This window comes from Ascaphus truei, chromosome 7 (assembly GCF_040206685.1).
Source record: "Ascaphus truei isolate aAscTru1 chromosome 7, aAscTru1.hap1, whole genome shotgun sequence".
NCBI lineage: Eukaryota > Metazoa > Chordata > Amphibia > Anura > Ascaphidae > Ascaphus > Ascaphus truei.
Genome location: NC_134489.1, coordinates 21,662,798 through 21,734,886, shown reverse-complemented (window position 1 = coordinate 21,734,886; position 72,089 = coordinate 21,662,798). Strand labels below are relative to the sequence as shown.

General features: G+C 45.5%; 1 protein-coding gene across 1 annotated transcript; it reads left to right on the top strand.

Annotated features, from left to right (window-relative positions):
* Positions 1-25,005: 25,005 nt before the first annotated feature.
* MREG (melanoregulin) lies at positions 25,006-56,928 on the top strand. Its single transcript, XM_075607241.1, has 7 exons — positions 25,006-25,223; positions 31,940-32,012; positions 37,578-37,671; positions 52,567-52,720; positions 54,134-54,224; positions 54,486-54,649; positions 54,749-56,928. The coding sequence occupies exons 1-7, from the start codon at positions 25,200-25,202 to the stop codon at positions 54,848-54,850; spliced, it is 702 nt and encodes a 233-aa protein (XP_075463356.1). The 5' UTR covers positions 25,006-25,199; the 3' UTR covers positions 54,851-56,928.
* The last annotated feature ends 15,161 nt before the right edge of the window (positions 56,929-72,089 follow it).

The window sequence follows — 72,089 nt, the reverse complement described above, 5'->3', positions numbered from 1 at the left end:
CCAAAATCATAGTTTATGTTCTGTTCGATTTGAAACCGTAAAATAATTTAACGATCTTGTTACTCCTGCAGAGAAAGGAAAAATACATGTAAATGTAATGACAGATAAGGAAATAGTGAAAGCTTTCTTTCCTATGTATACACATTCTGAGATTTTATTAAAGGGATTGTATTGCAGAGGAAAATCCAATAGGAATATATTGACATCAAATCCAGATCAATAAATCAAAGATTCTCCCGAGAGATGTAAATTTAGATCCATTTCGATTTAATGTATCCGAAATAAATGAGTTTCCTTGGGAGAAATTGGCTGACAAAATTAAGAAAGTCGAGGTTTGCTTCAAATGTTACAGAAACAGCTAAAGGAAGCAGAAATTATTTTTCAACATGAACAAGATCAAACCAATCTATATCTATATTTCTCAAGCCATTGTATGTATGTCTGCTTGTCTGTACTGTGTCTCCCTGTGTCTAGGGGCAATCGCATTGGAGCTTTGGCCTGTCACTCCGCCTCAGGCCAATTAGATGGCTCCCTTGGGCCGCCCGCCCCCGCACACCTCTCATTGGCCTGAGGCGGAGTGACGGACCAAAGGTCACACACACACCTCCTCCTCCCACCCAGGTAAGTAACTAAACCGCCGCCTCCCCTGTGCCTCCCGCTGCCTCAAACTCCTGTGCCTCCTGCTGCCTCAAACCCCTGTGCCTCCCGCTGCCTCCCCTCCCAGCGCTAAACCCCTGTGCCTCCCCTCCCAGTGCAAAACCCCTGTGCCTCCCGCTGCCTCCAACCCCTGTGCCTCCCGCTGCCTCCCCTCCCAGCGCAAAACCCCTGTGCCTCCCGCTGCCTCCAACCCCTGTGCCTCCCCTCCCAGCGCCTCTGCCCCTCCTTCCCGCATTACCTCAAAGCTCACACCCCGGCCGCTGCAGTCAGCGGGGGAGCGGCCGCACAGGAGCACCTGGGACACAGCGGGGGACCGGACAGCCGGCCGGGGGAGCGGCCACAACATACAGGCCGCTGCGGGACATAACACACAGGCCGCTCACACTCCCAACCCCCTCTCACCCCCTTCAGTCACTGCCGCCGCGGGACATAATACACAGGCCGCTCACACTCCCAACCCCCTCTTACAAACTCCGGTCACTGCCGCCGCGGGACATAACACACAGGCCGCTCACACTCCCAACCCCCTCTCACCACTCCGGTCACTGCCGCCGCGGGACATAACACACAGGCCGCTCACACTCCCAACCCCCTCTCACCACTCCGGTCGCCGTGGAACATCACAAAAAGCACACTCCTCCTGTCACCACTCCTGTCCCCACGCCATCAGCTTAATGCACAAATCACAACATGCTCAACGTAGAACAGCTCTTCCACCCCCCTCCCCACCACCCCCCCTTTCCCCCCTCCCCAACCACCCGCCCTCTTCCCCCCCCACACCACACCCCTCTTCCCCCCCCACCACCCCTCTTCCCCCCCCCCACCACCACCACCCCTCTTCCCCCCCCACCACCACCCCTCTTCCCCCCCCCCACCACCACCCCCCCTCTTCCCCTCCCCCACCACCCCCCTCTTCCCCCCCCACCTTAAGACCCGACCTGTTGGGGTTCCCTGAGGACTGGAGTTGGGAAACACTGCTTTAGAGGATGAGCAGACTTCCTGACTCCTGGCACACTCCAATCTTATGCATTTCATTCTGTGATGGAACTTCCTCAGGGATAATGGGTGGTGATAGCCACATGTGTCTTTATATACCCACATTGATTGATAATGCCCAAAAGGTGCAAATAATAATACAATGCAGAAATATAAAATGCAAGAAAATTCAGAAGGGGAAGTAGAGGAGGAAAACACTAAACAAATGAAAGTCGGAATAAGCAAAACAGAAAACATCTTTAATATTAGCATGGAAGTACTAAATACAGATTAAATTAAGGAGTTATCAAAGGGCCTAAAGTTCACACCAAGTGCAGGACCTCGTTCTTTTGATGCTGTTAAGTTCATGCGAAGATTGACTATAAAGAGGCATTTATTTTTTTAAGAATGGTGAAATCCCTATCATCCAAAATATAATTCCACCAAATGAAACTGAAGACCCTTTCAAACATACAACTCTAAAGAAAAAGTCCACCTTTTACCCTTCGCATGATAAGGGTCATTTTATCAATACTTTTTATCATCTTATAAAAATGATTTTGATTCCCTCTCAAATAAAAAACAGAACAAAATAAGTAATTTAACCAAAAAAGAAATTGATGCTATCAATAGCCGAACAGAAAACAAGAATGTAATTATTAAACCTGCTGATAAAGGAGGGGTACAGTTATAATAGACAAAGTTTTATTGCAGGAATCAAATAGAATTTTAAGCAATTCCAAAACATACACCATTTTAAAAGAGAACCCCAATAAAACTTTTTTAGACAATTTGAAAATACTTTTAAAAAGAGGAAAGGAGGAGGGTATTTTAACGGATACAGAGTTTACATTTTTATATGAGTACCCTAAGATCCCTCTCTTTTACCTATGTAACAGTGTTCCCCCACTGCCCCCCCCCCCCCCAATCACAGGTGTGTGTGGTGCATACCTGCTGGTAACAAGACGGCTGAGTCATCCGCGATGACTTGGGGACACAGGAACAGGCTTCTGGGTCCATACACCACGTAATACTTAGCAGTGCAGCGCCTCCATCTGCCGTAGGCTCCAGGGATATGGAGATGATCTCCCACGGTAGAACTTGTACCTCTCCCCCCAGTTAGGTCACACACCAGGCCGGAGGTATATTGTAAACAGAAATGGTTTATTACTACACACTTTGCAGTAACACTACAGCTACGTAACAGTCTTCTGCCGGATACAGTCTCCTTAAATAAGCTCTCACTGGAGATTGTCCCTGGACCGTCACTACAGGCAAAGGGCATTCTCAGCCAATCTAACTCTTCCCCACCTCCCTAGTGGAGGCAGAGGTATTGGTTCACACTCACTCCTCCCCGTAGGGAAGAGCACCCCAATCTCAGCTCCCAGTCGTGTGACCTGCCTTCCTCAGAGGGAAGGAACAACCTCCAAATTTAGGGCGGTCCTGACCTTAAGTACAGCCAGAAGGCGGGCCCCCCGTTGTCCCAGCTACAACAGGATACACCACCCTCTGATGTCACTCAAGTGCAGTACCAAAGGTGAAGGGGAAAACCCCATACCAACTAGTGGCAAGCCTGTAAATACCAGGGTTTACTTCCAGCCCATTGGGTAGCACTTTGTCAAGGTGCTTCAGCATGAAACGCGTAGGTTGTGCGTTCATGTAGTTCCTGCTTTTGGGAAGTCTGCAATAAATAGCTGATCTACTTATGCTGGAGTCTGCCTGGGGTTATTGTGCTTACAAGTCACTGGCTGTGCTCTGGTTGCTGCACTACATTACTGGCCAATGTTTTAGAACCTGCCCAAACTCATTTTATCATTGATAGTATTTTACATATTTTAAACCAGAACTGTTTTAATTTTGATAACCTATTTTATTTGCAAAAATGTGGAACTGCCCTGGGACCAGATTCGCACCTAACTATGCAAATTTATTTATTGGAGTATGGGAAAACGATTTTATCTTCAACAATAACCTATTTGGTGCGAATCTGGTCCTATGGCGTAGATATATTGATGATATTATTTTTATATGGCGGGGAGACCTTGATGTTTAGATGATTTTATTGAATTTTAAAATTTTAACCATTTACATTTAAAATGTACCTCTAATTATAGTAAAACTGAAATAGACTTTATAGATTTGAATATTTATATTGACAATCAAGTTATAAAAACTAAAACATTTTTTTAAGAATGTCGATGCAAACAATTTTATCCCGACCAACAGCTGTCATGAAAAAAATTTGGCTAACCAATATCCCGAAATAACACTTTCGCAGAAGAAGAAACTGTACAGAAATTGAAATTTATGAAGAATAAGCTAATAATTTAGAGACATTTTTTTTCAAAAAATGTATTCAGACATTGGTCATAGAGGTCAAATTTGAAATTTGAAATACCGAAAGAAAACACATTTTAAAACAAAGTAATATAGAAGAAAACTCTAGACAATGTTATACCTTTTATTACAAAATTCAATAAACAATCCTATGGCATCAAGAAAATTATTAACAAACACTGGCATGTACTGAAAAATTAGGATTTGTTAAAAACATTTTTACCTGATAGCCTTTGTAAACATGATTTGTGGTCTAACGATCTTAAATGTAACGGCACCTACAGGACTAACGAGAAAAGAAGGAATGTAATAGCACAACTGGCTGTATTATGAGCAGACGTTTATTTTATTTTTTTAAATGTTTTAAATGCAAAGCTTGTTACTTTTGCAAAGCCAAGTCGGATTCTTTCTGTTCAAATAGTACAAAAAAAGAATGTAAGATCAAACAATTTATCAATTGTAAATCAGATCACGTACCTATTACTCTGCCCTTGCGGTCTCCAGTACGTTGGGGAGAACCATAAGACCGATAAGGGTTAGAATTCTGGAATTCCTCGGAGCAGGGACTCCTTCCTTAATGTTACTTTTACAGTATGTCTGAAGCACTTATTCCCATGATCTGTTATTTATATTTGTTATTTATATGACATGTATTACTACTGTGAAGCGCTATGTACATTTTATGGCGCTATACAAATAAAGACATACATACATACATATCAGAAATGTCATCATGGGATTAGAGACACATTATGTCTTCCTACATTTAAAAAAAACACCACCAATCTGACCACAGAGGCTTATCTTATTTAGGGATTAAGTCAGTATCTCCGAATTGGAGAGGGAGGAACAGATTGATCGATTTGTCACAGAGAGAATCTTTCTGGATTTATCATTTAAACACATTGTACCCCAATGGTTTGAATATTGACCGACATCAATTCCTTTATCCACTAATCTGCTTTTTATTTTTGTTTTTCTCTCCCCTTTTTCCTATTCATGGTTCATTGTCCCCCTTCCCCGATGTCTATATGTGTAACATCACTTCAGATGAGCTAATACATTCAATATTAGTCATTATATAGTGCCATCTAGTGGCCACATTATAATATTGTTTGAGTGTGCTTGTTATGTATTTATAGCACAGAAGGACTACTACACAGACTCCAACTCCCTCCTGTCAGCACACAGTTAAAGACTCTACATGGGACCAGGAATGTCTATGAGCCAGGACACTGCTAATCATTTCACTGCCTGAATAAACTTACATTTGTGAGTGCAATTCTGTTCATCCAATACAAACTATTTATACAGTACGTCACTATTGTTTTTCCTTTCCTTCATTCCAGTATCCATATTTCTTCAACTGCTTAGTGAATTAATTACAGTATCCAGACTGTCATCTACTACATAGGTTAAGCCATTATCCCTAACACATTATTCTCTATTGGTTTTGTTTTGTTTGCACCCCATATTTGTTTTTTCTGTATCTTTCAGACACAGGGATTGTTTCTACTTGGGTGCTGCATCATTGCCTCGCACTTATTCACTTATCTTCAAATTTATGTTTATATCAAATTAATTTGCGTTCAATATTTCCTCCTTTGCTTACCAAATAAGGATTCTTATCTTTAGAACTGTTTTTCAACAATTGTCTTTATAAGTTTTGAATGTGATACGAATGATGTATGTTTGGTATAGGGTTTTAATATAATTCAAAGGGGCTGTTAGAAATCCATTTATTATATATAAATGTATGAACGAGAACTTGTATCAAGACAATTGCATAAGAATAAAGTTTTACGGTTTTCAATTCATATGGAACAAGGGAAGCTGAATCCTAAATGAGGTCTGATTCATACCAGATGTTGGGGGTTGACTTAAGTCCTGGTAGGAAATATGAGTCTCGAGCAGTTTAGAGAAGTTCTTTATCCTTAGCCACAAGGCAAAAAGGGGGCAGAGTTAGTGATCTTTAACTATGAGTTGCTCTCAGCAAGTCTTTTTCTTTGCTGGACCGTGCTCAAGGAGACATACACTGCATGTGCCATCTAAGTTGCAGTGTGTTTGTGAATAAGAGCTCCTTTGTTATATAACATCAGAAGCACATGTTTGCCATTATTGATTGAACTTTTATTTGTAAGTAGCTTTGTATGCTGGAAAACCATCTTCTGAAGTTTGGGAATCTTTCTGAACAAATAATAATACTGTAAGTGAAATATTATTATTTAACAACACATACTGTACGTTCACATGAATATTGGCCTAAAGTTTTGTTCCAAATGTTCACAAATGTTTCATTATTAAAGTCAAAACTGGATTTTTTGAGAATTCTGAGTCCTCTAGATATGCATCTACTTTCTGGATATTTCTCTAAAAAATCAAATGCCACCATTTTCTGGTTTCTTTGGTTAACAGTTTTTCTAATTTATTGAATCCTATATTCATTATATAATTTTCTTTTATATTGGGAATGTTAGTTTTAGTAGAAGTGACTTCAAAGTCTTTACTTCTCTTGAGTCTTTTAGTGCACACACTGAATGTTTCTTTTTCCACATTAATTTCCATCTTAAATACAATTGACAATTATATTCATTTATAAGGGTGCTGCCAAGGGTTAGGGATTAGGTATAGCACAAGTGAATATAGTGAAAAAACAACCTGGCGCTCATGGTATTAAATATTACAGTGATGTGTAAATAGTAAAGCAGCTCAAGACTCAATTTGAACCCCCTCTTAGTTCATGAAAGTTAAGGAGAAAGAAAAGAATATTGGGGAGTGCTCGAAAGTGCAATAAAAAGTGCAACTAATATATAAATATTGAATTAAAGACGTGAACAAATATAATAAAGTGAGTGTGTAACAGGGGATTTGTCCCTGTTCTAAAAAGGTGCCTCTAATCCAGCAGTGTGGTGGTTAACTGCTGGTAGTCAATTAACCAACACCACCTGGCTGATTAGAGGTTGGTTAGAAAAGCCTGCCTTTGAGACAGGAAGAGAGATTCCTTAGTCCACAACTGGGCTGACCAAGGAAACAGACAGAGCAGAGGTTTCTGAGTCTCAGAGATGAGACTGATAGAGGGATCACAGATGCCTGGAGCTCACAAGACTTCTACACCTGAATGCTGATATAACCTGAGGAAAAGGCAGCAACCCAGGAAAGAGAGAAGCCTTCTCCCTACAACTACGAGACAGATAAGACTTTTCTTATAAGACTGATTATCTATGTCTGTCTATATATATCTAAATGTCTCTATGATTTGGGCTGGTGAATCGCTGGACTACAAGTGTAAATATACTCCAACGTGGAGCAGATGTTGTTTGTGGATTGTCACATGTTTGCTTTGTTTAAAGCAACAGGCGCAATAAAGCCTTATTTAATTTCACCTTAAAACCAGTCTCCATTGCGTACCTCTGCACACATCTCTTACAGAGTGATTGAAATAAAATGAACTTCAGTGCAAAGTTGAATAAAATCAAATGTTTTCAACCATATACGTGTGTGGTTTTCCTTTTGTTCTTTTTCCTCACTTACAGCAGATTTTTTCTTCCAAGATTTTCATAGAAAAAGAGAGAGCACCCAATGGAGCAGATAGTAATACAAATTGTATTTCACTTGATATAAAACCTCAACGGTTGCACTCAAATTTCCATAACTCTTTAAAAGCAAAAGCAACGTATAGGAGTTTTTAGAGGTGGTTCCCAATTTCTAATCTCTATGTCCCCTTCTTCACGTCCCATGAGGACGTCAGCATTCCCTTCCTTGTTCTGACGTTACAAATCTTGCATCTTACGATATTTGGAGGTGGAATAGCTGGAACCACTCTCAGGACCTTAGTCGCCTCCCTCGCCACTGTGAATGGCTCGCGACTTATTTGCTATCCTTATATGCCTTTATTTGATTGATGTTAAATACATTTCTATTATTATTAATTAATAACTCATTTATTTTAAAAAGATTAAAACTGGAGAAACCTAGCAAGTATTAAACAAAAATACACAGTATTAAAAACACAAATATTAAATACACTATTAGTTGGTATTATAGAGCAGCGGTGTGCAGGCATGCCAACTGGTTGGGTCTGCCGGAGTTGGTGTCCCGGGCCCGGTGAGTCAAGGTGCCCAGCGCTCGGGCCCCCTGCACGACCGTGCCAGTGTTTTAAAAAAATGCCGGCGGGCGCATGCGCGACGGCTAAGAGTATGGACGCATAGGTTTAATGCTCCGCGCCTCGCTCAAGTAAGAAACTTCACAAAAACCACAAAATAAAGTAAAACACACCCTACACAGGACGGACAGAACCCACAGCAGACCAGGATGTCCAGAAGAGGATCGAAAGCGACAAAGAAGAAGGGTTTGCCCGAATACTTTGGCAGAGCACAGCCGAGCAGCGCGGGGTTAGAAATGGCGTCAATTTCAAATGCGGGCTCAGAGACGGAGCCAGACGGAGAGGAGGATGATGTTAACAGTCAGGCCCTGATGCCAGTTCGGCAATGCGATTTCTCGAGACTCTATAACGATCTCCATTCAATGCTACAAGCGGAGATGAAAGAGCTAAAGAAAGAGGTGACGGGACTGGGGGAAAGGACGGGAGTCCTCAAGCACAAGGTGGATCAGACCATCAAAGCCATCAAACGGCAGGATAAAAAGTGAGTGGATTTACAGGCGCAAATAAATGATATCCGGGACAGGCAGGAGGACGCAGAGAACCGGGATAGAAGAAACAACCTACGGGTGCGAGGGGTGCCAGAGACAGTCCTGGACTGCGATGAATACATCACACAGTGGATGGAATCGCTACTCCCGGAGACGCAGAAGACCCTGCTGACAATGGATAGATGCCACAGGGCATTAAGAGTCAAACCACTGCAGAATGAGCAGCCATGGGACATTGTGATAAGGCTGCATCACTACCGGACAAAGGATGCAGTGCTCCAAAAAACAAGGCCACTGCCAGCAGTGGAGTTTGAAGGAGCCCGCCTACTGATCTTCCAAGATCTAGCTCCGGTAACACTGGCCAGACGGAAGAACTTAGGCTTGATAACCAAAGCTCTGAGGGAAAGTGGAGTCCGATACCGGTGGACCTTCCCTTTTGGCCTGCTGGTAACACGGGGAGGCAAGACGATGATCATGAGGGAGCCAGAGGAAGGCCCGGCCTTCCTGCACAAGCTTGGGCTAGGGGAGGCCCCCACAAATACGAGCCCCAGAGAGCCAAACCTGGACCCCATTTGGTCACAAAGCCCCAAATCTCCAAGAGGGAGAAAAGACTCTTAAAGACTAAACAACAGAAAACACGGAGTTCTACGTTAATAGTTATGTGTTGTATTGTGTTAACAAAGTTGAAGTAATCCCAGCAGTTACAGGCGTGTGGTGCTAGAAATCATCCGTTCTAAGGTGATAAGCGCACCCCAGCAAAGACACATCAACCGGGACCTGCAAAAGAAATAAGCGTACCTGGAATCGTTGGCCTTCAATCCCCAGGTACTGACAACGTGGTCCGAAAAGATGGCGGAGGCGCTGGAGACATCCCTAGATCCACGGTGACCCGCAGGAGCAGGAAGGTACAGGATGGCGGAAACCTGGAGAGAGCGCAAACACCTCCGTCTGGTCGAGAAGCAAGATCCAAAATGGCAGCGGACCGGAAGGACGTCATCTTCCCGAGTCGGATGAACAGACGCCATCTTGGAGGTGGCAGACAAGAGAACACAGCGGGCATGGATGACATCAGAGGGAGACAACAGGGAAAAGGACCCCAGAGGTGTCTAAACAGTGCCGGACCGGCGTTTTGGCACATCGAAGGAGAAGAGTTTAGCGGGAGGGAGCGGAGGAGGATTTAAGGATGCGGAGAGGGACAGGAAGGGAACCATAGTAGGGTAGGAGGAGTAGAAGGTAGGAGGGGAAGGGTAAAGCTGAGAGGACAACAGAAGGTGATAATGAAGGACAGAGTAGGTTAGGCGGGAAGGGGAATGAGGGAAGAGATAGACAGGAAAGGGGACGAGGAGAAAGGGGGGCAAGGAAGTAGGAACTAGGGAAGGGATTAGGCAGGGCAGGGAAGGACGGGAGCGGGAGGAAGTTCAGGCAGGGGGGAAGTAAGTATAAAGAAAGATTAAGCAGGTAGATAGAAGGGTAGAGCAGGTGATACTAGAAGGATTGGATAATGTAAGAGAGGAAGAAGTTGGGCTAGTGCGTGTGAAATGTGGGAGCTGGAAAGGGATACTGTAAAAGGGAAAGTCAGGCACGTATCGGAAAGACGGAAGTAACAACAACACAGCGAAGGGAGAGAGGAGATATAGGAGAGTAGGTGTGACGGGAGCTTTGCGACAGGCTATTAATAATACACAAAAAATATATATAACTGGGTTGAACTGGTACGAGACTTGGATATGATAAAATATAATTTATTCCTTGATAAAGGTGAACACACGAGATATACAAATAACAGGCAAAATATAGACACTTACTTAAAGATTATGACAAGAAAGCCATCAGGATACAGGATGGGCCATTTCTTCCATATTTCAGTTGACATCACAGCAAGACTTGCAGCTCATGAATGAAGACTCATGCATGAAGACATGCAGACATGAAAACATCAAGCACTATACATGAAGACAATGAGTAAGGGTTGACTCTGGCTTATATATCATTTTAACCCTTCTCTTACATTCAAGATGCCGCTCTGTCTAGAAAAAATCTCTTTGAAGCTTTTTGAAGCAGCTTTTGGACTTGCGAAGTATCACACTTAAAAACCAAACAGTTCCTGGGTCCCTGGGCCCAGCATAAACAATTAGGCAATTAGCCTTTGATCACCGGCTATGTTAATTCTTTGCAGGATGTTCTGCTTGCCTATTACCATAACAGAGGGAGTTTGCAGTTTTCAGAACAGAACCAAAATTCCATATACACTGTAAATAACGTCATAACTTCAGTTTAGTGGTACTTACTGGCACGCGAGATATATTAATACATTCCGTCACGCGTGACGCTCCCAATGAGACTAAATATTACCATGTAGTATTAAAAATTAAGAAAGATATTAATATCTGGCTCTTAGTATATGTTAGATATCAAGTGTTTAGAATCATTATTTGTGGCTCGGCCCCACGAATACACATATGTAATTTTTAGCATGTTCAGCCGAGGACATCTCATAATATTCTTATATTTAATAAGGTCACCCATTCTGATTTCTCCTTGGGTAACCGCCCCCTGGCCCTCATCAATGAATCCTTTGAAGCAGGGAACCCTGGGTAGTGGACATTTGTCACCTGGTGTTAGATTTCACACCCAATGCCCCAGACCTCCTGAATCAGAGGCGTTTGTAAGTGTGAGTTATAATGCTCACAACCCACTCTAGCTTCCTGCAAACAGGTAGAATCCTGAGCCTTTGATCAGGGCTGTTTCCTAACCATTTGGTCGCTCTCCTGACCATTTGCATTTAGTAGACAGGCATCTTTGAGGGTAATTTAAACAAAGGGCTAGAATCACTGTTCTAACATTAACCCTTTCCCTCCCGCAGCAACCCTTGTGTATGTGTGGGTGCAAACACTAGGATAACACAATACAGTTACACAGGGGAATAAGCATTTGGATATTGAAGCGAGGTAAAAACACATTACTGGACCTCAGTCCAGTTAACCCCTTGCTTCCCAGGTGAGGGTAGAGGGTGGCCAATTGGGGTGTAACCCCTTAAATCCGGGCCAAATCCTCCCCATCGTCACAGTAGGAAAGTACCAAAGCGACAGGGGGACTAGGAGAGAGGGGAGACGGGTTAGCAAGACCAAGGCTGAGGAAGTACGATTCGGGAGCAACGGGGTGGGTCATGAGTCACTGGGTGGGATTAATAAGTTTAGAAGTGGTTTAAGTTTAAAGGTTAAATTGCAGAGTGAGGCAGGAGTAGAGGGAGGTCCTACTCTACAGTCCGCTTGGGCCATACATTGGGAGGGTGGAGGAGGAGGGGGGTCCCTCATCTGCCTAACGAAGTCCTTTGAGCCAGCACATCCGTAGGAGACTACACACACTCCAGGATGAAGGAACAAGCCCCGCAGACCGGGCTGGAGCTCAAGGGCAGCAGACTCGGAGCCAGAAGAGGAGAGAGGAGGTGCAGAGAACTGTCATTTTCTGTGAAATGTTGTCTTGTGTTTATGTTCCCCCAGGTTTCCCCATTTGTGTGTTCCCCAATCATTGTTTCCCCAGGGAGGTTGGTCAGGAGGAGTGAAGCGAGGGACGAAAGAGGTCGCGGAGAGGATCAGCCCCACATGCGACCAGTAAGAAATACGTCAGAGCAAAAGTCAAAAGTTCACAAATGAGTAAGGAGATAGTCTTAATTTCACACAACGTTAAGGGTTTTAACGGCCCAGCAAAAAGAAGGGTTGCATTTAAGGACTACAAGCGTAAGGGGGCAGAAATTATATTTTTACAAGAGACACACTTTTCAAGAAATAATTGGCCCAAGTTTCTGGATAAAAACTTCCGTTTCTTGTCCTCTGCACAAGTTAAAAACAGAAAGAGGGGTAGCCATCTTAATCCATAACAGAATACCATTCATAGCAGACAGAACACACATGGACAGGGAGGGAAGGTACATTATAGTAACTGGGACTATTCAAGCCCACCCCATCACTCTGGCGGCGATATACGCCCCATGCGGAAATTCCACAGATTTGTTCGATGTATTTTTTAGCAAGTTACGTAAAGTAGCGAAAGGCAATATCATATTGGCGGAAGACTTGAACCGGGCACTTAACACTTACTTGGACAGATGCTCTTACACTAACCAGGCCCACAGACAGGACTTACTAACAATATCGAAAGGGTTGAAACACTGTCAACTCTTAGATATCTGGAGGGAACAACACCAGGGAGTGAAAGAATATACGTTCTACTCCCACCCTCACAACAGTTACAGCAGGATAGATTACTTCCTTGTGTCTAATAGATTGGTTAATGGGGTCACTCGCTCAGAGATATATGATATTTCATGGTCTGACCATGCATCTATAGAGCTGCGATGCACCTTAATTCCGCTAGACAGACCTAGAGCGAATTGGAAACTAAATGAGATCCTTTTTAAAATACCAGATTTGGAAAGAGAGGTGGGGGAAAAAAATCAAAGAATATTTTCTGGAGAATGAGGGGAGTGTAGCCACTCACTCCACGCTGTGGGAAGCCCATAAGGCAACCCTCAGGGGGATACTAATGAGTCTGGCCGCCAAACAACGAAGGGAAAGAGAGAAAAAGATAAGAGAGTTAGAAAAACAGCTGGCAGACCTTTCAGCCACTCATAAAACGAACAAGCAGGATCACATCCTGAAACAGTTATTGGACACCAAAACAAAGCTCAATCTCCTGCTCTCCTCCCATGCAGAGAAGGAAATTACTTGGTCTAAGCGCAAATTTTATGAGAAAGCTAACAAGCCAGATACCCTACTTGCCAACAAGCTAAAAATATAAGCTTCCAAATTCCCACGATTCGGACCCAGAGTGGGGATCTTACATCCATTCCTGGGAAAATAGTAGAAGAATTTAAAACCTACTATGAAAAACTATATAATGGAGATAAAGTCACCCACAACCTAAAAACAAGAGAGATGCTACAGACATTTCTGAAAGAGGCACAGTTACCCACATTGAGCAGGGGGGAGAGAGAAGCACTACAGGCTGACTTTACGTTAGAAGAATTATCAGATGTAATTAAAAATTTAAAACCAGCTAAGGCACCGGGGCCGGACGGCTTCTCGAACCTATATTACAAAAAGGAGAAAATTTAAACAACTTACCGTAATTTTCTTTTCCTGGAACCATGGCAGTGGGCACCATTGGGTTAATCCCTTCTCACTCTAGGTAGGACAGGAAGTAGACTTTTGCAGGTAGGCCATATAAGGCCCCTCCCTCTACCTGCACACTAGTCTTACGATTCTTCCATAGCTGAAAATATATAACTGATAGGCATTAGACATACATAGGGAGGGTAACTATGTGCCCATTGCCATGGTTCCAGGAAAAGAAAATTACGGTAAGTTGTTTAAATTTTCTCCTTTCCTGATCACCCTGGCAGTGGGCACCATTGGGACATACCCAAGCAGTGCACATTTTAGGGAGGGATACATCAGAATAGACAACACCAGTTTAATGTCTTATCAGTTCAACCTTTATTAATACACTTTACACTTTATTTCACTACAGTTTCTAAGACTCTACGCCCAAAGCTTGCGTCAGCTGATGATTGTACGTCTAGTCTGTAGTATTTCAAAAATGTATTGAATGAGGACCATACAGCTGCTTTGCATATCTGCCCTGGTGTAGCCTGGGCTTTGAATGCCCATGAAGTAGCCATGGCCCTTGTAGAATGGGCCTTCACGTTCAAAGGTTTATCTTGTCCTTTGCTTTCATAAGCTCTTTTGATACAAGACACAATCCACTGTGCAATTGTAGTCTTTGATGCTGCTTGTCCTTTCTTTGGTCCCTCTGGAATGACAAATAATTTGTCAGACTTTCTGATATCTCTCATCCTTTCTAGGTACACCTTAAGACATCTTACCACGTCCAATTTGTGTAACCTTTCCTCTTTCTTATTTTTTGGTTCTGGACAAAATGACGGGATCACAATCTCCTGATTCATGTGGAACTGTGATACAGTACCACCTTTGTCAGGAATTGATGTATCGGTCTAAGAACTGCCTTGTCTTGATGTATGATTAGGAATGGTTCCTTAGCAGATAGCGCCTGTAGTTCTCCCACTCTCCTTGCCGAGGTGATTGCTATCAGAAATGCCATTTTCCATGACAACCATTTTAGGCCTATGTCCTGTATTGGTTCAAACGGAGCTGCTGTTAATACATCCAAGACTAAAGACAAGTCCCATGTAGGTACTCTGTTCTTAATTTGAGGTTTTAACCTTTTAACTGCTTGAAAGAACCTGATTATCAATCTTTCCATTGCCAGATTTCTTTCCAACAAAGCTGATAGTGCCGACATTTGTACTTTTAATGAGCTGAGACTGAGACCTTTCTCAAATCCTTTATGTAGGAATTCCACTATAGATACAATTCTTGGTGAAAGGAAATTTTCTCTCTTCTTCACACCAATCACAAAAGCAAAGCCAGATTCTATGGTATACTCTTGATGTGGAACTTTTCCTTGCTTGTAACAGGGTTTGAATTGTTTTCTCTGAACAACCCTTCAGTCTCAATGTCTCCCGCTCAATCGCCATGCCGTCAAAGCCCATTGTTTGGTATTCGGATGACATATTGGCCCCTGTTGCATCAGGCCTTTTTTATCTGGTATGTGCCATGGTGTATCCACTGCCATATTTACCAGGTGTGTAAACCAAAGCCTTCTTGGCCAGTATGGTGCTATGAATATCACCTCTGCTCTCTCTTCTCTGATTTTCCTGATTGTTTTTGGAATCAGAGGAATTGGAGGGAACAGGTATCCCAATTTGAAGTCCCATTTGAGACTGAGAGCATCTGTAGCTTGTGCGCTTGGGTGAAATTGTCTGGAACAATAGTTCCTTACTTTGCGATTCTGGTGTGTCGCCATCAGATCGATGTCTGGTTGACCCCATCGCTCTACCAGTTCTTGAAATACTCCTGGATTTAACGCCCATTCTCCTGGGTGAATAATATTGCGACTTAGAAAGTCTGCTGTGACATTTTCTAGTCCTGGGATATGTATGGCTGTGATATCCGACAAGTGGCACTCTGCCCAACCGAGTATTTCTGCTGTGAGCTTCATCAGCTTTCTGCTCCTGGTTCCTCCTTGTTTGGCTATATATTTGACCACAGACCTGCTGTCTGATTCTAGCCATTTTGTCCTGGAAAACTTCTAGGGCCTTTTGTACTGCTTTTAATTCCAGCAGATTTGATGGTAAGTGGTTTACCTGATTTCCCCAGGTTCCTTGCACCACTTCTTCTCCCATCTGAGCCCCCCAACCTGTCTTGCTCGCATCTGTTGTAATTTTTAACCAGTGCACAGGTTGTAGCGTTTTCCCTTTGACCAGGTTTCGGGTATCTTCCCACCATTTTAACTCTTCTTATCTTCAAGAATGAATTTACCTTTCTTAGGTCTAGGATTGCTCTGTAATCCCCTGTAGGAATCTTTACCAAAAATATTCTGGAAAAAATTCCGCTTCCTCTTACCTTTTCTATTACTTCTGCCTGTAGTAATTTCCTTAAAGCCGTATTCCTATAACAGCTGGATTCTCAGAAACTGACCACCTCTTTATCTTGATTTTATTCATCTGTTGGACTGAATCTCCTGGCTCTGTCCTGATGCCTTTGTTATTATTGCATCTAGTTTGCTGCCGAATAGGAATTCACCTTCAATGGTAATGTACATAAGGTGTTCTTTGATGCTGTGTCAGCCATCCACTGTCTGAGCCATAAAGCTCTTCTTGCTGATACCGCTAGTGCCATAGACTTGGCTGCTATTTTTACTGCATCCAATGAGGCTTCTGCTATGTAATCAGTTGCCCATTTCACCACTGACAACGCCTTAAGAATAGTACTTCTTTTACACCTTTGTCTATTGCCTCTTCAATGTTGGCAATCCACACTCGCATAGCCCTAGCAGTTGATGTCGTTGCTATGGCTGGTTTGTAGGCTGTTCCTGCCGTAACATATGCTTTTTTTAATGCATAATCCATCCCTCTAAGGGGATTGTGGTCTTTTTTTACTATTCTAGAAATAGCAATATCCACCTTTGGGCTAACCTCCCCATTTCTCACCTCTTCTTGTGGGAATGGATACATCTTCCCAAACCTTTTAGGCGTAATACTCTGGCGTCTGGTCGCGCCAACTCCACCTGAATGAGGTGCTTAATTACTTGATGGATAGTAAAGACTCTACCTTTTGCAGCAGTAGTAGCAGTAGTAGCAGTAGTAGCAATAGTAGCAATAGTAGCAATAGTAGCAATAGTAGCAATAGTAGCAGTAGTATCAGTAGTAGCAGTAGTAGCAGTAGTAGCAGCCGTAGTAGCCGTAGTAGCCGTAGTAGCAGTAGTAGCAGTAGTAGCAGTAGTAGCAGTAGTAGCAGTCGTAGCAGTCGTAGCAGCAGCAGCAGAAGCACGCCTAGCCTGTCAAAGCAGACCAGTACAGAAACTCTTGAAGCAACCAGGACACTTTTTGTCTCGCCAAAAATTTTTTTTTTTTAATGTGTTAACTCCTAAATGTCTTTCAGTTCCAAAACCTGTATCATGGCTTTGATGAGTGGATCCACCCTTTCTACATCAATTTCAGATTATTCCTGAATATCTTGATCTGATGAATCCATTTCATTCTCTGACACATGAAAACAATCACTTTCAGACCCATATGATGAAAAACCTTTCCCCTTAACCAGACTGGTCTGGGATATAGATCTTTCCTGCGCAGGGTTAACAGCTTGCTGCACTGCCGCATCAACTCTCTGTTTATCAGCCTCCTTCATCAATAAAGAAATGCTCATTTGTTCATTGGTATCACCTGCAGGTGTCTTAAGACAATCTTCACATAATTACTTCCCTATTAGGGCTGGTTTCTCACAAGCTGAACACCATTTAGTTTCTTAGCAACCTTCATTTATGTTGCAGGGATTCCCCCGTCCCTTTTGAAGATCCTGCTTCTGGGAGGGTAACCACTGAACTAATTTATAAACAAAATAAATACTAAACATACACCCTAATGTATATATATATATATATACCATCTCTCTTTTCCCATTGTAGAACTAAACTAAGGACTCACCTAGTCTTGGGAACTGATGTTTTGGGTGTTTCCATTTTTGCCTCCATATCCAGCACTTGGCTTCTCCCTGCTGAGCGTTCCATGCTGCAGCTTCACTCACACATACACCGTGTGGCCGTCGCATCCGTGACGTCATCAAGTGCTCGTGCTCGTGCACCCGCACGGCTCGCGTGTCCGTGCACGCACTTGCCGGCCTGCACGCGCGCTCTCCCGAGCGGCTACGTGCCCTGTACCCTTCTCCGCAGTATACTTGATACACCTGCGGTCCTCTGAACCTCCTAGGTTCACCGCGGATTCCTGGGGTAGTACCGCCGCGTTGTTACGCTGTTGCGGTCTGACAGAGCTCTTCCGCTCGCAGCTATTGCTGCTCCCCCTTCCGCGTGTGGCGGGCTGCCGGGTACCTTACCGCAGCGTTCTGGCGCTTATGCGGTGAGTCTAGGCCTCCATGGGTCCCTGCTGCAGCTGTTGTGCGCCTCGATCCTGGGCATTGCACTAAGCTTTCCTCGCGCTGCAGCTGTTTCCCCCCACCCAACAGGGGCACCCCCGACTCTAAGGGGTCTCCGTCTTGCCCCCCGCAGGGCGCACCGCGGAGCTTCAGGGCAGAGAGGGTGAGACCCTGGTTATCTGCACAAAGTGCAGTAGGTGAGCCCTGTTTAAAAAATAACAAATCCTACACCTAGCTGTGAGGACAGGAAAAAGACTAGTGTGCAGGTAGAGGGAGGGGCCTTATATGGCCTACCTGCAAAAGTCTACTTCCTGTCCTACCTAGAGTGAGAAGGGATTAACCCAATGGTGCCCACTGCCAGGGTGATCAGGAAAATACCTTAAATTACTAGCCCCCACATGTTAAGATTATTTAACGAGATCCTAGCGGGGGCCTCCTTCCCAACTCAAATCCTACAGGCCTCAATATCAGTGATCCACAAACCTGGAAAGGACCCGGCAGACTGCAAGAGCTACCGGCCGATCTCTTTGATTAATTCCGACATTAAAATATACTCCAAACTCAAAGCCAACAAAGTGGGTAGTGTTCTTCCCAGGTTGATTCATACGGATCAAGTAGGGTTTATCGGGGATAGGCAAGCGGCAGACAACACCAGGAGAATAATTGATTTAATCGATTTGGCTAAACAGAAAAATATTCACTCCATGGTGTTAAGTCTAGACGCTGAGAAAGCCTTCGATAGAATAGACTGGCCCTACCTAACAGCAACACTTGGTGAGTGTGGTTTCGAAGGACGCCTCTTAAAAGCCATCCTAGCACTGTACGAAGTTCCAACGGCACGGGTGAGACACCAGGGCTTCCCCTCCGAGCAATTTAATATTAGAAGCGGAACAAGACAGGGGTGCCCGCTATCCCCACTGTTGTTTGCCCTTTGTATAGAGCCCCTAGCAGCCCACATAAGGCATAGCCCAGACATAACAGGAATTGCAATTGGCGACCAATACCACAAAATAGCCCTGTATGCAGACTACGTCATTTTGACGTTATCAAAACCTCTCACATCCCTGCCCAATGTATTTGGGATCTTAAGTAAATTCAACCAAATCTCTGGCTTTAAAATCAATCAGACCAAATCAGAAGCCCTCAATATAAATCTACCCAAAGAGGTGGAGAAATTGATAGAAATAAACTTTAATTTCAAATGGCAACCCTCCGCAATCAAATATTTAGGGGTATATATTACACGGGACTACAAAACGCTATATAAAGCCAACTTTCCCAGGTTAATTGAGACGTTGAGAGAGGATCTCAGAACATGGATGAAAGGTAGTATCTCGTGGATTGGGAGGATCCATAGCGTGAAAATGAACCTCCTCCCAAAGATGTTATATCTTTTCTAGAGTCTCCCTATACCTATAGCAATGACGGACATCCTCTCTCTACAGTCCCAAATTATGAAATTTATATGGAATAAGAGAAACCCACAAATAGCAAAGGGTATCTTAAAGAGGCCCACCATAAGAGGAGGACTAGCGGTACCTTGCTTGCTGGCTTACTACAAAGCGGCCCAACTGAGTCAAATTACACAATGGCACATGGACCCACACTTAAGGAGATGGGTAGAATTAGAAAAACGCTGTTTTGCACCTATTGAAATACACAATTTGATTTGGATACCAAAGAGAGGATTAATCAGGATGGGCACGCCACTTCAGACCATAGTCAATTCACGAAAGGTATGGGAGACCACTAAATTCAGTTGCAATCTAACCTCCAAGGACTCACTTATGACACCGATTATTGGTAATCCAGATTTCGCTCCAGGGATGAATAGAAATAATCTGCTAATTTGGGACCAATCGGGTATTACACGGCTGAAGGATCTGGAGGGCAGAAAATATATACAAACATTTGACCAAATTAAGGCCACAAAGGCTATACCAAACATGGAATTTTTTAGATACCTTCAGATCAGGGATTTCTATAACAAAACCCCAATCAGAACAAATTTTGAGCAGCTGTGTTCTAGGGGAATGGACACAAGGGGGCTGACATCTAGAATGTACAGGGAAGTGATCTGTCCTGAGACCCCCAATGAACCACGACTCAAGTACATTAGACAGTGGGAATCAGACTTAAACGAGCCACTAGAGGAAGAGGAATGGGACAAAATCATACAGGCTGCGGCGAAAAGTTCAGTATGCACCACATTAAAGGAGAACGCATATAAAGTCCTTATGCACTGGTATTATACCCCGTTAACGTTAGCTAAATTTGTAAGGGGCTACTCCCCACTCTGCCCAAAGCAGTGTGGGGAGGTGGCGGATTTGCAACACATGCTGTGGTCCTGCAACAGAGTGGCCCCGGTTTGGGAACAAATTCGAGAGTGGCTACAAAGGATTCTCAACTTGGAGATCCCCCTGGACCCGTGGGTGTTCCTTCTGGGCAGGCGGATCCAGGGTATGTCAAATGCGACGCATAAATTAATCGCGCATTTTGCAACAGCCACGAGATGCGAGATCGCAGCATTATGGAAGCAACAGGAAGTACCAATCATCCCCAAAATCAGAAACGGGATTTGGCATGTCTGCCAGATGGAACAATTAACGAGTCTTGTTAATGACACCGGCGAAAATTTTCTAAAAGTCTGGGCGCCATGGTTGGCACAGACAGATATCCCAGGGGTAAATACTACAGCAATCTTTCAGTGATAGCAACAAATGCGTTCTCCTTTGAAGGCAAAGAGACTCGACACCACATAGGGACGGACCGGTAGGCATAAAATCGACGACAGCCCCGACCACATAAAGAGTAGAGAAATACAGGACACAGGCAGAAACCCCCTGGGACAACGGTTAAACAGGGCACCACAGGAATCCAGGACGAATCCAAGATCCTCAACGAAAGGCACAATATCTCCCCCTCACACAATGGTTCCTCCTACCTCCCCCCGCCCCTCCTCCCAGGCCCTAGGTCATGTATGCCTGGTACGTCACGTCTAATGGGATAGGTTATCCCTAATGTCTGTCAGGTTCATGTACTATGATCATTGTACTATCAGGAAAAGGAATTGTGTATTTTACAATGGGTTGTGATATATTGTATGCTTGAAAACACCAATAAAATTGAAGTTAGAAAAAAAAAAATGCCGCGATCCCCGTGTGCATGGGCACAGCAGATGTCTCGACGCGCATGCCCAGGGTGTCCAGCCTTGTTTCTCCCACCCAAGCTGCAGCAGCCACATGGACCGGCTCCCTGCCACTCCTAACGTGGAATGGAGGGGAAGTGCCGTGGTGCGCCCGCCAACCCAGCTTCCCCCACGCCAGCCAGGGACAGGGGGAACAAGATGCCGCCGGTGCTGGGGGAGGGGAAACTAGACGCTGCCGGGGGGGAAACTAGATGCTGTTGGGGGAGGGGAAACTAGATGCTGCGGGAGGGTGGGGGGACTAGATGCTGCGGGTGCTGGGGGGAAACTAGATGCTGCGGGGGGAGGGGAAGCTAGATGCTGTCGGGGGGAGGGGAAACTAGATGCTGCGGGGAGAGGGGAAACTACATGCTGCTGGAGGGGGAAACTAGATGCTGTTTGGGGGGGGGGGGGAACTAGATGCTGCCGTGGGGGTGGGAACTAGATGCTGCTGGGGGAGGGGAAACTAGATGCTGCCGGGGGAGGAAAACTAGATGTTGCCGGGGGAGGAAAACTAGATGCTACTGTGGGAATCAGTCCACCAGTCTCGCCCCCCTCCCCCCCAGGCTACCTCCCGTGCCCCTGAGCCTACCTTCCACCCTGGGCAGCAGTCACGGGGATCAGGGGAAGGGGGGGGGGAAGCGAGGCAAGGAAGCAGCACCCACTCAGGCAGTCACCCACCCAGTCAGTCACCACCTAAGCAGTCACCCACCCAGGCAGTCACCCACCCAGGCAGTCACCCACCCAGGCAGGCAGTCACCCACCCAGGCAGTCAATCAACTCAGGCATTTATTTTTGTTAAATAAATCATGACACAGTGTAATAGGTCATGTGTTGTTCATCTGAGGTTGTATTTACCTCATTTTTAGACCTTTTAAGGAACAGATGATTGTTATTATGTCCTGATATGTAAAACCATAGAATTGAACGAGGGTGTACTTTCTTTTTCACACAACTGTATATCTCAAATTCACAAAGCATTACAGGGGACCATGTAAAATAATAAAAACAAGTATGTGTGTGTCGAGTACACGCATTTTACGTGAAACTTCTTTGTCTTTTGTCACTGTTTTGTCACAGAAATTGTATTTGTAATGGTGATATCTTTAATTAAAACTCAATTTCAGTGCCAAAACGCAATGAAGTTTGACTTATAACAAGTCTTTTAGCCATTTGCACTTCTATATTTATAATAACTGTGAATTCATTGTGTGTTAGTGTGTGTGTGTGTGTCAGTGTGTCAGTGTATGTGTGTTAGTCAGTGTATGTGTGTATGTCAGTCAGACAGTGTGTGTAAGTCAGTGTGTGTGTGTCAGTGTGTGTGTGTGAGTCAGTGTGTGTGTGTGAGTCAGTGTGTGTGTGTGAGTCAGTGTGTGTGTCATTGTGTGTGTGTGTGTGTCAGTGTGTGTGTGTGTGTCAGTGTGTGTGTGAGTGTAAGTCAGTGTGTATGTGTGGTTCAGTGTGTGTGTGTGCCAGTCAGTGTATGTGTGTGTGTGTCAGTGTGTGTGTGTGTCAGTGTGTGTGTGTGTGTCAGTCAGTGTTTGTGTGTGCCTGTGTGTGTGTCAGTCAGTGTGTGTGTGAATCAGTGTGTGTCTCTCTGTGTGTGATGTGTGTTATTCTCAGGGTTCTGCCCCCTCTCTCCTGACTCTCCCCCCCCCCCTGCCAGAGCAGTCCCCACCGTGGCAGAGGTGCAGAGATACAGAGACACCGTGGAGCGGGGTCTGTCTGAGTGCCCCGGAACAGCCCCTACTGTCTCCCCTGGCAGAGCTGTGTCCTGCGTGGTGGAGGTACGGGGACACGGTGTGTTCGGCAGCTGACTGGGGGGCGAGTGCTCAGCGGCTCACTTGGGGAGGGCTGCAGGAACCCGGTGCTGTGGAAGTTGCAGAGCGCTCAACCCCCCTCCCCCTCCTCCCCTTTACCAGAACGGAGCAGCCCCCCCTCCCTCCTTCCTCTCCCCGGCAGAGCCACAGTGTCTGGATCTAGAGGAGAGGTGTGTGTGTGTCTCCGTCCAGCGCTGCCTCTTCCTGGTGGAATCTGGCAACACTGACGGCCTCTTCTGCCAGGTGTGATGTCACTTCCGTCACCACTTACTTCCGCCTCAATCAACTACATTCACACCGTTAAAGAAGTTTCACTTCAAAAATAAAAATTGATTAGAAAAGAAAGAGACAAAAAGAATATTATTAATGATTATATATTATAAATAATGGTAGGAGTACATTCAAATATTAAAAGACCCAATTTCCATTTCTGCATTCAATCCATCTGGTATTAATGTTTTCAATTTACAAATCCAAACAGTTTCCCTCTGTGAAAGGGTTCAGGTAATATCCCCACCTCTCCAATTCTTCTGAACATGTTCTATTACCCTACAGTATATTGTAAACATGAGGGATCTCCTATGTGTACTGTTGTAAAATGTTTGGGAACACTATGGGTTAAAATGTCTTAGTGTTTTCTATGTGCTCCAGTATGCGGACATGCATGGGTCAAGTTGTGCATCTTACATACTGGAGCCCACAGGAACACTCTAGCATATATATCACATTATTTTATATTGGTTTTTATAATACATGTATGGATCTGAAAGGCTTTTATTCTCCCACAGTCTTGTGATTTTATTTATTTGTACTTATTCTTTGGTTTTTAATTTGTGGCGTATTATCTTGGTCCCAACTTTGATTTTAATATTTTCCACACAGTATTTAGGATAGGTACAGTACAGTATATATTTCCTTTTGTACCACTAGGAGTACCATGTTTTGTGTCTTTTTACATTGGTTATTTATAGTCGGACGGATAACATGTTTCTTTTGAAGCTGCAGTTCAAGCTGTCATTTAAAAAAAAACGTTTTCCTTCAATATGTCCATCAATACAATCTGCTCACTGACAAGTGATTAGCTACGTTGCTGATCGGTCTGTTCTCCGTAATCGATCGCTGAAATTTCACTAAATGCATCTTGGGTAATCTTCTGCTGCACTGACAGCCATAATTCTGTGAGGAAGATCATGTGACCAGACAGGTACTAGTTTGAATTGGTTCACTGCTAGAAAGGGCAGGGGTCAAAAAGGTGATGTTGTTTCTGAAGGGGAATGGGATGTGACTTTGTATATGGTTGCTATAGGAACAAAAATGCCTGTTACATTAGAATACATTTTTTTTAAATTATGCTACAAGTATTTTCTCATAGTACAGAACTGATTTAAAAAAAAAAAACACATATAGGATATTGCTTGAAATGCAGCTTTAAAATGTGGTATTCTGTTAGTTTTTGTTATAATTACTTTCTAAAACGCGACCATGAGGGAAACCGTTTTAATTCGTGATTTAAATTAGACACCGAAGCAGTATTATTGTAATTGAATATCATCAGATTTAGCTATAAAATAAATCAAATCTCTTCAATGTACAATTTTCTGGACACTTTTTGCACCAGTTTTGCAACTGAGGCACTTTGATGTAGCACCATTTAGATATCCCAATTACCTACATTTGAACAGTTATTGGTTTATAATAATGTGAAGTACAATTGGAGAGAACATTAGCCTGGAAGGTGATGTATAAATACAAGTGAATATTATTATTATAGTGTCTGGTGTGTGAGAGCAGATGGGGGATTGTCGGAATTCTCCCAGTGCTACCCTTGGTTCAGTGTCTTGCTGTAACATCTGCATTATACTCTAGAGGACAGAGCTATATTACTGCAGCCTTCAGCTCTCTCTCTCTCTCTTTCACTCTCTTCCTCTCCCCACCTGTGTTTGGTTTTAGCTGCTGCCTGTGCAGTTTTGCAGACAAACACTAAGCTTTAAGCTATTTTAGCACAACCTTGCACTGGAATAATGAAGCATACACAAACTGCTGGGGATCCTTCTCTGCAGAAGGATGGGACTGACTCCAAAGCTAAAGGTAAGAATAGGGAATATATATATATATATATATATATATATACCCACCATGTATGCAGGGCTTTGCAAAAGAGACATCTGGCAGTCTATATGGTATGTAGAAGATGTCGAGCAATAGAAGGTTGGTCAGCATCTCTGCAAGGCATTGTAGTACTTGGCTAGGAGGGCAAGTTAGTCATTTCAGAGAGGTTCATGGAGTCATAATTTGAAACTGTTGAAATGCTTCACAAAGTGGGACTTGTTGGTTGGTATAGGGAAGAGGCTTTGGTCCTGGAAAGGTACTTAGGGCCTTATTCTATAAGGTGTGATTGTGCCAATACGGGGCTTCCACAAAGAAAACCCGGCTGACTTCAATGGGGCTTTCTGTACATCATAGTTTACAAAATTAGTGTGTACAATGCTTCAGTGAAAGAAAGTACTGTGATTTCATCAGATGGACACATTCATCAGTGTCACCTACAGTATCAATATCAAAACATTACAACCTATTTGGAGAGGAGACCTCAGTGACAAGATTGCATTTTTTTTACCTGTAGAACGTCTATGAATGCTCTACAGGGATTTTCTTTCCTATTGTCTGATTTTGCTGCACATATTGCATTATTATAATTCCCTGTACTCTATTCTTTGTGAAGCGCAGAGTACACTTTTGGCGCTATATAAAGACATACATACATACATAATAATAATCGTCATGGGCAGCCTGAAATGTAATATATACCTTTCAGAATGGAATGCAGTAGTTTCCGCCTGATTCCAGGACTGCAGGTTTAATGATACAATCTGTATGTTAGGCAGGTTCTGTTATCCTGCTTTCAGCTGCTAATGTCAGCAGTTGCTTGTATGTGTCCAACACTGTATCAGAGAATAAATGATACAATATCCTTCCTTACGTGCTTAATGATGGTGTTCGACATGTCATAAGAAAGGGGGGTGGCGATGCATCGCTTTTTGGGGTGCACGGTTACCCCCCTTTCTTATTACACTGTTGCCCTGACTATGTTCCCTGCCTGTAGCACCTTTATCTCTTGTTTTTGTCCCCATCTGCTAGGGGCATCTACAGTTGCATTTGTCCTGATACCCTCTTATTTGTTCGGCATGTTATAACATGCATTGCATTGAAAGCCCTTTCCTAGTGCAATATACAGCAACCTAGGTCATGTATATGGTTGTTTGTGTATTTGGGAATGTAATGCAGAACAGGATACACAGTATAATAAATCAAACATGTCAGTGTCTCTGCTCCTAGGTGTTATTCCGGAGAAGATGAGGACAATGCTATAGGTTGTAAATAGTCACATAGGGTCTGATACAATTGGTTAAATCTGGGTCTTGGAATTTTGAATAAATAACATTTCATGCTCTGTGTATAAGGTGCTGAGTATCTTTATACACTAACATTTTACTCAACACGCTCTCTCTTGATTATCTATAAATTACTGCAACAAATGGAGCTCATATAAAATCTTTTAATCGGGAAATTCTTCCCCTATGGAGGTTGCTTTTGTGTGTGTGTGTGTAAGTGAAAAGAGGCAGGGGGGGGTGAGGGATGTGTGTGACGTGGGTGTGTGGGATGTGTGTGACGTGGGTGTGTGGGATGTGTGTGACGTGGGTGTGTGGGATGTATGTGTGTGTGCGATTAATGCGAGTTAGGAGTGAGAAATGTGTGTGTGTGTACTGCACATGACATTTATCTGTAAGCAGCCAGCAGAAAGATTAAATAAAGAACATGTGTGGGGGGGGGGGGGTAATGTGTGTGACGTGGGTGTGAGGAATGTATGTGTGTATGTGATTAATGGGAGTTAGGAGTGAAGTATATATATATATATATATATATATATATATATATATATATATATATATATAGTGAGATAATACTGCACATGATATTTATCTTTAAGAAGCCAGCAGAAAGGTTAAATAAAGAACACATCTATATATTAAATAGATTGAAAATGAAGTGACAGAAGAATGCATCTCTGCTAACCCAATCCAGCTAACAGATATCAGTGTACCTGTCTCAATCAGGAATCTGTGGACGGGAGCACAATACTTTATGTTCACAGTTTTCTATTATAGATCTCTCCTTGGGAAATAAGGAGTTAATGCCCTTGAATGATGAAGCCTGCATTGCATGTCATTATTCTCCTTCTTTATTTCTCCATTCATCTTCCTGCTCCAGCTCTGCAGTTCTCCAGCAGCAGGTTTGCCAAGTCCTGCTCTCTAATTAGGCTGAAAGCAAATGTGCTGCTCAGATCTGGTGCTGCATTGCTGGGGACAGCTTCCCATCCCTGGGCATGTGTCACCCAGTGGATGAGCAGAGTGTCACAGAAGGATCATTCTCACTTCGTTCCCAAGGAAACAATCGAAATTTCCTCTGTTATATACCACCAGCTCTATGAGCATGGCCAGCCTCCATTTGTGGGTATTACAGAAGGGTGAGGATGGACCACAGGGAACCAGGAGAAATCCTAGATAGAACCCAGCATCAAGGGGGCGGGGGATTGTGAGGGCCACCTTGAGCACAGCCACCCGCTTCCCCTCTCTCCACAGAGGGGATGTTGCTGATGCAGTCAGCGCGTCTCCCCACTCCCGGAGCGGGGAGAAGCTCCCTGCAATTAAAAGAGGCAATCCAAGCTAGTGATTTTTTTTTTTAACATAGGATTGAAGCAGGTCGTCTTTGGGGCTGAACCCCGTTAATTTCAGCTCCGGGGACCACCTGCTTCCAGAGATACTTCCCTTCGTAAGAGGTGCCGGTAGCCAATCCGCTCGGCTAGCAGGGACCATGTAATGGTCCCGTGTTCCAAAGCTCCCACTCCCTGTGGGCCAATAGGAAGCCGTGACTTCATCAGGTTCAGCTTCCTACTGGCCCGTGTGATGCGGGAGCTTTAAACTTTGCTGAGATACCAGCGCCTCCTTTGGAGATCTGTGTCTCAGAAGGTAGGGGGTCCCGGAGATTAAATGAATTATGGTTCGGCTCCGGAGAACCCCTGCTTCAAACCTACATTAAAAAATAACAAATAAATAAAATGCATGAATTGCTCCTTTTAAAGACTGATAAGTACTGTCCCGCTCCTCTCCTGTGCTGTTCCTTAGTTAAGTAAGAAGCCGTGTTTTCACTTTCACACTTTGCGTGTTTAGAAATCTAAATTTGCTGGAAAATCCGAGTCACGAACTAAAACTTCCCACAAAGAAGAGAAAAACTCGCTCTACTTAAATTAATGATCAATTTCAAATAATAAACAACAACAACAAAAAGGTGTTACCTAGGATTATAAAGGATATTGGGAGATTCCAAAAGGAGGGGACAAAGAAATCCATATAAAAAGGAGCACATGAAATGTTAGTAATTAATTAATTAAAAATGCAAACAGATAAGTCATATATTGCCACTTACAGAGTTATACTTGCTGCCATTTTTGGGATATATGCTAAATCTATTAAGTTCTGATTTGACTTATCCATTCTGAGACTCTAGCTTGGTAGGACTGCTATATTGTCAGCTGTACCCATTGGGCAATATCAGGAATCCTACAATTAAAGTATATAACTGATATACAGTATTACGGTTTCTAAGGACTCAGTGGTCGCTGCGGCGTGCGCTCCACACACCACAGCACAGCACAGCACAGACCTCTATGGGGAAGGCCCCCCAGTGGCTGTGTGGGCGCAGATGTGCCCCGTCATGGCCCTGCCCCCCTGGGCATCCCATAGCTCCCCTACAGATCGCGGCTTTTATCTGTGCACGCGACCCGAGTGCACGTGCAGCTGTAAATACTGGGGCCATAGCATTACACACTTTACCTACGGCATCCTTTATAGCAGGGGTGTGCAAACGGGGGGGCGCACGCCCCCAGGGGGGGTCAGGAGATTTTTCTGGGAGGTGGGGGGCACGGCGGTTGCAGAGGCCCCGCTCTCTTCCCCAAGAACTTTAAATTAAATGCTGCGTGATCACATGAGGTCTCTGCAACGCTCAACTTACCGTGATTCAGACGGCTGTGTGATGCGTCGCCATGACAACGCGGCGACAAATGACGCTGCGGGGATTATGTGATGTGACGCATCAAATGACGCTGTGGGTCATGTGACCGCACCGGGGCAGGCAAGATAGGGGGGCGCAGCAGCAAAATAGCACTAGAGAGCCTTTTACCCAACTCTGTGCAAACAGATTATTTTTATTAAATAAAAAAATTATTAAAAAAAAAACTTTATTGCTCCATCCAGTTATATTTACTTACTCTGTGTATTTAATAAATTCAATGTATCCCCTCCGCACTCAAACAACTTCCTGGCAGAAGTGCAATATCAAACTTCTGAAAGCTTTAATAGCGGACTTACAGACAACACGACCCAACGTTGTGCATGACACCTGTTGAAGTGGTTCCCCGAAACATTGTGTTGTGTCACCTGTAAGTGTACTATTAAAGCCATCAGAAGTTTGATATTACACTTGTGTCGGCAAGTTGTTTATGAGTGCCGAGGGGAGACATCGAATTTCTTCAATGTTACATGGAACAGTTTGTGCCTGAAATACATGGGTTTGTGATTTACTTTGGGTATTTGAGCATATATATTTTATTATCTATACTGTATGTATTAAAATCTCCTTTTTAATTTAACTAAGAACTAAAAAACTTACTGTAAAGAAATTATTGGCCCAAAATATAATTAAATGTAGTAGGGTGACTAGTAGAGAGACAGACCGAGCGTTTGGCGCATGTCTGATTTCCCAGAAATTCTTGGTTTCCCGGTCTTTTGAAATGTGATCCCAGAGAGTAGCCAAATGGCCCAGAAGTTGGGACATTTCCTAGGAAGTGGAAACACTGGAAAGAAGCAGAATGGGCAGTATTCATCAATGTGCTGGCATAAAGCAGCTGACCAGAGTGGACGGGGAGAAGCTCCAACCCTTGCCTGCAGTGTCACTACTCCCTGTGCAACAGCCCCCCACCTCCCATATCACCCACACTCTCCATGTTACCTGTACACTATGACACTCTCCATCCTTCACTCTTCCGTCCCAGCCATGTAATTTCCCACCCCCACTTCCCTGTCCCTCTCTCCCCCATATCCTTGTATTCCTCCCCTTTCATGTCACTCCCTACCTTCCCATGGTCATTTGTGGACAAATTCTATTTTTCTTTGCACCCTTCTTGATCATTCATTCTCTCTGAAAGCAGTACCGCTGGTTTTTAGGTTTTCTGCTCTTTGGATCTTTCATTGATTTTTCACTATACTGTACTTACATGAGCCCATAGTCTCTTTCCCCGCTACCAATATGCCACATGTTGTACTGCCTGTTTTCACCTAGCAACATGTATCCATGTCCATTTGAGCTTGATTACCTCTTGGGTACATTATTGTTATATGTTACTTGGTTACAGGTATTGCATTTGGACAGGACTACAGTGCTTGTTTCCTATATTGCTACTTTGTTTTCTGTTCAGTGTGGTGTCCCTACAGATATTCTGTGTTATACACCCCCGACTCGAAGGCTGTAAAGTGTTTACAAGCATAAGGCCTCGGGCATGAGCCCCTACAGCCGCAATGAGAGCGGCTTTAGTAGGGGCTCGCCTACGCAAGTGTGCGGAAGCGTAGGTCTTATACAAAATTTAGATTTGGCGCTCGCCGGAGCGCAGGGCCGGTCACGTGAGCGGTTCGCCCAATGAGGGCGAACCAGCTCCGTGACGTCACTGGCCCGCCCCCCGACGGCGCGCGGACCAAGGCCAGGGAAAGCACCCGCTTTCCCTCAGCCTCCGCGCGCCTCAGCAAGCGAGAAGGCATCCTGGACGCAGCCTAATGAGTACTTTAATGTGACATATATATATATATATATATTGTAACTGTTACATATGCCTATAATATATATTATCTCTAACTGTGTATGCAATGTCTTGTATATACTGTATACCCTGTTCACTTATGTAACTGTATTTGTACCCATGTATTATTTGTCATCTTAATTCTGTGCCCAGGACATAGTTGTAAACGAGAGGTAACTCTCAATGTATTACTTCCTGGTAACACATTTTATAAATAAATAAAATAAAAAACTTTCATTGTACTAGGCCTAGTCCTCTTTCTCTATATAGTTTATATAAGCCTACTTCTCCACTAGATTTTCACTAAGGGCACATGCACCTATGATGTCAATGAGAGTTATTGCCGGAATGGGTATGATAACCTGTGCCAGCACTTGACAGCAATCCTGCTTATATTGATATTATGTTGCCTTTACCCGCTTTTTTTCTAGGCGTTCCGGGGAGTATAAACAGATGTGCTTACACTGTACTGCATTGGGTCTTGACAAAACTCCCAGTGTGGACCAAAACCTCAATTTAATAAAAATGTGTTAATACTCTGTTAACACCCATGAGTGCCTGTTACTCTGTTAACACCCATGAGTGCCTGTTACTCTGTTTCTCTTGCTCATAATTTTTCACCATGTGGGCCTGTAGTAACTGGTGTCCCCCCGAAGGCCTGTCATGCAACAATGATTAACGATACATTAATATATACATTTCACAATGCACCCATGGCTTGTGGGGATTCCAGATATCAATCTTGTCCCACAACAAGGGAGGATAAAACCTTATATAAATGCAATGCCGACTCTAAACTCTTTCACTGCCAACGGTGTCCCACAGAGCTTCCGCTCTAGAGTCGCATTGCATCCTGCAGGTCTTTGCTGGGATTCTCACACCATGTCTCCTATTTCAGCTGTCTCGTTTCATGAAGCTGTTCTGGGATTCCAAACAGGTCCTCGGCAAGATAAAGTGCAGTAATGCTTCAGGTGAGTCAGGATGGGGTCTGTTATTATCCCCACAGTCTGGGATACTTGGTGTAGAACATCAGCGATTCCTAGAAGCACTTGAGCTTTACCTGACCTCACAAAGCTTATTCTTTCACCTCAATAAGCAACTACAGGTTAGGAGAATAAACTGGTTAGCGTATATTCAATTGCAGGCAACATTTTTACCCAACAAAACCTTAATCTTTGGTCTCTTTAGGCTGTTATTATTATCGTTTATTTGTAAAGCACCAACATATTCCGCAGCGCTGTACAATGGGGTTGCACAGATCTAAATTACATACCAAAAAAGGACAAATAAGCACAGATATGAAAGGTATAAGTGCCCTGATTGAGGTCTATGACATTTGGTCACAGCAGGCTCACCATCACCAAATTACAGCCGGCTCTTGGCCACAACTCACCATGCCGCTGGGAAGCTCAGTTGCCGGCCACTTTGCCGCTCAGGTAATCCCTAACCTTAACACTTACCCTAAAAGCCCCGTAATGTTAGCCCTAATACACGCTACCTCCTACCCTAAAAACCTTAACCCCCTTACCCTAAAAGCCCTTAAGTTAACCCCCTACCCTAACCACTAAAACGTACCTTATTGTAGAAGCGGCCGGCGGCAGTGTTTCCAGCTGCGAATCACCTGCAGTGGAGGGTCAGTCGGTGGCTGAATGCCTGCGGTCATTTGGTTGCGGTGAAACGGCTGCAACCAAATGTCCCATTCTGCCCTGATTGCAAGAGAGATGGAAAGAAGTACAATGTTGAAACAGAAGGTAAAGTGGCTGCTCATTGTGGGACAGAGGTGGAGGGTGGTCCAGCCACACAGCTGATCCCATTAAGGTTCGGGGGTGAGGATATTAGGGGGAGTTAGCATGGAGGGTGGTCCAGCCGCACAGCTGATCCCATTAGGGTTCGGGGGTGAGGATATTAGGGGGAGTTAGCATGGAGTTTGGTCCAGCCGCACCGCTGGTCCCAATAGGGTTGGAGGTGAATGTTAGAGGTATGCCAGGCTTCCCTGATAAGGTGAGTTTTTAAATATCTGAAAGCTGGGGCAGAGTCTGACGGTGCGTGGTAGGGAATTCCAGAAAGAGGGTGCAGCACGGGAGAAGTCTTGTAGGCGGTAAGAGTGAGAGGAGGTAATGAGCAGGAGGAAAGGCAGAGGTCATGGGCAAGAGGTAGACGAGTCTGGCAGCAACATTTTGATGGATTGGAGTTGGGACACGAGGACAAGGGTAAAATGGGGACGGGCATTTAATGAACAGTTAGAGATAAGTATTATAAATCACTTTCTATACTTCCTAGAAGGCCTCCATAACAACTATATTGAGATGACAAGCCTAAGGCACCTAGTGACTGGAATGGTGTCAGACCCAACAGGGCTAGAACATACAATTGCTTTTCTGAGCAGCAGCTCTAAACAGTGTGAGCTATACCAGCTGCTGGGTAGCACCACTGTCACTAACTATTTGACTATCTACAAGGGGTATCTATTTTGTTGATTATAATCTTTAAATAACTTCAAGCACAAAGTAATATGTACTGAGGGCTATGAGTTACTGAGGCCAGGTGAGATCAAATAAATATCAGGTCTTCTGACACACACAAGTAAAAACAAGATGAATCACAGCAAACAAAGCAGATGCAGAGAGAAAGTAATATAACAAGTGACCTGGTAACTTGAGTTAGTACTTCTGTTCTGTCCTAGGCTTCCTGGGGCTCAGTAAGCTTTGTCCTGCAGCTAAACTCATCCCCTTCTTTCATACAAAGATGAAGTCTTATTTGAATCTCTGATAAACTTTTACAGGAATAAACAGAAATGAAGTGAAAACGTTCCAGAATACACAAATTAAGGAGTATGGTAAAAAAAAAGACAATGCTATCCCTAGGAGAGACAAAGCCACAGACTGGCAGAGCAGTGTCACGAGAGACCAGGCAATTTACACCTTTTTACCAGGATCATGCATTGAGCAAAACAAGTTAATGAAATAAATTGTAAATGTATTCACAAATAAAGGCATACAAACAATGATACACAAACTACAGCAAAAAGACACGCTTACTTGGGAATTGGGGTAACAACCTAGACTCTCCTAGGTGCAGGGAATCCTAACCCTGATAACAGTTGCAAAAACAGGACAAAAAATATTCCAGGCGACTTTCGCTGAAGCAGCCCTTTCTTGCTGGAGACTTGGAATCTGAGAATCTTAGAGGACTGGAGAACTATCGGATGGGCATAGGGGTTTTTAATACTTCTGAGTTTCATTCAAAAAATACTATAGCCCAATCCAAAGCATGAGAAATTTCTCCGTAGCCACTCAGAGCAGGGCTCATCTGGCTGATGTCAGAGGCAGGGGGCGTGTTGAGCTAGCTTTAAAAAAAAAAAAAAAAAAAACAGGTGGACGGAAAATATGAATCAGCCATTGGGAAATGTGCCCACCAGCAGCATCTTCCCCCCAGCTAACCCACTGTCAGCTCCACTAAGTCTGGTGAGGCAAATGGAAATGCAAAGAGCATTCATTGATCCCAGGACATGGATACTTGAGTCCTTCCTTCCTGTCCAAATTGTCTTGACACCTCAGACATCCTCTGGGGCTTTCATCTCCAGATGTCCTGCCAGACCTCCTGGCACCAGTTGGTAAGCCCCTGTTGCCTGTCAGAGCATTGGTTCTGAAAGTCCCAGCTCAGTTCTGTGCACAGGCATATATGTTTTAAAATACACAATTATAATACAATATACACTTTAAAAATATCCTACGTTTTGCTGGTATGGGGAATAGAATAAAAAAACTGCACTTTATTTCATACTAGCCATATTCCCCACACACTATAAAATAGACTTAGGACTGGACTTTACAAGCACCCTCACAACCTTATAGATGGTCGGAGTAACCCCAGAACCTCTAAGCAGGTTCTGGGTTATCTGTACAGTAACTGGGTATCCCCCCTAACCTGGGGAACCCTTATAGTTACAGGGATACTTTACATCCCATTTCACCATTTACCTTTTATTAGATATTACAGAGACAGTGTCTAAATGCATCCAGGAATCCGACCTGATTCCTGGGTACATTTTTAGGGGAACCAGCAACTCTGGCCCCTGACGAGATAGACACATTCTGACAACACTTTCTCCGCAACCCCCTCCCCCCCCCCCCCCCCCCCCATCCCCCTTGAAACTCATACCACCGCAATCCCTGCTTGCTGGCATCCCTGGAAAGGTAAAAACACAACAATTCTTTGTCGCATAATTACAGGTAATGCTTTTACAACAGTTGGGTCCAAGAGCTGACACTCCTGAACCCCAACACATGGATCAGAGGTAACCAAACGGGCTTAACTTTTATTAGTGAGCCTGGTTGCCTCTTCACCGTCACAAGCAGGAAGTACTCAGCTTGCCACACTGACCATGGAGGGGGAAATCAGGAAACACTCCCCAGAAGCAGGAAGAGACACAAACAAAACCACAGGGGAGTGGGAAGAGTAGTTGCTGATGGCAACAGGCAGCAAGACAGCCCTGGTACAGAGATACATAGTAACAGCAAGACAGAGAAGGGGAGGAACTGAAGCAAAGTGTTACTAAGCAACAGCAAAAACACAGAGAGGGAGACAGCACAACTTCTAAAAGACAGTGGGCAATATTTACTAAGCAGTGTTCTGCCACCATACGGCACCTTCGGTGGTGGAATACATCACAGCCTATTCACATAAATGGACTGTAAGGAGTCTCATGGCAGAAGACCGCTTATTAGATGTGGTTCTCTATCCCAGAAGAGGGTAAAGGTCTTTGTATAGGTATGAGCACTCAGTGAGAATTAGAGCTCAAAAGTATGCAATGACAGTGGTGCTATCCATCAGCTGGTTTAGCTCACACAGCTAGAGCCGTTGTCCTAACAAAGGTTGTGTGGGTTCTTGATGCTGTTGGGTCTTCCACCATACCCTATTCCAAATTAGGAGCCTTAGACTTGTCAGCCCAATAACACTTTATGCCCTGTGGTCTGCCTGCGGGAAGCCAATGGAATCACTTCCTGCAGTTTATAGTTTTATTTATTTTAACTTAATTCAGTATGTGTCTTACAGATGCACAGTGAATATTTTTGAACTTGGCCACGATGGGGCTATTAAAATCGCCCAAGTACTTAACAGTACAAATAATGTTTATGCACCCAATTTTTCGTTCTGTCATTTGTCTGTTATAGGATTAAATGTTACATCATGCAACTTTTCTTAAGTGAAAATAAAACTCAGCAGACCACTTCCTGGTTGACGGTTTAATATACCTTGCGGAGCACACCTGAGATGTGAATCCATTCCAGGGATTGTTAAAAATCCACATTCATATTGTGAATATGTTCTGCAGATTGTTAGAATTCATGGAATGGATTTGCACTGTTTGGAAAAAAAAAAATCGAATCTACCTTTTTGTCAGATTTGTGACATTCCGCAGATATAAGGAGCTGGCCGATCCGCAGTGGTTTTGTATTCCGTCTAAAATGTTGCACATTTCTGTTCCTGAGCAGTTTGTGAGATGTTCACTCACTCACCCATTGCAGCTGAGAACAGGGGAACAAGTGCAGAGTCCAGATGGAGAGCCCCCTGTAGAGGGTAAATTGTAAGTCTTGTGGAATGTGCACCAGGACTGTGTTACATAACAGTCACCTGCCATCTCACTGCTCCTCCCCCATTAAATGCAGCAATTTGCACACTGATGAGGGGTCAGATGAAAGATGGGTCTTCACACCTCTTTAGAAAGTGCCCTCCTTTAATTATGCATCAAACTCTGGCACTACCCATTTCTTTGCTATATTTATCTCCCTCCCTCAATCTAAATAGACACTATCCTTGTATAACTAAAGGGAAGCCTCTGATTGGTATTTAGATTGGCTATTGCATGTGTTTATCTAACCCCTCACAGAGCTGGTATTATGTACACCAATGTTACAAAACACAGGCAGTGTAAGGTGATCCTCTGAGGCTAAGGTGTAGAAGTTTGAAACCCGTGATTGTTCAAATATTTCCCAAACTATGAAGGTATTTAGCCTAGCCCCACGGCTGCAAAACTGGTGCAAAAATGAGAAAACTTCTCCAAGTAAGAGAAACATTAAAATTCCGTGGGTTTTACAACACAGGCTTTACTCATTAAGCCCTAAGTATAAATGATAAGTTGGAGGTGAACTGATGACTAATAGGCTCAGGAATTGTTCCATCCCATTAATAGTATCCTGGTGCTAAGTGGATCACGGGCACAGCAGTTTAATAAAACATTGACAGTGTGATACAATTCTCATTTAACAAATGAAAGTACCAGTGCCTGGCCTGAGTATTGTATGTGCTGCTAATAACCCATGTGTTGCTCAGGGTTCCTCCCCCTGCAGCCTCTTCCTGCTCAGTGTAATCCTTGCAGTGTGAAAGGAGACGGACCGGTCTGAGCTCTCTGCCTGGCCATGTCAAGTCCAGGTGATCTCTTGCCCCGTGATTCTGTATCAGTGAGAGGAAGCTGCAGCGTCAGTGTGTATGGGGGTCTTCTGCCTTCTCATTGGATGCACTCTATCCCCTGCTAGGATCCATGGGGTTAAAGGACTGGCTGTGTGCCCTGTGCTGCTTGAAGACGTGGTGCTTTGAATACCCTAAAAATGAGAAGCAGCCTTTGGTCAGGTAAGCACCTATGTGAATTATTATGGGTGAAAGACTGTGTTTAACCCTTTAAATGCAAGAGCTGACATGCACACAGTGATGGTGGTTCATAGATATTTGACCTGATGTTAAAAGGTGTAGAATATCTAGAATCAAGCACAGCAACACCACTTTTTGTTTTATGACACTGCATGCACCCAGTTGTGTGCTGCTGTATGTGTAAGGTGGTTCCAGATTAGGAAATCGCCAGCTGGTACTTGGTACTGCTAATTTGCAACATACAGGTAATTGAGCTGCAATAAACTGAAAGCACTTATTTATGTAACACCACCTGTACCATTGTTCACTGTTTCATAATAATAGAAGATGTATACAAAGTAAAAGTGGCAACAAATGTTTTCACATCTTTAGTTTTACAGAGTAGAAAACTACAGATATGTTTCACAATAAAAAAAAAACAAAGAGTGGAGTTGATGAACTATGTATATATCACAATCAGTAGTGTGACGTAACTTCTGTAGTGTTCATGATAAAAGGGAAATCCTGCCACCCGGATGCACAGTTGCGTCTGAAACTGTCCTTTTCACAGGTGGCCACACGAAGAGGTGCTCGCCTTGGTTTAATGCATCTATACAAATGCAATTCTTCCTTTTGGATGTAACACAGAACATGACCACATTGCCCCGGCACAGAAAGGGTTTACAAGGGCAGGGTGGGGTTTTAGTTTTTTTTTGTGGGGGGTTGGTATGTTTCCAGATGCCCCTGGCTGTTTAACCTCATCACTGCCGAATGTGCCTGTGATGTATTGCTATGCAAAGGGATTAAAATCCTAAACACTGCACTGTTGTGGGGGTCAAACAGAATTATGGCATGAATAATTCTGCTGAAGCAGGCAGTCACATTAGCAATAGTGTGTGTGTGTGTGTGTGTGTGTGTGTGTGTGTGTGTGTGTGTGTGTGTCACAGATAACAAGAAGTCTAGCAAAAGAGCACTCAAATACTCCCTGAAAAACATAACCATTTATTAATTACAACTACAAACACACTTAAAATATATTTTTTTAAAAAGGAGCATGACCCCTGAATTAGACACAAGGAAAGTGCCACAGAAATGCTCACAGGACATAAATCTGATTACTACACTGAGGGAAGCTATATCAAATGAATAGCAGATGAGAACCCAGGGAAGCATGTTCCCTGAGCCATCAACACAGGCCGGTCAAAGAGAAAAGACCCTAAAACAAAGCTAAGAGTATTGTGGAGATTTAATCTCATACATACCACTCATGCACATAGAGATTATCAAAAATCAGATAAGTAAAAAAATTCCCAGCGGGATGAAAAAATGTACAGATAAATAGTCCTGACATTCCAGTATGCCGTGCATAATCCACCAGAGTAGATAGTCATGGAAAACAATCCACGGGTAGTAAATGGTTAATACATGGCACTTATCCAGGAAACACACCCAAATTAGGGTAAAGCAAAGATGTATGCTGATTCGCTTGATAGAAGTGTGTGATTCTAATCCTTGGTGACCTAAATCCAGTCACCTTTAAAAAAGGGGAATAAATCCATCTGATACCTTCATTGCTGCAAGAGCAGATGACACAGCCAGACAGCCGAAGGAGCTGGAGCCGTCCTGTGAGGTACAAAGTGACACAAACACATAAATAGTATCCAGGGTTCCCGCTGCAGCTCCCACTCAATATATATGTGCGCGAGGGCGATTGGAGATGTTAGGTTTTGGAACAGTAGGTCTATCCAAATGTAGTGTGAAGGGTTTATGCTATAAGGATGCGCAAACTATTCCCCCTGCTCGCGCCTCCCCTTACCTTGGCTCTGGTGTTAAATGACGCAGTGGGGTCATGTGACATCACATTGCCATGGTAATGTGACCCCGCGGCATAATTTGATGCCACATTGCCATGACGACACAGCGCTGGAAGCCAAAGTAAGTGAGTTACAGAGGCCGCGCGTGAACCTGGGGCTTTCTGTGCAATAGTGCGGAAACGGCACCCTCGCAGCTTATTATTAGCCCGTATGTTAAAGCAGGAGTCTGTGCCAGCTGATGGTTTTTGGGTGGGAGGGGCGAATTACCTGAATGCGTGGTACCCTAGAGCTGATCTGTGAACCAGCCAGCCCCGGCTCCATCATCAGGAGAAGACATTGCAGCTTTCTATTGGGGACCCAGTGGCCATATGTGTAATTATTTGGTGTTCTACGCTGAGACACAAAAAACATGAAATATCCCTGGAACCACAGCGATGCACAGAGGTCAGGCGACCACAGCTCCTCTCTGGGTGATTCAAAATAAATATACACCACTAGCAGGAACAAACGCCAACAAAAAAACTATGCGCTCTTCGTTATAGCAGGGTAAATGTAAAGTGAGGGCAATATTTAATATCTATTTCAAAAAGATGGCCACACACTGGGTGAAGTACAGTACCTCATAAAAGGCTGTTGTGGTGTACGGTAAAGATGATTAGAAATAGTCAATTTAGATTGCAAGTGGTCCATAGAAGCAGCACCACACGAAAATAGCCAAAAAGGGTAGTTTATTAGGTCCAAAACACACACACACACACGTCTGACATTTCTAAACATCGGGCCTATGTGTGTCTAAATTGTGATCTAATATATGTATGTGTATATATCATTATACATTAAGGAACGGATTAGGAAGTCCCATATGGAAAATAATAAATCCAAAAGGGTTTTGTGTCAAATAGGAATTAGTTAATTCAGTCGCAAAGATATAGTCAAAGAGGAACTTGGCTCCAAATAAAGCATCAATAGAGAAGTTGCAGCTCGTTGAGGTCAACCTCATCCACACACACATTAAAAAAAAAAGCGTATTGCACCTTCCTCAGGGGTTATGTCCTCTTAGACGCTCTACACTATTTATAAAACTCTTGTTACCATGGTGACGCTTGCGATTACAATTGAAATGCAATACAGAAAGAGGAAAGGAGATGTCTAAAAAGAAATTCAAGGAACCATGGAGGCAGAATCCCCTGCCATGAGGACGCCATCAATATGGAATAGGAGAATTTCTAATAAGACAACAGAATGTATGTGCTCGAAGCCTCTGAGACATTGATTATTAACACAGACATTGTACAGGTATTCACACAGATAAGTACAAGATGCACAATGGGCTAATTAAACTATCGGGTTCATTTAAATATGTCATAATTTCTCTGTGCCCAGGACATACTTGAAAACGAGAGGTAACTCAATGTATTGCTTCCTGGTAATATGACAAGGAATAAATGCTGCACACCACAATATAATAAAGAGTGATACAGTTACCGGCGCTCCCGTCAATGTACGATCGGCTGCGTCCAATCCACGGCATACGAAAAGGAATGAAGATGGGGCACACGGATTTCCAAAATAAAGAGATTTATTAAAGCATACACAACGTTTCGACCCAATAGGTCTTTGTCGTTGTGTATGCTTTAATAAATCTCTATTTTGGAAATCCGTGTGCCCCATCTTCATTGCTTTCTGGTAAAACCTTTTATAAATAAATCCTAAAGGTGGATTCTTTCAATTTTTCAATTGCCACTTCTCCCAATCAAGCGGCATAGGCAGAGAGAAACGAGGAATACACCGCGCAAATCGATAAATAAGCTTTTATGCAGGGAAAGGAACTAGGGGAATTTGGATCCACAGCGGATCAGTCTGTTCCTTATTTCAGCGGATCAATCTCAAAAAGGGCAACTTGCGTTTTGCGGATTTTTATTATTATTACCAATACACCCCGTGGATTCCGCAACCCGGGGACGGATTTGTAGAATCCAATTTGGGGTATTCAGCGATCCAATGGCGACTGCCAACAGATTGCTGAATCTGCAGATTGGATTATACAAATCCATCCACGGGTTATATCCAATGGTGGTTTTTGATGAATCCACATGGATTAAAACCAACCAAATCAGTTTGCAGGTTTTAGGGGGGAAATGCAAGAAAATCCGCCCAAGTCCATTTTCCGGATTTGCCCATCTCCAGAAAGGAATGCAGTTCTCTTTACACTCGCGTTTTCCCAGATCTTTAAAGCATAGGGGTACAAATTGCAGATCTCCCTGAGTTTTCAGGGGTTTGCAGTCACCCCACCGGGATACGATGGCTTGATGCTGCCAAATTCTTTGCCTGGTGCCGACGCCGTCTGCAGACCATCCATGTCGACTCTCCCATCTCACAATGCTTGCAGTCGGACCCGTTCTCCTACTCCTCTGATCAGCAGTTCTCTGTTGCTTCCAACTCTACAACTCTGGAATGTTACCTCTGAGGAAGCAAATGTGTGAAACGCGTAGAATTGGAAACTACAGAGAACTACTGAGCTCTGTGTGCCTACGGGGACAGCTGAACACAGAGTAGGAGACCGGGGTGACTGCAAGCATTGCGAGATGTTGGTGGTCTGCAAACGGCATTGGCGACAGAAGCAAGGCATCGCATCCAAGTAGGGTGACTGCAAACTCTGTGAGATCTGCAATTTGTACCCATGTATGCTTTTAAAGATCTGGGAAAATGTGAGAGTAAAAAGAACTGCGTTCCTTTCTCTGAATTAAAGCTTGTTGATTTCCACTGTGTTTGTTCCTCTTTTTTTTTTTTTTTCTTTCCTGCATATGCTGCTTGATGGGGGGCTATAGGGGTATAAACTGAAATTCTTGTCAGTTTACTTTGATCTCTTTAGTTACACTAAAGCTGTGGTTGATTGGGATCTATGAAACATAATCTTAACAAAAGTAATCCGTCATCCCCTATTTACATTAAATCGGGGACAAATAAACTCCGTTTTCCATAACTGGCTGGGTTCCCATGGTAGTCATACTGCTTAAAAGAGCCGCTGGAGAGGACCGCGCCACCCCAGAAGGAGCTGACAGGTTGTCAGCGACACGTACGTAGAGTCATAGAGTGACGCGTGACATCACACGCCACAGAAGTCTGCAGGGAGAGCAAGCTTGAGTGCACGTTAGCGGGCTGGGGGTCAGGATTTGGAGGTATACAAGTTAATATATTATACTTATTCCATCCACAAATCTTTACGTGCGCCCCTCTATACTACTAAAACACGAAGCTGCTCTGGTTACTACTGTCTAACTTGCCAGATTTCTCACCTCAGCTACCGCCGTAACCTTCCAAAATACGTATCTTTTAATTGGTATTTCCCGGCCAAACTCTGTTATTTATGTAACGGTATTTCTGGCCCGGCCTGACCCACCCAATCTCACATTGGCCCCTGTGGTCTAACCGGCCCCCATTACAGTGTGGTAGTGTCTGGTGGTGCACCTGTCGGCAACAGGACTCCTGAGTCTCCCGCATGATGGTGTGTGGGGAGGACCCGTCCAGACAGGCAGCTGAGGTAGTGTGCTGAGTCTCACCTAGTTCCAGTGCAGCGCCTCCACCTCATCAGGGTCCCTGCGTCCGCAAGGGGATGATCCTGTTGAGGAACTCCTCCGTGGTGCTCCTCTCTGTACATTCACTCCACACATGTACACGAGAGGGTTTTTGAATGAGAACATCTTTATTGGTGATGTGGGCTAGCTGCCCCTTGCAGTAGAGTCTTAGCCACTCATTCTGTAGTCAGTGCCTCCCTTTAAAGGTGTCTCTCTCCTTAGATAGGGATTCCCTATCCCCGCAGGGATCACTGCCCTGTGCCAGGTCCCTGGACACAGTCTCCTCTGGGTCACTACAACATAACCCCCAGTCTCTTAGGCTAGTACTTCAACTTGGATGCAGATCTCTGACAGAACTCCTGCAGAGCTCCTGCAGAACTCTGGCTGAACTGAACGTAGATCTGTGCAGAACTAACTTTAGGCTCAGTGCTGTGCCTTATGTATACTCTGGAAGCTGACACACCTCTGACATCACTAACCATGGAGTCAGAGCATGTGACCACTCCCATCCATACACAGGGCACTCCACCAGGGTGTGAGGGCAAACCTCCATAATTACTGCTGGCATGCCCACAACTTACCAGGCCTTACTGTCAGCAGGAGAGATGACTGTAGCCATTTTACATGTCCGCTACATTTATATGCTGAGAGAGACCTATTGGATTGTTGGGTGCTTGCTATAGATCTCATAGTGTGTATATCCATCACTGTCACAGGGTGTATATATCGATCTATCCCTCTTCCACCTTATCCTTGTGCATATCTTTACCAACTATACGGCTAAAAGGATGGCCTCGCCAAGGACTCGTCACTGTGGCTAGTTCCAGGCTCAGAGAAGAGTCAATTACAGGAATTAGTTGTGTAGTTTATACAAGCGATACACAGTATCTCACAGGCAGCACTGGCTTTTATTTTGTGTTTCACTTGGGTGTCTGGTTATGTAAGCCAGGGGTGCGCAATCTTTTTCCCCTGCGTGCGCCCCCCCTTACATTGGCTCTGCCGCAACGGCATCACGTGACCCCGCGTTTGTTTTTATTTACTCTGAAATGATGGTCTGCACACCTCTTACTCACAAAAGCATATAATAAACCCCAATAACAACAATGTTTTTAGAGCAAAACGATTTTGAAAGCAAAAAAATTCCTTTTAATTAATTTTATTTTAAGTGGAAAATGGTAATATAAAATTTATTTTTAAGTTAATTCTAATCTTTTCATATAAAGAAGTGTGTGTGTGTGTGTGTGTGTTAGTGTTAGTGCTTGTCCAGACATTCAGATTAATGGTGCTAAAAGTATTACGTTTAGGAATCCAATATGTTTCTTGTCGACAAAGCATCCTGAACCTATTCTCACCCCACCCCCAGTACCTTGTACAGGCGTGCGCTGTGCGTTCAAGCACCGCCCCCGCAGTCAGTCCGGTCCTAATTATTACCTTGTCGCGCACATTTCCCCCGCGGTGCGCGACAGGTTTTCAGTGAGACAGTGAAATTGAGCTTACAGTTTGCGACGGAGGCGTGGCCACGCCCCCTGCAGCCAATGAGGGCAAACCAGCTGCGTGATTTCATGACCATTCCCCTGCAAAACCCCCGCCACGTCCCCTTCCATCACAATCTCTCCCAGGATCGCGGTGAAGCGCTGTACACGCGCCGTCCCCCTGCCGAGCGCGCGTGCTACAGTGCACACTGGAACCGCAGCCTTAGGCCGCGCGTATAGTGACCGTGACGTCACCGCAAGCGAAAGTTGAATTTCACGCGGCAGCGGCGTGGGCAACCAGGCCATTGATTGGTTCAGGGGCTGTCACAAGTGGTGACAGCCCCTGAAAAATCAAATATTACCGGCTGCAAAAAATCACGTCACCACGTCGCTTTGTCGCCGTCGTGCTTACTATAAGCGCACGCGGCGGCGGCGACAATGCATTTGTTTTCGGGGGATGTCGCGTCGCCGGCACTATAAGCGCGGCCTTGGAGGTGATGGGGGGGACGGGACGTGCATGAGACCTATAACATTCAATGTAGAAAGACCTCTGTTTAGGCATACAGTATAAAGTCACTTATTTGTTAAGATATAGAAGTATTATTGCTCAACTGGTTTGAGCCTGCTGGGTGCCAGAAGATATTTGTGTGACATTGCATTTTTGTAAAAAATAAAAAAAAAATTCTTCTGGCACCCAGCAGGCTCAAACCAGTTGAGTCAGCTTTAAGCAATAATACTAATAAAAAAACTGTGTGTGTGGGGGGGACCAATTTAGGTGATACTAATTTATCAAAAATAAGATTCAAGTGTGAATTTTATAAAGTGATAATGATTAGTTAAATCAGGGGTACGCAAAGTTGGGGGCGTGCCACTACAGCTATAGAGGTCCCGCGCTTTAAATTAAGTGCCAGGGGGGCCGCATGAGGCCTCTGAAGCTTCTCTTACCTAATCTTCGGCGATGCGTCGCCATGGTAACTGGCGTCAAATGACAAACATTTTTTTCTTTGTGTCCAAAAAAGTGCAAGTGAGACACCTCCCTCTATGGCACTTAAAAATGCCTGATGGTCGTGAACCAAATGTAGAAACAGAATGAGATCGTAATTTTGATGGAGCCAACATAGTTTTATGACATTCTGCCCTTCTATAGATACTAGAGGGGCGTTGATCTAGATATTCACTCAAAACAGGGTCCTGTTTCAAAATGCCTCAATTCCTATTAAAGATCGCCTTAACTGATCTGTGACTCTATTTTTTTTAACACTCCACTTCCTAATATTTAATTTTTAATTACCCTTTTTAAATTTGTGTGTGTGTGTGTGTGTGTGTGTGTGTGTGTGTGTGTGTGTGTGTGTGTTATTACATTTTAGATAAAAAATTTTTTTTAAATAGTATCAAAAGTGGAGTTTTTTGAAATTTACTCCTGTGGATTGTGTCTGAACTATATTGCTGTTTACAATGTTTGGGCAATCATGCTTTATATTAACCCATGGGCAATTATGGTCTCCACTTCCCCACACCCCGCAAACACCCCCCCCCCCTTTTTTTTTTTTTCTTTTTTGAGGAACACATCTGGATCAACTTGAAAAACTACAATGAACCACAACTGGAGAAACTACTAATTTAGCACAATGGGAATTTGTACACTTATTGTATTATAATTCACTGTACTGTATTCTTTGTGAACCACTGAGTACACTTGTCGCTATATAAATAAAGACATACAATACAATAATAAGGATAGACTGTAACCAGTCGTGTATGACGAATATGTTCCTCTGAATGAGAAGTCTATTTGAGTATTTCCATTGAGTATTTTAGTTTATGTATGTACGGTATTTCAATATACAAAACGTTGGTATTACTTCTAGTATTTTAAAATATTCGTGTACTGCTTAATCATCATTCGATTTGTTATATGTTATAAAGATATGTTATGTAGTGCTCGAGCTTGGCGAATCAGCTATGGACACTTTCGACCTAAGTTTCTGCTTGAACCAATAGGAGGCGCATGAGACGTTTATTTCAGTATTTCTATTGAGAAATCTGTTTTAGTTTATTTATAAAACTCCTTCATTACTTCGAGTATTTTTGTACTCTTTTTTTAATTATCACTCGATTGCATCAGAGCCAGAAAGGTATGGTTATTTAGTGCTCGAGTTTGACAAATCGGCTATGGATATTTTCAAGATAAGTTTCTGCTCGAACCAATAGGAGGAGGACTTGGACTATTTCAACTGTAGTTAGAGTAGATATCATTACACTCCTGATGAAGCTAGATCACGCCTAGCGAAACGCGTTGAGTGAGAGGAGCAGGAGGAGAACCGGCAGACCAGGAAACTAGTGACGCCGGAACACTGTGACAAGCCAAGCTTCACTCCCAGTGTCCGCTTTCAGGGGGACACAAGGCAAATCCACTGAGCCACAACGCACACCGGGATCCAGTGTCGGATGACAAGACAATCAGAATCAACTAAAGTTACCATTATATGCCTATAGGGCACAAACAAATGTGACTGCCCTGGAAGGGGATTTTATTGTTGCTGTGTGCATTGTGTATTAAATATCTTTTTAAACCTACTGCACAACCAAATCCTCCTATTTTCTTTTCCAACTCTACTCTACCTACCATTAATAACTACTCTAAGCAATTAGTGATTACCAGGCACCCTGCCAACCCATAGTGATTTGCTGTTATTTACCTACTCCTTCACCTTTCTGCATCTGACTGAACTTAGTGAAAAATGACAAACGTTCCTGCAAAGAGGACAGGCCATTCTTCAAACCTTTAGCCAAATGTTTCTCCTTAGACAGGCTTTGCTTTACACTACTATCAAGATTTGCTGCCTTGAAAAAAGATTCTTCAATATGAGAGCTATCATAGCCCTTCTCACTAAATTTGGCCTTCATGATGTTAGACTGAACAATGAAATCAAGATCCGGGGAGCAGTTGCATTTTAATCTACCAAATTGTCTGTAGGGAATGTTCCTCAGCCAACCTTGGTGATGGCTGCTCTTGGCATGGAGGTAGCTATTGGAGGCAGGGCCGCCAACAAATCATGGGGCCCAGGACAAATGAAAGGAGCAGCCCCCCTTCCCCATAACACACCTACCACGGGGGAAAAAAATTTAGCGCACAACTTTTGCTTAACTGTTTTTTTATTGTAATACGGAAAAAAAATTACAATGCAATCTGTTTATTACACCCTCACCACCTCAATACATATATATAAAAAAAAAATACACCCACCAATACAAATCAGACTTACCTTGTGGATGGTCTCTGGTCAGGCCCGGTGGCTGCGGGAGCGCTGGTGGGTCAGTGGCTTAGGGAGGGAGGGCCGGTGGTTATGAAGGGGGGGACTATTGCTATGGGGGGAGGCTTTGCTGCCGGAGGGCTTGTGTAACGCTTGCGCTGCCCACGAGCAAGACAGGACCCCGGTACTGAGGTGGGGAAGTAGTAAACCACGCACCCACAGCAGTGGAAGCGTGCTGTTGCAGGGTACATGCAACCACACAGGCGGGTTCTTTGGATAAGGCTTATTTATTTGAGCCCTAAAACATACAGCACACCAAAAACAAATAGCTTCTCATCAGCAAACAAAAGAAAATGGCTTCTTCAGCAGACAAAACAAAATAGCTTCTTTTTAGCAGACAGAACAAAATAAGGCAGCTTCTCTTTTGTATGCAGGAGACAGACAGTTCATCACACATGTACTTTGCAAGACAGACCTTACAGCAGTAATCTCTTCAGCATTTTCAGTCCTGTCTCCTCACCAGCTCCCTTGCATGTGTGTACAGCCCGGGGTTTTAACACCTTGATTATGCAGCTGGGGTCAGACTAATTAAGCAGCCCTTCTCAACTTAACCTCGTCACTGCTGCACTGCAAGCCTAAACAAAGGTTTTCCAGGCATATGGCTGGTGACGTTCATTCACCCTGTCACATGTGCCTGGCAGGCAGATTGTCAAACGTAGCCGGGTCTGGGTTGGAGAGAGTGGATTAGTTGATACTTGCCGAGGTCTTGGAATGGAGAGGTCAAAGTAGTCAAGTACTTTAGCCGTGGTCTGGGATTGGAGAGGTCATAATCGTGGAAGTCCACATAGCCGTGGTGTGGGGTTGGAGAGGTTAGAATCCATGGAGGTCTGTATAGCCGTGGTCTGGGTTGGTGAGGTCCACAGAGTTGAGGGTAAGCCGGCGTCAATATTCAGAGGGGTCCCAAGGTCAAGCTGGGTCGGTACACGAAGAGTCAAACTGCAAGAAGAACACAGGACAAGGAGCAAGGCACAACAGACGCAGGAGCTCAAGGCTACAACAAGTTATGCTCAGCACGGTAGGAAAGGAACTGCAGGGTATTTATAGCACACAGAACCCAGTAGCAAGGGAGGCGGAGTGGAGGCGTAGCCTCCACGAATGCAATGATTGGCTGCAGGAGACAAAAGGGCTAAATGAATACTTGGGGATTCTTATGAATACTTGCCACGCAGCTGGAGAGCGGTGAACGTCGTCACATGCAGCGTGTCCGAGGAGGCGGAGCTAAGCTCCATGGTACTCTAGAAGAGCTGCGCGTGCTCTGTAGGCAGAGTGGGGGTCTGCGCGACCACAGGTAAGGAGGGAATAAATAACAAAGGACGTGTTCCCCAATTCCTTACAGCCGGTGGTTGCTACAGGGAGGGGGGGCGTTGCTTCGGGAAGGCTAGTGGCTGCAAGGGGGGTGCCGTTGCTACGGAGGGGGGCGGTTGGGGAGACTATGGCGGCAGGTCACAGCAGTTGCTGCCGGCCCCAGCTCTCCCCCACTGCAGCCTGAGTCTGTCCCACGAGGTGTCTGATGCTGACGCGTGCCGGAAGCTTAGCCCAGCTGACTTCCGGCGCTGACACACCTGACCCGGGGGCCAACCCTGGCAGACCCCCCTGTTGGCGGGCCTGCCAGGATCCTCTACCTTTGCTGTGAGATTGTACCTATACCCATTTCTCCCTATAAGTGCTCTCTTTCACTACCATGGGACTGGTTACATGCTGACACTTTTTTCTATCAATACTCTGTCAGGATTCAGCTAGCATTGTGCTACGTATTATAAATTAACCTCCACCAGCCAGTTGCATTTTTTCCAGCCATTTATTTCCAGTGATTCTTCACTTTGATATCACGCATCCTCCTTCATTGGATGTTTTTCAGCATTTGATCGGACATTTCATGTTTTCTTTTATATGCATTTTTATACATTTTATTTTATTATATGTTAATTTCCTCCTATGTCATATTTGTCATTTCAATGTTATAGGGACTTTGCTTCCCCTGTTTTTTTTAATTAAACTTGTGTATTTGGAGAGGGGGAGAGAGATCTCTCGATCTCATAACTTGTGAGCACATTTACATGTCTTAGGCCCGGGCCATAGAGGTGTGGGGAGAGCGGAGGCGCGCTAACGCTGAGGCTCGCCTGCTTCAGTCAGCGCGATTGCACGGACTTGCAGGCGAGCCAGCGTGCGCGAAGGGAGCCGGGGGGAGGTGGTTGGAGGCGGGGCAGTGACGTCGCTGGGCCAATCGCCCGCGACGCACTGACGTCAATGTCACGGCGCCGACATCATGGCGCCGTGACGTTGACGCTGCTTCAGGCTGATTGGAGGTTTTCAGCTGACAGCGCGCTGAAAAACAGCTTGGCGCTCGGCTGAAAACTCCAAAGCCTGGGCACGCCTGCGGATGCTCGCATGAGCCCCCTCTCAAGGCATCCTCATTGAGGATGCAGGGGCTCAGCGCGGAGCGTCCGCACGCCTCAGCACGGCTTGTCCATCTATGGACGCAGCCTTACAGGTCTGCAACCCTGCTTTTCACCATTATCGCCTAGCATGCAGTGCTTCCACTGCAGCAAGGGATTCTGGGAAATGACATGCAAATGAGCACACAGTGTCACCTTTTGCTTCAAATCCATTTTGACATGGACCCTATAAGCTTATGCATGCTGCATTACACTGCTTTTCAGCACAGCCTGGGTTAAGATGCATAGCCAGTAAACCTACTCACGTGTGTGTGTGTGTGTGTGTGTGTGTGTTTTATTATTATTTATACCTGTACAATTTTTGTGTTAATATGTCTGAATGTCCTGGAGACCTCCAGACATCTGTAATTATAAATCCCTTATTCTTTATGGATCATGGACCAAAGGCGCGAATATTGTACTCACAGAAAGACAGGGAACTTAGAACACCACTACACTGGCGGGAACTGACATCAGTGTACTCGTCCCCACACTTGCCTTGTCATGCGTTCTGCCCACTGAAGCTACATTGGCTGGCTACTCCAGCAGTGCCCTTTTCCCACAACCCCTATGTGCTAGAGCAGCGGTGCGCAAACTGTGGGGCGGGGGCGCGACACTGCCGACGGGGGGCGCGGGGTTTACAGAGGCCCCGCGCACTTCCCGAAGGCACTTGAATTAAGTGCCGGGGGAGCTGCAGGGCCTCTGTAAACCTAACTTACCGTGGCTCCGGCGGCTTCCTCCCTGTGTCGCCATGGCAACGCGGCGTCAAAATGACGCTGCGAGGTCATGTGACGTCACGTTGCTATGGCAACGTGACGTCATTACGCCGGAGCGCGGGTAAGTTGGGGTTGGGAGGGGGGCGCGGGAGTGAGGGGACAGCCGGCAGGGGGACGCAGGGAAAAAAGTTTGCGCCCCCCTGTACTAGAGAATGTAGTACAACTCGTGAAATGCGTAGGGTTTGTGGGAAAGGACATTGCTGGAGTAGCCAGGCAAGGCATAACGTGGCAATAGTGAGGACAAGCATGGTGGCATTGGGAAGGAGCGAGCACGGTGATAGCAGCCCATGCTGGTGCAGTGATTCTTTTCTTGTTCTTTAGCAGTTCTCTAGGGAAAATGGCACGGAAAATATTGAATTGGCAAAACATCAGTGATCTGCTGTAGCACCCAGGCATAAGTCAGAATGCAGGATTCCTGACTATCCAGATAAACAATGTGGTCTGCTTAACAATGTCTTCCAGCTGTGAAACGGCATAAATACTCATTTATAAATGGAAAAAAAATCCCATTGACTTTCTATAGGGTTCCATTTTCTTTGGTAAATCATGGATGGACAGTGAGAAACATTAAAGCAGCAGAATCCCATGCTGGCCTCTTTGATCCCTAGAATCACTGTCTGTCTGCTTCTTTGAAAGCATATGATGTAGATTTGTTACCTGTAACTTGTGACCACCTGTCTTGTCCCTCGTTGGCAGACATTTTTTAATTTGTGTCAAACAAGCCTCCCTTCTGTGGGATGTCCTCTTCTATGGTACATCTATTCTCTCAGGAATTCTAAAGGCAAATGAGTTTTTAATACTTAACCGTGAATTCGTACTTTCTACAAACATGGTGCATGTGATCACACCAGGTCAGTGTGGTTCTGTTTTGAGAGCACAGATCCATTTGGTTCATATTAAAGGAAGCACACCTGGTCTTTGGGGAAAAAATGTCGCAGAATTAGGGTGCAGGATCTCTCTTTACAACCTTTGCTCAACAAGTTATCTTATGAAAAGCTGGACATTTCTCCCATTACCAGGTCAACATATGGATAAGCTCCCAAATGTTTCCGTTGAATATACCTAGGACACCCAATAATAGGTCATATGTTTAATTGCAGTGTTTACTTACGATTTCACATTTGCAACAGAGATGGTGCATCTACCTTTTTAGAACGAGAGATGATGCATTGTTCAGTTCTCACCTTGCGCGGGAGACCAAGTCTGTGAGACACAGGTCCTACTGTCAGTGAGACGTTTCCACTATATTGATATTTCTTTCACAACATTTGCAATGTCTGAGCCACCTGTGCTGAAGCGTGAATATCCTTACAACCTGACTGGTTGGTGGCTCTTGAGGACTGGAGTTGGCCACACTTGTTCTAAGCTTTTAGAGGTGATTTGTGGCATTCGTTTATTTAATTGGTTACAGCTCTTTTGTGGGGTTAAGAAGCCAAGTCCTAGATGTTGTTTCAGCTCCATTTGTCTGGCAGTACATTGGCTCTGTATGTCTCTCTCTCTCTCTCTCTCTAGTAATAGTAACCCGTATCCATCCTACTCTGGGATCCATGATGATGAGAGGAACCTGTGGAGCTCACCCCATGACCTATCTCACACAGAGGCCATAGACGATAGGATGCTGCATACCTGGCTTCAGACCAGGAACCAGCTGGAGAAGGACTCTGAGGTGAGGAGACTAGTGGGGAGACTCGCTGCTCATTCCATGCTACATGTATCTCCCAGAGAGAGAGCCAAACATCTAACCACAATGACAAATTCCCGGATTCTCACTTTTTATGAGTGTTTGAAAGTCCTGAGCGATAGATCTGTTGGTGCATTGTCTCTGCTATGCTGTGTACTTTACACCCCCAATGTTACGAGTGCTGACTGTCCGCTCCTTCAGGACGGCAGTTAATTCCCTCTTACAATAGATTGCTGGGCATTACACAGAGAGGTAACACTCTGCAGGTCTGTATGAAGGGAGTTATTCAATCAGTCCCATGTGGGGCCTGCAACAGTGTGCATGACACTCCAGACACTCGCAAACCATAAATACATGGATCTTCTAAAATGATTGCAAGTCTACATAGTGGTGTATATAGTGCCCTACAGAGCCTGCCATTTACTTTTAGTGACAGGGACACAATGAGATATCGCACTTAAGAGGCCAACGCCCTGTAACTCCTCCTAACAATGTGCTCCCCATACAGAAGCATATCAGCTGCAAATGATTTAGTCTAATCCCAGCTCTGCCTTCCTTCCTATTGGCCCACTAATCCCTCTCCCTTGCTGCAGTGAATGCTGTGGCTGGATGCAGGGGCTGGATAATAGTCGGAGCTCCCAGGAATTTGTTATCTGTAATCTTAGCTGAGGTTTTATGGTCCGACGGGAATGGGAATAAAGCGCACGGTCACCAGTTGGGTTCCAAAATATACATGGTGTGGATGTGAGTAAGGAAACATTCCGCACGTGCTCTACAAAGCAATTTCCTCCCATGCACTGTGCTGACGTCCGCATATACACCCGCGGCCCATGTCTGTGCATATGACATAACCAGAGCATCGCTTACTTTGCTAAACTTTGCACATTTGACATCTCGCAAGCTCAGATCTTTGTGTCATGTGTGTGATAAGTATGTGTATTTATAGTAATGTATGTATATTGGTGCCATCAATTTACCTAGCGCTTTACAGCAGTAACATAATAATATAACACATACTGTAATGGGAATAAGCGCTTCAGACATAAAAATACCAATAGGAAATGGAGTCCCTGCCCCAAAGAGCTTACACTCTAAGTGGTAAGTAGGGATAACTTACAGAGACAGTAGGAGGGTGCCCCCCGTAAGTGAGTCTGCAAGGGGTTAAGGTCAGTGGATATAAGATGTATATTAGCAGCCAACGGATCTACCCATATATATGTTTCATTAATAAGGTGTGTTTTAAGATGGGTCTTAAGGGTGGAGAGAGACGGTCCAAGTCGGATATTGAGGGGAAGGGTATTCCAGAGGTGTGGGGCAGTCAGTTAATGGTTATACATATTATATTACTGTATTCATACAATATAAATCGAGTATCTCTTTTTCCTGATCACCATCCAGGAATGGCAAAAACTCAACTATGAGATCTACACCCTGAGGCAGGCGAGGCGGCAGGTCAGAGCCAGGTGGAGGCAGATCCTTGAAGACTTGGGTATGTTGAAGTAAATGCCAGAAGCCTTAATTCCTCAGTGGGCCAGAAGTGACATGAACCTGTGATTCAGGACTATGGCATTGTATGCTGCAGCATCACACACTGCTTGACCAATACCGTCCCCTCCATGCAAAAGCTCACTTAAAATGAACCCCTGTTATTTCAAAACTGATACACCACTCTGTGTCGCTGCTTCTATATAATGTAGTGTGGATGTAGTTTAGCACCACTCGTACTCCTGGTCTTTCTTCTGCTCTACAGGATTTCAGAAGGAAGCCGAGTCTCTGCTGTCCGTGACAAAGCAAAGCACCATGAGTAACTCAAAGAACATTAATAGAGCTATGGAGCTGCTCATGCAACTGGACGATGATACGAACATCTTCCCTGCCGGGTGGGACCTGCCAGTGAGGTACCTCTACACAATGGTAAGTGGCTGTTTTTTTGGCTATGACTTCAGCAGCTGCTCTTTAACCATTTTGCTGTCGGAGAGGCCTGCAAATCACTGCTTGTGATTCCCTCCCCAGGACCGACTGATATGCCTGGATGCTGTGGATGACTTCTTTAAAATCGCCCGCACAAAATACTCAAAGACAGAGAAGGAAACGGGCTTTGAAACTAAAGATTGACACTCCTCGTGCCAACACTGACTGCAAAACCCAGACAGAAAAGCCACCTTCCTCCCACCCATCTTAGAGGAGGGTGTGATGACTTGGAACAACAAGAGAAATCTCCATGTCTAAAAAGACATGGAATCCCAGACAAGAACCTTGAGTCAAATTTGGATCTACTCCTGCCAACCCATGAAAGAAATGGATTTACTGATAGGTCCACAGTTGATCTCATGGTTCCCTTCCTCATTCATCCAGCAACGCCACGAACCATGAGAACAATTTGAGAATAATTCCTCCCCTGATAAGCAAACTGCTCTCCAGCTTCTCTGTAGAAAGCTCTTCTATAAGGAAGGTTTTCCATGAATGCACTGTATCAAAACCCAACAACTTTCAATGTCCAGAACCTGCTGTATCAAGACCAACTACTTTTACCCGTCTTGTCCTGGGAAACGGAGAATGATTCGGCAGAAATAGAATCTGGATTTGTTAGACTGCATTCCCTCCTCTCACAGTTCAAAACGTTTGAGGGAAGGATTACAATAAGAGCCACTAATAACCACTACCACTTCATTGAGCTGATTAAATGATAGGGGCCACAAACTCTAAGCATCCAAAATATGTGGTTTCAAGGGTAAAATACAATGGTGGTGCAAATGGCCAACTCCTATCACTGAAGTAAAGACTTGAAGTACCAGGAGAGCCATGGAGAGGGTTGTAAATAATGCTGCAGTTCTCCATGGGAATCCGATTCCCAGCGTGCCAAAAAAGTTTCTTTAGCTGCCATTTTGGACACACTGTCATACCCTCACGTCATACCTTCACTCAGCTGTGTATGTTACTTTTTTGTTGTTGTAATATATTGATGCTTGCACTCCTAATCTCTATGTAAACACAAGGTGTCCGGAAGTAGGATATAAGGAACACTGTGCTTGATCTGTAAAACAAAATGTATTTAAACTCTGTTGTATGCATTGTTCAGCATTATTTGCCATTTAGGCGTCAAAGTTCTAGAGCCACAGTATTTACATTACAAAATTTCACTTTGGTTTTTTTTGGCCACAGACTCCAAATTGCACTTGTTTAAGGCGTGTGAACTTGACATCTTATAGTAGTGCAGGGTACCCCTGCTCCATCCTCCAAAATATATATATCTTTTTTTTTTTTTTCTTCTGAACAAAATGCCTGTACTCCTAATTACTATGTAAATACGGGGTGTCCGTACTATGGAGTAGGATTTTGGGAACAGAAAATCCAGCACTCTTTGGGATGGCAAAAGTGTAAAGGTCTATGTTAGGTGAGATTGACGTCTTGGTCCCCATCAGCCTTCTACAGTTGATCCAGTTGCTGAATATTTCCTTTTCTATGTGATAATTAGCCAGGCTAATTGTATTTCTTTATTTTATAAATTAGTACACATCGTCCTCCATTAAAAACAAAAATGTTACCGGGTTGGATCATCCCTTATTATACAAAATTCTTCATGGCTGAAGGTGTGTGCAGTCTATCCACCCATAATGCATTGCAGCCACTACAACCCCCGCAGTGTTCCATTAAATATGCCCTTCCTAATGAACGACGAAACCTTTTCATTGTTGTAAGGTCCAGATCAGGGACAGATGTCACTGTTGTCGAAAAAATTTTTTTTAAATATACACTGTTGGAGCAAGGAGTGCCACCAACCCGCAAACTGGAGAGGCAGGCGTCAATTATTATTTTTTTGGCCGGTTAATTAGTTTTATCAATTGGAAAGAGGAAGTAAAAACGACACCAGGTGAGTGATGATAATGATCTTTCAACACTAGATTATTTAAAACGATAATTAAATACATATATATTAATGGTGCATTGCAATAAATATGTAAGTTAAGGAAAACACATGACTATCCCAGACAACCGACCATTCGCATATTTTCTTTAAATAAACAAATATTTATTAGTATACCTGGCCAGGATTTAATTATTAATTTGCTATTGTGTTCGCTAGCAAATGTTTTTCAAGCCTTTGGGAGTTTTGTATGTAATGTCTTTTTAGAACGAGATTAAGCACTTCACTGTTCTTGAAGGTAAAATAAATGTATAGTTCTTTAACGTTCCTTGTTTTGGGTATTTTCTTTATTTACTATGTTCAACTGGTAGTACGCAGCCTGCAGACCAAACATGTCCTTTTTAATGTAATACCATAATGTGTCTTACACTCCTCCTTGTGTAGTAAAGTCGCAAAGGTGGGTGAATGTGTAGGCGATATACTGTAACTACTTGTTGGTCCAACAAAAAGGTATGTTACCAGCTTTCAAACCTCAGGATGCTTCAGAAGGTATGTACAGTATATAGTATATTTGTTGAAGAACTCAGAGGTTCGAAAACTTTAACATATCAACTACTTGATGGTCAAATAGAAGGTAGCGTACTCCCTCTCCATTCTTTGCGATTTTATTACATGGAAGAAAGGACCAACATGACTACCTACCCTTCTTTGTCACCACTTTTTTGTAGATTAATGCTGTCAATTCCTCTATAGCTACCTCTCTCTCACCTCTCGGGCTGTATTTCCATTGAGATGACCTCTGCTTTTTCTCTTCGAGTCTCGCTGCGGTTGCTTCTAGATGTATGCCACCCTTATCAGTTGTTCTTGATTCCTCATTAACACCAGAGGGCTCAGTTTCTCCTCCAACCATCCTCTTAGAAATTCTAACCATCGCTTTTCTTTGAGCTGGCTCTTCAACAAACGCAATGGGACGCCACTCTGTCTCGCACTCCTCGTTCCCAGGGTGCGTCTCCTCTCTCCTCTGCTGCATCACACCGGTAAGCACATATCTGCGGTTGCAGTGCACTACATTGTGAGTTTGGTGTCTGACTGTCCCTCAGACTTTGCTTTTTTTCTTTAATAATCTCTACTATCTATCCGCAACAAAGCTCTATCTTGGTTCTCCTTTTACCTCTCACATTGCACATTCTCTGTCGCTAACATGTCTTCATCTGTTGTTGGTTGATCTGTTGGTTTTACCTTATGACTATGTTCTGGAACCTCTCCTTTTCTCTCTAGACACTTACTTGGTCATCATCAACTCTTTTGATCTTCGGTATCATCTTTATGCAGATGATACACAGATATACCTATGCACCCTAACCTTCACACCTTCAATCCAGTTCCAAGTCTGTTTGCCTGCTGGTTATATCCTTGTGGATGGCGAACTACCGCCTTAAACTTAATATGTCTATAACTGAGCTCCTCATATTTCACCCCTAAACCTGGCCTAATATCCTGTTCCATTACAGTACTACCATCTATCCTGTCGCCAAAGCATTTCTTTCTCCATTCACATTCAAGGCATTGACCAAGATGTGTCACTTCTTCTTCTCTAAAATTGATAGGTTCCACATTTTCCTATCTACTGCTACTGCTGCGGCACAGTTTATTCGAGCATTTGCCCGTTCTGTGCCGCAGCAGTAGCCTGGCGCGCGCCCGAGTGTGACGGGCGCGCGCCGAAGCAGCGGAAGAGCGCCCTCCGATCGGGGCGCTCTCCCTCCCGCTGCCGGGTCCGCCGGGTCCCCCGGAACCCCCTGCCGCTGTCCCGCGATCGCGGGACACCAGGGCTCCCTCGGGGAGCCCCTGGACGTGCGTGCAGGGGGCGCACGCTCCCGAAGACGCGTGACCGCGCGTCTATGACGCGCGGCACGCCGAGGGGCGGCCACTAGCAAGCCGGGAAATCTCCCGGCTTGCGGATCTGGCCGCAGTGCAATTAAATGTGTCGCCAGTGTAAAACTCTAATGCATGCCCTTATCCTCTCCCATCTACATTATTGTAACATACTGCGAACAGACCTCCCTGTCTCACAACTTTCTCCTTTGCAATCAATCCACAATTCTGCTGCTAGAATAATTTCATTTTCTCCCAAAACAGTCTCTGCTCATCTCCTCCTAAAATCCCTCTCCTGGCTTCCCATCAAATTTCTGATCACCTACAACATTCTCCTCTAAAAAAATTTTTTAACGCTCTCCACCTATCTGCTCCTCTCTACATATCAACGTTTGACCTCTCGTTATGCCCCTGCTCGTCCACTGCACTCTACCCATAATTCTTTGTCACGGGAGAAAAGTACTTTCACACCAAAACCACCGGGATCACTAGCACCAGACAGGACAAAGTTGTAGAATAAAATGGGGTTTATTCTGGCACGCCAGCAGACAAAACAAAGATGTACAAACCAAGATACAATACCAACTGGGGGCCTGGGGAGTAGACTCTAGCCTCGTTAGGTGCAGGGGCCTGCTTCAAGAAGACTTGTCCTGTCCGCTTCTCATCCAGGATCTCAGAGGGCTGATCACACAGCAGACCCTCTGAGATATCTCTCCAGCTGGTCACTGGAAAAGATCAAACTCCTTCACAGAATGTCTCTCTGTCTCTCAAATAGTCCTCTGAGCGTAGATCTCCACACTCCTTCCCAGAGTGTCTGTTAGCCTCTCCTGCTCTCAGTTGCTCTCTGAAGGTAGAACTCCTTCTCTGATCAGCAGCACTCCTTTATATACCCCCTGTGGCTATCTATTGCATTGGAGGGGCTGCAGGACAATCAGAGCACAGATTAAGTTAGTGCTACAACAGCCAGAGGGCGTGCTAAGAACCCATTCCCATCCCTGATTATATCAGTGTCCCCTCTAAACAAATGTACACATAATCCAATTAGCACTTTACAGGACTGACTCCCACATAACTTCACAGAACAATGTTGATTCACTAAACGCATTTGCATTTGCATTTACAGAGAATAACAAATACAGACTTTGAAATACATTCTTACAGACATGGAAATACATTTTACACATTCCCTGTTCTTCCCCAGATATTTAAAGTACATTTGTCCAATATAAGCCTTACAAAGATGGCCAAGTTCCATAGATTTAGGGGTAGCTAGCTGGGCTTCATTTCAGTTATGTGATGCTAGTAACCCCTATCGTCACATCTCCCACCTCAAGATGAAGGCTCTGGGGTTGTCACCCCATCAGGTGGCTCCACAAGCCTGGAAGTCCTTGCGGTGCATTGGTCGCTGGGCATACCCAGTCAGGAGAGACCATCTGCGTTGCCGTTACCGCTACCCTTAGTGAAGTCCAAGTCCAGAAGGGCACGGGTCCAGGTTAACCAGGTCTCTGTCTCCCTGGGCATCCTCCGCAACCAATTTAGGGGGTCGTGCATCACGAGCCCCGCATAAGGCTTCCCACATATATAGGGCTGCCAGCGCTCCTGAGCCAAAGCAGTGGCCAGGCACACTGGCAGAGCCTGTAACACTGCCCTGCACTCGGGGGGCCAGGCTGCCAGCACCTCAAGCCGCCTCTTGGTCACCTCAGTCAGTAGTCTGTCTGGGATGCTACCCTGGCTCTCCCCTCTCCTACAGTAGCCCTGTGACTCATCTATCTCCTTCTTCATACTCCGTTCCCTCTCCGATGAGACATGGTACGCGATCCGGTGGAGTGGTCTGTGATCCCTGGTGTTGATCGGGCGATCAGGTGGATGAGTCCTGCCTGGCTTCTCAGGAACCAGGACCCACTCTCTCTACACTACTTCTCGCCTTTGCTCCCGCTGGGGAGCTGCGAGCTAGGGACAGGTCACCCCCCCCTGCTCCACTGAGCCTCCCTACCTAGCCTCTCCTAGGACATCGGGGAGAGCCTGGCTCTCCAGATCTCCCAGCGGGGAGCTGCATACAGCCAACATCGCTGGCCTACTCACAGCCTTGTGCTGTAAGGGCTTAAATAAACCTGGTGACAGTCTCCGGGGAGCCCTCAAATCGTCCCCCAGACTGCCTACTTGCTGGCAGACATCCCAGGTGTGGTCGAACGCCGATGCCGCCAGCCCGCAGAATGTTTGCACTAGCCGGGCTCTGGTATGAGTGACCCCCTGATGCCCTGTCAGCAGGATCTCCTTAGTCCCCTGCAAGCTCTGTTCCCCACCCACCAAGGGTCTCACTAACTGGCCCCTCACTGTCCCCTGTCTGACCGGAGCAACCGGGGCTGGTTTCCAGTATATAAGCACACAGGGTTCGGGGAACCGATCGGGCATGATTTTGGAAGCAGACTCGGCCGCCCGAGTTCTCATGCTCTCCAGATTAGCATCTGCCCGCACCCTCTCCCGGGACCACTCACTGAGCTCCGGCCATTCGCCCTCAGTCAGTTTGTCAGGGGAATGGTCAGCAAGGATGTAAGGACAGAGGTAAGGCTGGGTCTGGCTTACCGGCCTGGTCTCCTCCGTCACCCTGGAACATAATCGCTCCAAATGAGGGAGCGGTGATCATGGCTGTTAGCTCCAAAATCTGGGGGGCATGAACCACTGTGATGGACAGCAGTGCCAAAGGCACCACTGCAGGGGCAACTGCCCGATTTTGGCTCCCTGTGACGGGTAACAGGAGCATCCTCTCCTGGTAGCTTCACCAGCATCCCCGTCCATGGGAGCTGTTGCTCTGAGCAGACCATTTCAGACTGCCCCAAAGGTACCGTAGCGCTGGGGTCCCCCAGGCTGACTGCCTGCTGATTGCCTGGGACCCCTGTATGCAAAAATCTTCCATGGACCGCTTGGTCCACCAGTCTGATTACTGCACTCTGCTGTCCGTCAAGCTGCATCTAGTAGCTGCTGGCGGGACCACTAGCTGGGTCCTCTGCTTCTCCGGCTGGACAGCTGCTGTCTGTTCCTTTGCTGGGGCTAGCCTCTCGTAAGCTGTCGGCCCCGTAGCTGGGGAACATTGCCCTGGGTTGGGGTAACTCGAGCAGGATACTTTGGGGCACTCAATCCGCGAATGGTCCGTCCGGTCTCTCCGAGAGCACCGGCCTTCGCGGGCATCCTCTGCCATCTTGGCGGCCACAAGGCACGGCACCCGTGTGGTGCCATCCTCAGCCGGCACAGTTGCTCTCACTGAGGCAGATATACCGGCAATGTCTCGGTTGACCTCCAGCCTCTCTGGCTCCTGGCTGACTCCACCACGGCTTGGTGGCTTGGGGGGAGTCAGCTACTAGAAGTGCTCGGCTCACCGGCACTGTAGCGTGGTTTAGGACCCGCTTCTCTGGCTGTGTCTTCCGGGACATACAACCCTCCGCCATCTTGGCAGCCGTGAGGCAAGGCCCAGACTTGGCCAGCAAGGAATCCTTCACGCACTCATAATCGTCAGTAAACTCTCGATCGATCCTTCGGTAGACCATCTGCCCTCTCTCGCTCTGTGTGGGGATGAGGTATCTCAGCTACTCTGACTCAGGCACCTGGAGCATTAAGCATTGGCTCTCAAATGCCCACAGGAAGTATTCGATTTGCATCAGTGCCGTCCACCAATTTGGCGAAGTTTGGGACCGGAACCTTGGCACAGGGATAGTTAGCTACCGGAAGGACTCGGCTCACCGGCACTTTTTTGCGGGGGTTAGGACCCGCTTTTCGGGCAGAGCCAGTGGTAATCAAACTGGAGCAGGTCCGGCAGGACCTCTCACTAGGTGGATAATGTGCCAGCGAAAGTCCTCGGTTATGTCTGGACTATACGCTGCAAGGAAATCTGTACAAACACTCTCCGTAGCAACGTGCCAAGCCGGCCTCATACCACTCAAGGTATCGTACCTCGGCTGTCACTCGGCAGCCCATATCTTGCGCACTGGGCAAGTAACAATTCTCTGTCCCAGGAAGAATAACATCCTCCTTGACCAGCCATCTTCAGATTTACTCAAACTAATATAAATGTGATTGCATAGTAAAATATCAGGTTTGTACAACGTTTGTCTGGAACAACTTTCCTGCGGTCTTGAAAATTCAAGACCGTCTTTGAGCTGTGATTTCCCGCGAGAAATCCCAACACAAAGCCTAGCAATCCCACCGCTATGTCACCAGAAAAAGCCTGACATGGGAGACAAGTACTTTCACACCGAAACCACCGGGATCACTAGCACCAGACAGGACAAAGTTGTAGAATAAAATGGGGTTTATTCTGGCACGCCAGCAGACAAACAAAGATGTACAAACCAAGATACAATACCAACTGGGGTCCTAGGGAGACTCAAGCCTTGCTAGGTGCAGGGGCCTGCTTCAAGAAGGCTTGTCCTGTCCGCTTCTTGTCCAGGATCTCACAGGGCTGATCACACAGCAGCCCCTCTGAGATATCTCTCCAGCTGGTCAATGTAAAAGATCAAACTCCTTCACAGAATGTCTCTCTGTCTCTCAGATAGTCCTGAGCGTAGATCTCCACACTCCTTCCCAGAGTGTCTGCTAGCCTCTCCTGCTCTCTGTTGCTCTCTGAAGGTATAACTCCTTCTCTGATCAGCAGCACCCCTTTATATAGCCCTCTGTGGCTATCCATTGCATGGGAGGGGGCTGCTGGACAATCAATCAGAGCACAGATTAAGTTAGTGCTACAACAGCCAGAGGGCGTGCTAAGAACCCATTCCCATCCCTGATTACATCAGTGTCCCCTCTAAACAAATGTACACATAATCCAATTAGCACTTTACAGGGCTGACTCCCAAATCACATCACAGAACAATGTTGATTCACTAAAAACTGTGGGATTGCATTTACAGAGAATAATAAATACAGACTTTGAAATACATTCTTACAGACATGGAAATACATTTTACACATTCCCTGTTCTTCCCCAGATATTTAAAGTACATTTGGCCAAAATAAGCCTTACAAAGGTGGCCAAGTTACAAAGATTTAGGGGTAGCTAGCTGGGGTTCATTTCAGTTTTGTGATGCCAGTAACCCCTATCGTCACAGTCTTCTTTTCACCTCTACTGCTCCCTTACACCTTAAACCTTTTCCCCCTCCCTGACTCTTACCTGTGGAACTCCGTTATACTCTGTATACGCCAAGCGCCTTCTCGTCCTACCTTTAAGACAAACCTTAACCGTAACTTCTTAAATTAAGCATTTCAATAGACTGGACTCATGGCTACTATGCCACACCCACAGTTGCTCCTACCAACCATTGTGGTCAAGCACTGGCATCTACTGCACCTATTCCCTCACCTGCCATCTCTGTAAAACTCTCCAATCATAACCCTTAGGCTGCGTCCATGTTCGGGCAGACCGTGCGGAGGAGTGCGCACGCTACCGATCAAACTGCCCAAGGCAGTGATCGCTGCGTGCAGAGGCAGCACGTCAGTTTAAACTGATTTTTTTGGCGCGACAGGCCAGTCACGTGAGCGGTTCGCCCAATGAGGGCGAACAAGCTCCGTGATGCCACTGGCACGCCCCCAGACGGCGCGCGTACCATGGCCAGGGAAAGCACCTGCTTTCCCTCAGTCTCTGAAAGGCTGCACTTACCATGTCCGCATCCTTAGATTGTAAGCTCTCTGGGGTAGGGATTTCCCTTCCTGTCTTGATTTTTGTCTGTTGCACTTACTGCATTAAAATTCCCTGTATTGTCTCTTTTGCAAAGTGCTGAGTAGACACTGCTTGCTATGTAAATAAAGATCAACTATATTATTGCTGGCACAGAGTACCTCCCCGCAGATGCACGTGAATCAAAAAACGAGCAATTAAATAATTGGGTGTGTGCCAACTTGTTCTGCTTCTCCCTTACCACAAGGTGGCAGCAGAGAACTGTAGAAGTGTGCAGCTGAGCAGAACATGTTCATGATTTGATTTGTGCTATTAAAGAGGAAATCAAATCCATTTATTTTTACACAGGATTGAAGCTGGGGTCTCTCCAGGACTGAACCCCATTCATTTCCGCTCCAGGGACCCCCTGCTTCCGGAGATGCATACCTCCGTAGACCGTAGGGGGGTGCTGATAGCCACTCCGGCTGTGTAGCAGAGTTCCCATAATGGCTGCTTTTCAAACGTCCCACGGGCCAATAAGAAGCTGTGACATCATCCAGGGCGGCTTCCTATTGGCCCACGTGACGCAGAGCTTTAAAAAGCAGAGAGATACCGGCACCCCCTACAGAGGTCTGTATCTTGGGGAAGCAGGGGGGTCCCGTGAGCTGAAATGAATGGGGTACAGCCAGGAGAACCCCTGCTTCATGCCTATGTATATTGGGGATGGGGGGGGAGCTCTTGAATTAACTCTTTAAATTGGGGTTGGGACCCCCAAAAAACTTTTTTTATAGTAACGTATTGTATTTTATTAACGAGATGCCACTAATGCTAAAAATAATCAGTGTGATGCACAGAAAATGATTGAGAATTGACCGAGCTGCTGCCCAAAGTTTTCTCTGGAATTGAAAGTTGATGCAGGATTTCACATTGGGATTGATGGGGGGGGGGGGCAGGAACCAAAGGACCACTTGTTCAATAAAAAATATATTGTTTGGAGCTGTAACTGCTGGCAAAGGAGCTGGAAATTACCCCATCAGCATTTTTAATGCTGTCCGCTGTGAAACAGAACTTGCCTGGGGCTGGCATAGTGATGAGTGACTTGCACATTTATTTCCTGCTGTCACCATTATAAATCCTGCCCTTCTCCCCGAGACTCTGCACTCCCCACCTGCACGTTACTAAACTCAGCCAAAAGCACAATGCCTGCAAATCTGGGACCCTTTGCTATCCTGATTCTTCTTTCCCAACGTCAGCCAGTCCCGCTAAATTCAGACACTTGGTAACCCCATCCCTGTCTCAAAACCGTGCGCAACATCTGTCGCTGACACTTCCCTGCAAATGAGCCCTGAGATTCACATGTGCTGAAGGAAGACAAGATGCTCTCATTATTTAGTTATGATATGATTACCCCCTTACTCGTGCTCGCACAGAACTTGCTGCTGCTTCGAGTTGGAGGTGGAATTTCTGCACTGATCGTGTGGAGGGTGCAAGAGAAGGATGTTCAAACCTCAGATTTACACGGTGTCTGACATGTGCTGTTTCTTCCTGCGCTCCTACGCAGGCTGCCCGCCATGGAAAGATACGGTTATGCTTCACGTTTCCTCTATAATGAGGCAAACAGCATGTAATGTGCTGGAGCAGTGCCTAGTACCCAGACTGCAGACGGGACAGAGAAGGGGGAGAAGGGAGTAGAGAGAACAAGACAAAGGCCCTTATTCTGTCAAGGGAGATGGTGTTGATCCAGTCAATAGGGCACTCCGTTCGGTATCGCTGGATCGGCGCTACCACACTTTATAAAATAAGGTCCAAACATTGGATCAGACTGCAAGAAAGGAAGAGAGGGAGGGTGCAGAGAACAGGAGACAAAGAAAGATCCTTACAACTGCAAAAAAAGGAATATATGATGCAGAGCAACGGGCACAGAGAGGGTAACCGAAAGCTGAGCGCCTAAAAGTGGGATTATGATTAAGAAAGAAAAGCAGCCAAATGTTTGCTTTTAGCACATTTAGATTTGTGTCGGGAAACTTATTTGATTGTTAAATGTTTTACAAAAAAAAAGGGGGGGGGTAAAATATGTAGGATTGCACCTATAAGGGAAGCGGGGTGTCCTAGAGACAGAGCCCCGGACTCACACGGCACCCAAATCAGTGATATCTGCTATTAAAGTCAATGGCAGATATCGCCAATTTGGGCGCCAGGGAGCAGATCGCACTTTGATGACGCGGCAAAGAGTGATCCAGGGATGTTCTGTAAAACTATAAAACATACTGGGAGTTTTCATCTGGTGGGTAAAAGCAGTGGTACATACGCAGCCATGTTTCATTACATTACATGCTGCGCGATCTGAGGCAGCCTCACACTTAAAGGGATAGTTCCTCCTGCTGGGTTTTCTTTTTTTTTAAGATTTATTCCCAACACTGTACAGCAGGATGTCTGTTGTCACCTCCAGCTTTTTCCCTGCTCACTGTTTGTTTGTTTTTAACTGTATATTTTATTTCTACACAATGAGCCCAAACCCTAAATGAATATGGATGCTAAGCCCCTCTTTGATATTTGTAGACCTCAAAGATCCTTATCTGAAAAAATTAAGATAAGACATTTTTTTTTCCTGATGAGAGTTCTTGTTGTTTGCACGGAAAACCGTTCTGTGCTGTGGAGTGAGAATAAACAGCAGGAGTTGCCATGTGAACAATCTACTTCAGGCTTTGGGCCTTTTCAATACAATGGTGTGGGGGGGGGGGAATCACAATAAGGCTGGTTGATCTATTTGAAAGGGCATCGAATGGAGCGCACTTTAGAAATAGGTCAAATTGAGGAGAGCTACCCTGCATGGAACTGTTTGGACATTACACCCTGGTTGCACAAACTACTAGAACACACTGCAAAGCCTTTGTTGTAGTAAAGGAGTTATTATTATCATTTATTTGTGAAGCGCCAACATATTCCACAGCGTGGTACAATGGGGTAAAACAGCGTTATGTATATCACATAAACAGTTCTGTACAGGTGAGGACAAACAGATACAAAGAGGTAATGAGGGCCCTGCTGATGAGAACTTACACTCTAGAGGGAATGTGGGACACTGTTGAAAGAAGAAGGTGGCTGCTTATTGTAGGTTAAGGTGACTCAGGTTAGAGTGTGGCCCAGTCTGACAGCTGAAGCCATTAAGGTTGTGTGTGTGAGGGGGGAGGGGATTGATCCAGCCACATAGGTGGTCCCAATGGCGTTGGGGGGGGAGTTTGACGTTCGAGGTGTGGCGAGTGGGCTTTCTTGAAAAGGTGAGTTTTTAAACATGTGGGAGAGTCTGATGGTGCGTGGTAGAGAATTCCAGAGAGGAGGTGATCGGGTGGGAGGAAAGGCGGATGTCGTTGGCAGAACGTTGGGGGCGTTTAGGTATGTATTTGTGAATTAGGGCTGAGATGTAATACCTACTCACAGACAGCTGTTCTGACCTTTCTGGTCTCACCAGTGTGAGAATGGTTACACTGACTTTGCAATGCGAAGCTGGGGATAGGTTTCATCCACACACTGTCACTTTTTTACCCACCATATATGTATATCCAACTTATTTACTGTGTGTATCCACCCACCCGCACGAGTGATAGAGGTGCATGTCACAGTGAGAGTGGGGCTATCCCCTCCAGAGATGCCCTAACTTTGAGCAGGCTTCCCATGTCCAGCCCCCATTACCATCAGAACCTAAAAATAATAACAGATGCCGGCTCGGGGAGCTGCAGCTGGTATAAATTAGTCGGCCTTGCGCTCTGCATTCACCCCGTAAGCTCCTCTGCCTTTTTTTTCTTTTCTTTTAACTGTTTCCAGTAATTACAAACAGATGGACTGTCTCTTATTCCATTGCTTCATCAAAAGCATTATAACCCTTTCAGTGCTGTGAGGCCAGTTACCGTACGATGTATGGTGCTCTGCAGACCCCTATAGCAGACACAGAATTTGTGCCGGCACATATGTATTTCTACTGTAAAGCACGGTGTACATGGATGGCGCTATACAAATAAAGATATGCATATGTACATGTCGACTAATAATTCCAGACCCAATTAAATAAACGTATACGTGATGCCTGGGAGTAAATCTTCCTCTTTACAATGTACCGATGCAGCAGACGTGATTACTCCCATTAACCGGCGTTAATTGAAGTAACGTGGAAAATATTGCGCATGTTAAAGAGAACGCACGCGTTGTTGCTTTCCATGCTGCCGTGGTATTTGTTTTGCAGTAAATATTGTGGTGGCGTTAACGCATCGCATTGCACGGGTGAAATAACGTCTGCTACATCTGTAACCTCACTTGGTGAATTGTGATGTCACTCATTGCAAACCAGTCTCGATTGTAAGCTCTTCGGGGCAGGGACTCCTTTTCCTAAATGTCACTTTTATGTCTGAAAGCACTTCTTCCCATTATGTGTTATTTGTTATTTATGTGACAATCACGTATACACTGCAGTGAAGCGCTATGTACATGAATGGCGCTATATAAATAAAGATATACATACTCCCTGATGGGTTTCGCTCAGTGGAAGGGAGTGTTATCCAATGTCAGTCATTTTCATCCATTCCCAATATCACTGACCTTATAAACTCCAGTGAAGTCTCACTTAAGTCAAACTGATGGAATGGGACTGGGGTGGGATCCATGCCTGCTCTACCATTTTTTCTTATATAAAGTTGGTATTTATTATATTTTACCTTGGAGTTCCAGCACCCTCTTCCCTACAAAGTTACCACTAATTGGAAAACTGTCTCTCCATATTGCATACATTACATCTATATATAAGTCTCAAATAATGTTTGTGTGTGTATGTCTGCTGGACAGCTCATTGGCCTGTGGGCCAGGCAGGGAGGAGAGACACACACGCACACTCTCCTCACACCGTGACCATGTGCGCCTCTGACCAACACCACACACACACGGCGTTGAGGTTTGACCTTGCTTGGCCTCACTCTCCCCCGTCAGCTGGACCGCAGCTCACCTTCCAACCCCCCCCCCCCCTCCCGGTGCCCCTCACTCTCTCACCCGGACGCTCCGCAACATCCCCAGCCGCACCATCACCCTCACGTGCGCCGCCCTGCACCGGCTCCCGGGCGGAGGGGAAGCGCAGCGTGGCCCTCCTGCTCAGCAGCAAACTCCAGGCTCCACCCCCTCGCTCCGAACGAGGAACGGAGGGGAAGTGCGGCGCGGGCCTCCTGCACTCACCCTCACGTGCACTGGCTCCCGGACGGAGGGGAAGCGCGGCGCGGCCCTCCTGCACTCACCCTCACGTGCACCGGCTCCCGGACAGAGTGGAAGCGCGGCCCTCCTGCACTAACTCTCAACGGGCACCGGCTCCCAGACGGAGGGGAAGCGCGGCGCGCGTCTCCTGCCACTCTTGCCCCCCCCCCGCCAACTTCCCGAACCCACCTCCTGCCCCAGCTAGATGCCACGGGGATATCATTGCCAGGAGAGGAACCGTCTGCCGCCAGGAACCACCACCCGGTCAAGGTTAGTCACCCACCGTCTCCCACCCACGCACTGTCACCCAGTTACCCACTGTCTCCCACCCACGCACTGTCACCCAGGTACCCACCGTCACCCAGTCAAAGTCAACCACACACCCACTCAGTCACCCACCCAGTCACCCACACCCAGTCACTCACCCACACCCAGTCACTCACCCACCCAGTCACTCACTCACCCACACCCAGTCAATCACCCACACCCAGTCAATCATACCACCCACCCACCCACTTTCACCCAGTCACACACTCACTCACCTACCTTCACCCAGTCACCCACCCACTCAGTCACCCACTCACTCAGCCATGCACTCACTCAGTCCCCCATGCACTCACTCAGTCCCCCATGCACTCAGTCACTCACTCACTCAGTCCCGCATGCACTCACTCACTCAGTCCCCCATGCACTCACTCACTCAGTCCCCCATGCACTCACTCACTCAGTCCCCCACGCACTCACTCAGTCCCCCATGCACTCACTCAGTCCCCCACGCACTCACTCAGTCCCCCATGCACTCACTCAGTCACTCACTCAGTCACACACTCACTCAGTCCCCCATGCACTTGCTCAGTCCCCCACGCACTCACTCAGTCCCCCACGCACTCACTCAGTCCCCCATGCACTCACTCAGTCCCCCACGCACTCACTCAGTCCCCAACGCACTCACTCAGTCCCCCACACACTCACTCAGTCCCCCACGCACTCACTCAGTCCCCCACGCACTCAGTCACCCCACCCACTCAGTCAACCTACTCACCCACAGTCACCCACTCACCCACCCATTCAGTCACCCACCCAACCGAGTCACTGACCCACCCAGTCACCGAACCCAGTCACTGACCCACCCAGTCACCGAACCCAGTCACTGACCCACCCAGTCACTGACCCACCCAGTCACCGAACCCAGTCACTGACCCACCCAGTCACCGAACCCAGTCACTGACCCACCCAGTCACTGAACCCAGTCACTGACCCACCCAGTCACTGACCCACCCAGTCACCGAACCCAGTCACTGACCCACCGAGTCACCGAACCCAGTCACTGACCCACGAGTCACCAAACCCAGTCACTGACCCACCCAGTCACCGAACCCAGTCACTGACCCACCCAGTCACCGAACCCAGTCACTGACCCAGAAAAAGTCACCCAGTCACCGACCCAAAAAAAGTCACCCAGTCACCGACCCAAAGTCAAAAAGTCACCCAACCCAAAGTCACCCAACCAACGACCCAAAGTCACCCAACCCAAAGTCACCCACCCACCGACCCAAAGTCAAATATAAGATAGATATATATACATATAAGATAAACTGCTGTATAGTGCATGTTCTAGATCCAGTGTCAGATCTCACCAAGAAGGTCCCATGACGATTGTAGAGTATAGAGGGGCCTTATCATACGTGCCTGGCCACTTTATGCTGTGTTCTACTCTAGGACATTTGGTCCCAGCCGTGGGCCACAGTCTCCGCTGCTTTTTAGCCGACACTCACCTTCCCACATCTCGACGCAGCCCGAGTCGTCACGAAGGTGAGCCCCTAACCTTATCCTAAAAACCACTAATCTTAACCCCTAATCCTAACTCTACCCCGAGCCTAAAAGCCTAAACTCCCTACTCTAAAAACCTTAGCCCCTTACCCTTATTCCCTACCCTAAAACCCATATCCTTAACCCATACCCCTACCCTAACCGCTAAAACCCCTTAAATTAAAGTACCTTATTGGTGAAACGGCCGGCAGCTGAGTGTAATGGTGCAGCAGCTGTGGTGACGGATCCCTCGGCGGCCAAACGCCACCGAGATAATCGCGAACAAATGTCCGATTCCATTTCTGCGGCGGCTCTAATGGAGCCATGAAAGTCCTGTGTGTCTGCGGAGGATTGGGCTCGGGCACGGGGACACCTGGGTCCTGTTGTGGACACGCAAGTTATGTAAACAAAGGATTCTTCCCAAGCTCCATATCGCTCCCTCATGCTCCTACTGAGTGCCCTTCCAACCTCTTCCCATACAAGACTCATTGCTTTCATCTCACTGATCTCTCTCTCTCTCTCCCCCTCACTTCTCATAGAATGGTCCCTGGACCCCATACACTTGAAGGATGATGTGTACTCAACACAGAGGGGGTCATTTCCATGCATCAATTGGAACATCCGACTACAGAGGCTAATCAGAGAAACATCACACACGTGTAGGTACAGAATACAGTAATCTGGGTTCTTTTTCTGTTAGCTACAATGTTGCATGTTGATGGTTGAATAAACAAGCACACATACAGATTAAACCGAGGCTCTGTGAAATAGCTCCAGGGTTCAGGAAACATTCAAACAAAGACATTTGCTGACAGATAAGAAACATTTGTCCTCTTGTGGGATACATTTTTTTTAGACTATGATATGAATATTTTCCAATGAGGATAGTGAAGGTACTATGTAATGTATATGTTCTAGGCGGGGGATAAAGAGGCTAG

Bases quoted from the DNA above. Each gene is read 5' to 3' on its own strand.
- MREG (XM_075607241.1), top strand. From the start codon at position 25,200: ATGGGACTGACTCCAAAGCTAAAG. The intron at 54,225-54,485 runs GTATGTTGAAGT...TCTGCTCTACAG, and splicing joins GCAGATCCTTGAAGACTTGG to GATTTCAGAAGGAAGCCGAG. The intron at 54,650-54,748 runs GTAAGTGGCTGT...TTCCCTCCCCAG, and splicing joins TGAGGTACCTCTACACAATG to GACCGACTGATATGCCTGGA.